At 37.6% G+C, this 67282-nt stretch overlaps 3 protein-coding genes across 7 annotated transcripts; 1 reads left to right on the plus strand and 2 right to left on the minus strand.

Moving 5' to 3' along the window:
• Window positions 1-10644: 10644 nt before the first annotated feature.
• MAIP1 (matrix AAA peptidase interacting protein 1) lies at window positions 10645-19571 on the minus strand. 4 transcript variants are annotated; one of them, XR_012374729.1, is made up of 5 exons: window positions 19070-19571; window positions 14435-14506; window positions 13909-14035; window positions 12496-12649; window positions 10645-10891 (listed from the first exon to the last, which is right to left on the minus strand). XR_012374729.1 is itself a non-coding variant. In XM_025893974.2 (5 exons), the coding sequence occupies exons 1-5, from the start codon at window positions 19508-19510 to the stop codon at window positions 10813-10815; spliced, it is 867 nt and encodes a 288-aa protein (XP_025749759.1). In that variant the 5' UTR covers window positions 19511-19571; the 3' UTR covers window positions 10645-10812. The 4 variants fall into 4 exon arrangements, 2 of the variants coding, with proteins under 2 accessions (XP_025749759.1, XP_073736673.1); XR_012374728.1 differs by lacking the exon at window positions 12496-12649 and adding an exon at window positions 12687-12788; XM_025893974.2 differs by lacking the exon at window positions 12496-12649 and adding an exon at window positions 12687-12834.
• Window positions 19572-19786: 215 nt separating this feature from the next.
• TYW5 (tRNA-yW synthesizing protein 5) lies at window positions 19787-41802 on the plus strand. Of its 2 annotated transcripts, XM_025893964.2 has the most exons (8): window positions 19787-19919; window positions 25050-25204; window positions 29399-29468; window positions 32069-32113; window positions 33168-33305; window positions 35028-35115; window positions 35505-35621; window positions 38290-41802. In XM_025893964.2, exons 1-8 carry the CDS (start codon window positions 19842-19844, stop codon window positions 38544-38546), a joined length of 948 nt encoding a protein of 315 aa, XP_025749749.1. In that variant the 5' UTR covers window positions 19787-19841; the 3' UTR covers window positions 38547-41802. The 2 variants fall into 2 exon arrangements, with proteins under 2 accessions (XP_025749749.1, XP_025749750.1); XM_025893965.2 differs by lacking the exon at window positions 32069-32113.
• A 774-nt stretch (window positions 41803-42576) lies between these two features.
• Window positions 42577-56357, minus strand: CUNH2orf69 (chromosome unknown C2orf69 homolog). Its single transcript, XM_025893981.2, has 2 exons — window positions 55920-56357; window positions 42577-45795 (listed from the first exon to the last, which is right to left on the minus strand). The coding sequence occupies exons 1-2, from the start codon at window positions 56259-56261 to the stop codon at window positions 44968-44970; spliced, it is 1170 nt and encodes a 389-aa protein (XP_025749766.1). The 5' UTR covers window positions 56262-56357; the 3' UTR covers window positions 42577-44967.
• Window positions 56358-67282: the final 10925 nt, after the last annotated feature.

A 67282-nucleotide genomic window follows, 5' to 3' on the forward strand; every position in this document is an offset into this window, starting at 1 on the left:
TGAGCAGGGAGCCCGATGTGGGGCTCGATCCCAAGACGCTGGGATCATGACCTGAGCCGAAGGCAGACCCTTAACAACTGAGCCACCCAGGCGCCCCCATATGTGCTTTTTTATTAATGTATTCAACAACACGATCCACCAGCAGGTCCTCTTGCTACTATAATTTTGAAGTAATGAGGGATACAACCAATATTTCAAGATCTCTGCAGCACCTATGGTGGGATCTACAAATAACCTGTGATTTGTTGCCTGCATTCATAATTGAAGAAAATCCTAAATTCCAATAAGAGGATAGTGAAAATAAACGCATGGTTCCCCCCACAGGTTCACAGAATTCTATCCATAGAGATGGGTGGCCCCCAAATTTAGAACCCCTGTTCTAAGCAAACTGTTCAAAGGTACCGGGTTTCCAGTGGGGCTCTGCCAGCTACCCTGAGCACCAATTCGGCTATGTTGGCAAAGGAGGCCCCCTGCTGGCCAAAGGGCTCAAGCCAGTCATCTGCAAACTCCTATAATTGGTGGTGGTAGAAAACAATAGGTCAGGCAATTAATTCGCTCAGTACAGATTTAAAAGCTCCATTTGGCTTAATGGAGAAGGGCTGATGGTTTGTGGCTATTGGTCATTAGCAGGCAGGGACCAGATGCCAGGCCGGCAGGCTGTTTCCAAGGGGGCTGGTTTCACCTGCTCCTGGTCAACAACAAAAACCCTGCAGATTGCTTAAAGGTTAGATTTCCCCATGGAGTTGTCTCACCAAGATTTTTAGGACCCACCTTCAGTACTTGGAGCATGGAGCCATGGGGAAGGGAAGGAGAGCAGAAATGAACTCAGGACTTACTGTGTGCCACAAAGCAGGGTGTTTACAGATAGCCTATTGCAATCAATGCCTAAAGCAACTCTGCATGGCATTTTTTAATTAATTAGTTTGTTTTTATACACAGATGTATATGAGGCTTGGAGAGGAGAGTTGTCACTTGCACATGGTCACTGAATGAACGGCCGTGTGGGCTGGAGGGATGGGAACCTACCCGATGCTCTGCCCCTGTTACCAGAGGCCAGGCAGTGAGATGCCCACAACAGTGTCTGCTCCTCTTGGCACAGAGTTCTGGAACTTGTTGTCTGGTTTGAATCCTGGGCTTCCCCACGTACTAACGGTGTGAATTTAGGAACGTTAACCCATCCCTGTGTGCCTCAGTTTCCCAAGCTGTAAAATGAGGATAATAATAGTACCTATTGTAAGGGATGTTGCATCGATTACATGTAAAACCCATAGAACAGTGCCCAATATCTGTAGACAATCAACAAGCGGTAGGTACTAACACTCTCAGACAATATGGACAATATTGCCTCCTGAACCCCAACACAGCGACCAATAGCTTAAACCAGTGTTCTTTGATTACAGGCGATTTCGTTCCCCAGGGGACACTCGGCAATGTCAAGACGTGTTTGGTTGTCACAACTAGGGGGCCAAGGGATATTGTTAAATACCCTATAGTGAACAAGATGGCTCCTCCCACAACAAAAAAGTATGCAGCCCCAAGCGTCAGTGATGCCAAGGCTGAGAAACTCTGCCTTAAACTGAACACAGTGAGGTAAAGGATCTTTTCCCAGACACAATGAGGCACTACCTTGAAACGGGAAGCCCCCATCCTAGCAGAGGGAGGCCAGACAATAAACAAATAAAAAAGAAACTATTGGATGACGGTAAATGCTGTGAGAAAAATGAAACAGCAGAGCATGATCGGGTCGGGTTGCTTTAGATGGGATGCGCAGGCAGCCTTCATGGAAGAGGTGGTATTTAAACTGGAACCTGGATGACAAGAAGTGACCAGCCATTGAAGATCTGAACAGAGAGCATATAGTTGGCAAAGGGATAGTTCTTCCAAAGGCACCAAGGTAGGCACAACCTGGCTGTGCCTGAGGGAAAGAAAGAATGCGGAGGCTAGAGGCCAGTGGTGGGGGGTGGGAGTCGAGTAAAATCCCAAGAAGGCCTCACAGAATGGCTTCTTTGGGACAATGCTACTTCTTGGTTTACTCCCTTGGAAAAATTATTGCCTCAAATAGTTGATGGTAACGAAAATATGTGATTTGTTATGTGGTATAACTTTTAAGTTGGTTTTAAAACTGTTTTTTTTTCCCCTTTAGGGAGCAATAATAGGGAGTCTCTTTCCTAGCAATAAATTAGTTAACAAGGTCAATTATGGGAATTGGCTATTCCTGTTGGAGATAAACCATATTTTGCTCTACTGGTGCTTTTGTCCTAGGTAGGATGCCATATTACAGATGCCATTCTGAGAATCAATAAAGCCAGGATAAGGGGCAGGGAGGAGGGCAGGCGCGGTGCTCTGCCAAACCTGAACAGCTTTGTCCATAGTTCCTCTGCATTCACAGTCAGAGACTAAGGAAGGCTCATCAAAGAATGTGATTATCTACTTTTTCCATGGTTCCTGATGGATTTCTTCACATAAAAGCAAAAAGTATCATAGGATACTTTACTTCTCATACAAAATTGAACCAGAGTTGTAATTCATTAAGTAAATGAAGTAAATTTTGATAGCATGTCCCATAGCTTGATTGGTTTATAGAATGGGGCGGGGGACAGTCAAGAGGTTTCTATTTTTGAAGACGGGATAAACTATATCCAGCATCCTCCAAGCAGGAATGCGTGTGCGGTATAAACAACAGGAAGTGAGCCCTCAGAGGTCTGGACATACTATTTGGAGCGTTCTTAAGCAGCTGTAGGCTCAGAGTCTTCTCCGGGTGCTCTATTACATCCAGGTTTTGTAAATTAGCTGGGCAATGTTTAGGACTATTACCAGACCCCAGCTAGAAAGTATGTGCAGGTCTCGGTCAGTAAAGCTGGCAAAGCAAACCTGTCAGCCATCTGCTAGAGTCCACACCTCATGACTCAAGTAACCCAATTAGGGCAAATTGCTAGTCGCCTCCTCCTCTTCGTTTAATCTTAGGACCCCTAGTTTTATTTGGGCAATAAAATGTACCCAGCAAAAAGACTGTATTTTCCAGCCCTAACAAAATTGTGTATGACCATATGTCTAATTCCCAGCCAATAAAATTAAATGGAAGTGTTTTTGTGTGATCTCTGTGAAAACATCTTAAAAGACAGCTGATGTATACCCTTTGCTTATTCTTTCCTTCCCCCCATTCTGCCACTAGAATGTAGATATAATGGCTGGAGCTCTACCAGCCATTTTGTACTATGAGTACAAGGGTCATACTCCAAGGAAGGCAATGCTGACTGGAAGGAGCCTGGATCCCCAAGGACTCTGTAGGGTTGGCATACTGGCCCAAAGTATCCTATCTCTGGACTTTTTTCTGTGTAAGAGAAATCAACAACTTCTGTATTATTTAAGTCACGATCTTAAAAGTTTTTGTTTCATGCAGTCAAAACCAATCCTAAATGATACGCCAATATTTGCATGATCTACTTAAATTGAGGTTGAATGACCAAGATTAAGTATTCTCATAAAGTCTTATTTTATCTAAGTTCCTTAAAATTATTATTTTGGAAAAATAAACAACTTATAATAAGACTGACACTATATAAGGTCTTAGCTAACCAATTTTGATTTCATAATGTGCCCCCATTAATCTAAGGGGTGTTTTAAAGCACCTTGGCAGATCTCATCACAGAAGAGAATGGAATTCAGGTGTTCGATGACCTTTTTCATTTAACACTGGTCTAAGACATCTGTAATCAATCAGTTGATTGATCAATTGATCAATCAATCACTGGCATACAGAAATAGAGCCCTTCATCTTAAGGCTCCTACAGCAGAGTAGTCAATAATCCTCAGCTAATAATAAGTCACCAGAAGATCTGGTCAGTCCCTTTTTCTACTGAGCTTCCTGATCTTTCTGATGCAATAGTATGAGTTGACTGGCTCTACAATAGCCCTTCTTAGAATTAAAACAAGAGAGGTAGTTACTTGCAGCATGTGGTAACAATTGTTACTGCTCACCAAATGCGTCTCAATCTCTGCCTTTCAGCCACATGATAAACTGTACTTGATGGATCTCTGTAGTTGAGTAGGGTCATGTTCTGGCCAATGAACTGTACCACTGCCAAGTTTTGAATTTAATTGCTCATGTGAGAGCCTGCAGAGTTGTATTTTTCATTTGCCATCATAGTAGGTAGTGGCTGCCCATCAGCTGTGTCCAGGGGGCAGGTGATGCGATATCACTGCTGAGCAGAGACCCCAGGTATCTCTTATTGGATAAGTAGTGTGAACAAAAAATGTAATTTTTTTGCTTCAATCCACTGATATTTGGAGATTGTTACTGAAGCATAATCTGATTATCCTGACTGATGTACACCATCCAGAAAAAAACCTTCTGAAGATGGAAGTGATCACAGCAGAACTGAATGATACAATCTATGGTTCCAACAATCAGAGAAGAGATGTGGGTAAGTTCCCTCTGATTTGACTCATGCACTTAACCCTCTTAACATCAATAAATTCTGTTCATGAAACTTTTTTGTTAAGCAGTTTCCTACAACATATCTATCTACAAAAAATCTGTCAGTAAGCGGAGCAATTCTCCCATTCCTCAGTGACTTCAGACCCTATCAAATGTTACTGCCCATCCTGGCATTCAGAGTCCATATACAACTAGCGCCACCATGTGGTATTTACACTAAATGACACTTATTATAGGACTATGAGAGCACGGTCACTTACCAAGTATCATTTACCCCTTGAGAAGGGGGTTGTACATGATAAAAAAAAAAAAACACATCCAGCTTGCTGGGACACCAAATCAAAAGCAAGAGGGAAAAATGTTCTTGTCATGTGAGCCAGGAAACTCAATAGTAGTGAGGCTTGCTCATTTTATTCATTCAAATAATATTTACTAAGTTCTGCCATATACCAGATATTGTTCTGGGTCCTGGAAATACAGCAGTGAACAAGATAGACAAAGTCCTTGCCTTAGCTGGAAAGATAGACAGTGGAATAAATCAACAAAGTAACATATACTACAATGGCAGATATGATAAGTCCTATAAACTAAAACAAATCTGGGTTAGGGCATAGAGAGTGATGGAGGAGGAATTGTTTTAAGTAAGGTTGACAGAAATAAAGGCAAACAGTCTACATTTAACTCTCCCAAAGTTGCTTTAGAAAAATGATTTCAAATCTCAAGTATATATAAATATGAGCGTTCTCTTGCAGATATTAAATGCTAAGATGCTTCAAGATGCCCACAGCTTGGTTTCTGAACGTTATCCTGTCTTAGTCCGATCAGATTGCTGTAACAAAAATACCATAGACTGGGTGACTTAAACAACAAGCACTTATTTGTCACAGTTCTGGGGAGTGGGAGGTGCAAGATCAGGGAGACAGCAGATGCAGTGTCTGGTGGGAACCCTCTTCCTGGATTGTAGATGTGTCCTCGCATGGCAAAAGGAACTTTCTGGGATCTCTTTTTTGAGGCCATTAATCCCACTCATGAGGACTCCACCCTCATGACTGAATCCTTCCTGAAGTCCTCATCTCCTAATAACATGATATTGGGTTAGATGTCAACATTTGAATTTAGGAGGGACACATTCAGTCTATAGCAATCACCCTGAAAAGAAATCATGATTCTTTGGACAAAACACTGATGTGTCAGGTCTGAGGCAGGAAATGAACCTGAAGATCCTGGAACATATCGTTATGCCAAAAAATGCAGAAGCATTCAAAGATTAACTACTATGGTCATAATAGTCTTTACCTGTCATAGCAAACAAATTATAGGGGCTCCCACTGGCCAAACTGGAGGCTATTTAAGCATCAAGAGAATACTAACTGTAATTGATATCACATTGGATGACTAAAATTCCTGAGTTTGTGGTGATTAATTTTTTTAAAGGGAAGGGGCTCTCTTTTATAGAATGCCAATAGAAGGTGTTAAAGAATTAGAGAATCGTTATTTCAAAACTACAGTAGAATTCATGCAAGGATCAACCTGTATATTAATTCCTGTTGCCAATGTAACAAATTAGTACAATCTTAGTGGCTTAAAACAACACAAATGTATTATTTTACAATTCTGGAGGTCAGAAGTCTGGCTGCTCTCCTTCTGCAGACTCTAGAGGGAAATCTGTTTCTTGTCTTTTCTATTTTCTAGATGCTGTCTACATTCCTGGGCTTCATGGCCCCACATCACTCCCACCTCCACTTCCATTACTGCATCTCCTTCTCTCTGACTCTGACCTATCTGCTTCCCTTCTATAAGGACCCTTGCAATAACATCAGGCTCACCCAGATAATCCAGGATATTCTCCCCATCACAAGATCCTTAATCGTTATCTGCAAACTCCCGTTTTGCCATGTAAGGTAACATATTCATAGGTTCCAGGCGTTAGGATATAAACGTCTCTGGAGACTATTATACAGCCTACCACTATGTATGGTGTATGTATGTGTGTGTGTAATGTATATGTGTGTGTGTTCTATATATATGTATATATGTGTTCTATAATATCAAGTACACAAATCACTTGTAAGATACTCTTGCCAGAAATGTTTAACTTGAATCTAATCAAGGCTTTAGCCCTTCCAGCCAGCTTACAGAAATGACACCATAATAGAACAAACACATTCCACATATGGGACATGCTATATGTTTACTATGCTATATGTTATACTGTTCTAGACTCCTCAAAATTACAATGTCATAAAAATGAATGGAGGATATTCTAAATTTTTTCAAAAGGATTTAAGAAGCATAATAACTAAATGCAATGTGTGAACCTTGAATGGATCTTGGTTCAAAGACAATTGGTGGAATTTTAAACTTGGGCTAAATATTAGATGATATTATGGAATTATTGCTAATATTCTTATATTTATATAGGATAATGTCCTTATTTTTTGGAAATGCATGTTGAAATATTTAGGAGTGAAATATACAATGTCTGAAACTTTCAAATATTTTAGATAAAAACTGTATGTAGATGGGGAGGTGGAGAGATGAAACAATATGGCAAAATGTTCATGTTTTTTGATTCTAAGGGGAGAGTAGATAGTCTATATTGTAGCTGTGACAATTTTATTTTATTTTTTATTTTTTTTAAAGATTTTATTTATTTATTTGACAGAGAGAGACACAGCGAGAGAGGGAACACAAGCAGGGGGAGTGGGAGAGGGAGAAGCATGCTTCCCGCAGAGTGGGGAGCCCGATGCGGGGCTCAATCCCAGGACCCTGGGATCATGACCTGAGCCGAAGGCAGACGCTTAACGACTGAGCCACCCAGGCGCCCCGTGACAATTTTATGAGTCAATTTGGCTAGGTCATGATACTTAGATATTTGGCCAAACATTGTTCTAGATGTTTCTATGAAGGTATTTTTAGTTGAGATTAACATTTAAATCAGCAGAGTTGGGTAAAGCAGATTATCCTCCATACTGTGGGTGGGCCTCATTTAGTCAGTTGAAGGCCTTAAAAGAAGAGGACTAACACCCAATGAATTCCGTCAGGAGACCACCTTCTGACTTAAACTGCGTCATTGACTCTTCTCTGGGTCTCCTGCCTGCCCACCTATCCTACAAATTTTTAACTTGCCAGCCCCCATAATCACATGAACCAATTCCTTAATATCTCTTCCTTATCTCTCCCTCTCTCTCTCTAGCACATTTATAATAGGATATATTTTATTATATATAATATAGATGGCATGTATATAATATAGATAGCACATACATAATAGGATATATTTTATATGTTATATCCTATTCATATATATATGTATATATATGTATGTCTTCCTGGGCTATCCAATTTATAGTTAGCTTAATTGCTAACCTCTCAAATAGCAAAAAAATGATTAAAAGTAGCAGTATGGGGAGCAGCAGGAGGAGATTTAAATAATCCAATTGTACGTAAGCGTAAGAAAATGGCATTGAAAGGGGAACATATACATATGAAATGTACTACATAGGGACATATAGTCTTTCCTTTATGTATAATTGAAGGCAGATTCAAAATTGTAAAGGAAGTGATGATAAATTAATAACAGACTTTAAAAATAAACTTCAGGAAACTTTTAAACAGTGTAGACACAATACACCCAACACCTGAAAGAAAGGGGCTTTGTTCTCTCAGTGTCAATGGGCTTACACCTGAAATAGGGGACTTAATCAGAGAAAGTACAATGAGATGGACAATTGCCAATTTGGAGAGTTCCAACACATAGCTGAACATTTTCAAAGAGCTTTAAAAAGTAAACTAGCTAGAAGTCAAACCAAATTTATGTCCTTTTAGATAAAATAACTTTCCCCCAACTTGCTATCTTGGTTACTGTAAATAATGCTACAATGAATGTTTTAACTTTTCTAGAATTTCACACAAATGTAATTAGACAGTAAGTACTCTTTTGTGTCTGGTTTCCTTCACTCATTTGTCTATCCATTCATCTACTCAACATCTGGGGGGCTTTTTAGTTTGGAGCCATTAAGAAAAAAACTATGAATATTCACATACAACACTTTGTATAGATGTAGGTTTTCACTTCTCTTGGATATTTAGGAATAGAATTGCTGGATCCTATAAGCATATGCTTAACTTTATAAGAAACTGCCAAAATATCTTCCAAATGGTTGTATCATTTTGCATTATTACTAACAATAGTTGAGAATTCCAGTTGCTTCAGATCTTCACCAATATTTGGTACTGGCAGTTTTTGTTATTGAAGCGATTTTGGTGGGTTTTAGTGGTATCTCCATGTAGTTTCATATCCCTATTGACCAAGGACATAGAGCATCCTTCTATGTGTTTATCGGCAATTTGAGTTATCTTTCATGGAGAATCTATTCAAACCTTTTGCCCAATATTTAGTGGGCTGTTTAACTTTTAATTATTGAGCTTTATAAGCATTATTTTCCAAATATAGGTCCTTTGTCAAATATACAGTCTTAGTATTTTCTCCCAGTCTATGACCTGGCTTTCATTTTCTTACTGCTGTCTTTCAAAGAGCTTAAGTTTTAATTTTAATATATTCCAATTTACTAATTTTCTTTCATGATTGATGCTTTGTGTGTCCTAAGAAATCTTTGTCTATTCCAAGATAGCAATTTCAAAGTTTCTTTCTACAATTTCTAGAATTTTGGTTTTTAAGTCTATGACCCTTTCTGCAATCCAAATTTTGCACTAAAATTATGGTGTGAGGCAAAAGCTGAGGTTATTTCCCATTTGAATGTATAGTTATTCCATTTGAAGAATGAAGGGGAGTAAGTTGGAGGGGGAGACGAACCATGAGAGACTATGGACTCTGAAAAACAAACTAAGGGTTCTAGAGGGGAGGGGGGTGGGGGGATGGGTTGGCCTGGTGATGGGTATTAAAGAGGGCACATTCTGCATGGAGCACTGGGTGTTATGAACAAACAATGAATCACGGAACACTGCATCAAAAACTAATGATGTAATATACGGTGATTAACATAACAATAAAAATTATTAAAAAAAAAACAAAAAGCAACAAAATGAAAAAAGACTACCTTTTCCTCACTCAATTACTTTGGCACCTTTGTCAAAAAACAATTGTCCAATAGGCATAGATCTATTTCTGAACTCTATTCTGTCCATTGGTCCTTAACATGTTCTTTTTTTAGGATTTTATTTATTCGTCAGAGAGAGAGAGAGCACAAGCAGGGGAGCAGCAGGCAGAGGGAGAAGCAGGCTCCCTGCTAGGCAAGGCCCGATGTGGGGCTCGATCCCAGGTCCCTGGGATCATGACCTGAGCTGAAGGCAGACACTTAACCGGCTGAGCCACCCAGGCATCCTGGTCCTTAACATTTCTTATAAAACAGGTCTACTGGTCTACTGGCAACAAACTCACTATCTTTTCCCTGTCTGAAAAAAGCCTTTTTTCACCTTTCCTGAATGATATTTTTGCTGAATATAGAATTCTAGGTTAATAGGCTTTTTATTAAACACTTTAAAGATGTTATACCAAGGTCTCTAACTTGCACTTTGAGGAAAGAAATATACAGTCATTCTCTGTATGGAATGTGTTTTTTGTTGTTTTTTCTCTAGCTGCTTTACAATTTTCTCTAGTTTTCAACAATTTGATTATGGATATACCTTAAGTGAGGTTTTATGTGTTACCCTGTTACTGAACTTCTTGGATCTGTGAGTTTATAGTTTTCATCAATTAGGAAAATTTCAGACATGATTTCTTACATTATCTTTGTCTCCCTTACCCAAACTTCTAGGAATCCAAATACAAGTACATTAGTGGACTTGATATTATCCCATAGGTGGCTGAGGCACTGCTGTATTTTTTTTCTTTTGGTGCTGTAGTAAGCTTCAAGTTCACTGATCTTTTTGGTTCTGCAGTGACCAATCTGGTACAATTCCATCTAGTCCTTCTCATCTAGCTAGTGACCAGAAGTAATCAAATAGCAGCAGTGATTTTTAAAAATAAATCTTAGACATACTTGAATTATTGGTTTAAATGTATTAATGACAAAAAATATTTAAGGGCTATTAATTTAGAAATGTGTAGTTTTTTCAATACTTTTAGTGTCTATAAAATTAGTGTGTGTACAAGTAACATTAGAAATGATACTGAATATGACACCAACAACGGGCTGTTGTAGTTTTTCTTACTTTGATCTCTTTTATAGAAGATGATAACAATCTGTGGAAAATGCTTTATTGTATCATGCCAATATACTACAAGAAATATTTCAAATATAAAAGTAAGCCACACACTTGACTAAGTGAAGATCAACTCATCCAAAAATTTCTTTCCTTAATTTTTCGTAGTAATTGCCAGAAGTCTGATAAGCTGATTTTTCCAAGAAAGATCATTCTAATAACTTTGAGTGTTCAATCCGTGCAATCGTCCAGTCAGGCTTTACTCCTTGTGTAAACTCCCTCTGAAATCTAGGGAAAAAAATTATAAATAATATGAATCTTAACATTAGTCCAAATACTTCTTGGGTAACTATACAATTTGCAAGTGTACATTAGAGACAGTTTTTAGCACCAGCTAATGGTTAATCATAAACACCAAAACAAAAAAAAGTTTAATTTACCAATTCAATCACAAAAAATATCCTCACAAAATTAGAACATACTCCACAAAAATGATTTTTTTTTTTTTTTGAGGTAGGCTCCACACCCAGTGTGGAGCCCAACGTGGGGCTTGAACTCATGACTCTGAGATCAAGAACTAAGCTGAGATCAAGAATCGGCCACAACTGACTGAGCCACCCAGGTGTCCCTAAAATGAGTATTTTAATCAACTGATATATATTCCAACATCTGCCAGTCCTTAAGAGAAACTTGGGCATTATTCTGCTGTTAAATACTAGCTATCAAAAATGCCTAATATGAGGAAAAATAAATTGGACTATGGTGATGGAAAGGGACTTTAGTGGAATTTGGTTATAAACATTAGATCAATCTTGAGAATAACAGTGTTTATGAACTGTCCATGGTCTTAATAGGGAATATCAGAAGAAGCAGAGGTGAGTATTGATTATATTGTTCTTTAATTATAAATGATGTCTTTAAAAGGAGATGATTCAGATTTTGTATAAATACAAATAAAGCAAAATTAAAAAAAAAAAAGCACAGTCCTTTCAAGAAAAGTGAAAAAATAAGGATATCTTTTACCTTAGTGAAACAGAATATATTTTCTTTCTTAGGTCATTTTTGGGATTTGTTATTTTAAATCAAGTTTATAGTTTTGGTAACATAATAGTATTTTCTTTTAAATAACTATTAAATTATGTCTCCACTGACTTGATTGGTTCACTGTTCCAAATTTTATTAGCACAAAAATACATGACAGTGTCTCTTTTAAATAAGTTGCTAACCTACTAGATAGTACCTCCTTATAGGCAGGAACCCTTTGATTTTGTATCTGAACCTCTACCAGAGTACCTGGTAAACAGGAAATGATCAATAAATGTCTAGAGAGTGGATGGTCCTTGTGCCAACTGTGGCAGATTTTACTTTCCAAGGATGGTTATAACCATATGCCCCATCCCACATGTTCTTCTGCAATGTGACCCTGCTACTGCCCCATAAAAAGGTGGAGTCTCTCCATGCCATTTCAACTGTGTAGGTCCTAGGACTGCTTTGACAGGCAGACTAGGGTGGAAATGATGTTCCAATCCTGGGCAAAGCCCTTTACTGGTTTAGCCAATGACCACATAAAACATGTGAATAGCCTGAGACCACCACAAACCCAAGCCGTGAAGAGAGGCCTTGGAGAATGAGACGTTCTGTGGAGAAGTCAAGGAGCACCAAGGGGGTGCATGTGTGAGTGACGAAGCCATTTTGGAAATAAATCCTCCAGGCCCTGCCACTGATGCCAAATGAAACCAAGAAAACCCCACAGCTGAGCCTTTCCAAAACTCCTGAGCAGTAAAACAGCAGACAAAAAAATGACTGCTTGAAGTGACTGAGTTTGGGAGTGGTTTATAAACAAGCAGCAACAGACAGCTCAAACATCCTTTAATTAAATTTGGCAATATTACCTCTTTCTAATTCCTGAATACTCCTGTTTCATGTCCAGTATGTCTTTATGACTTTCTCTCTTCTTAAATAACTTGTCTGATTTCAATCCTTTTCTTCCTAAAGCTCCCTTTAGTTTTCATACCTTCATACTTCCTTCATACTACCTTCCATTTTCTAGAGAAAGGAAACAATGAAATGAGATTAGACTTACTCATAGCTTGCACTAAGAAGCTGTTTAGTTTCCACGTTCTGATCCCCCAACTTAACCTGGAATACACTGGCTCCACTTAAAGTTTCACTGGGGATGTTGGCACTGGTTAGATACCAAAAGCACATCAGGATGTTAACAAACTTCCTTCCTTAGAGGAAAAAAAACACACACACACATACAAATACAAATCACAATAATCTATCATCCATATATCCAAAATGAAATTAGAAATTGGCAGTAGCTACACAGTTATGACAGATCATATTTTATACTTAGTCTAGTCTAGTAAGATACTTATATTGATACCTTTTTATTTTTAAAAAATTCTCTTAGGGTTTATGAGGTATTTCCCTTCTTCTCTGCATCTCAGAAAAAAGTTATGATTTACCCTAATTCACTTTGCTATGTGCCTTGTGATTATCACAATGTCCGATGTTAAAATCAGGTAGTGACCATGATGCTGAGATGCAATTTGAAATACTAGGGGAGAAGAAAATATTCATCACTAAAAGTACCTATAGAAATGTTTCAAATTAACATGTGTATGGAAAATGTTTAACCATTAAAGAGCCCTATATCAGAACTGCCTTGGAAAGTATGTAAGCAAAGGTTAGATCTCCTGTGTGCCTGGCACATAATACATTTACGAGTATTTGTAGAAGAAATAAATGAGTCAATACATTTTTAGGATATGGTATAGGGAAAACGTATGCATTGGACAAAGAGAAGAACCAGATAACCACTAAAGTTCCTTTCAACCTTTTTCATTGTCTCCAAACAAATCCAATTTGGGAGTTCCACAGTTAGTCTTACTTTCAAAAAAGTCATTAACTGATATTATTTACTTTTTCTTTTACTCCTTAGTCCTTCTATTTAACATACAGCTGGACGTTTAAAATGCTGAATTGTTTCAAGTTATGAAATCTGAAACACAACTATTTTCTGTTTGAGACATGATAGCAGCCTTAGACAATTTTCATCAACTTAAGTGACAATGCTGTCTCTTGTGAATGAAATAATAGGAGAGGAAGGTCCTAGATAGAAGGGTTTAAGTTATTATCATATTTCAACTCTCCCAGAGTTCGGTCTTGAAAGAATGAATGTATTATTTTCCCTGAAGTCTGCTTGTACCAACAAAACTCCACTATTTCATGATAACCCACTAGTTTAGCTTATCTGGGCAATTATGTAGCATTTCAGGTTGATTATGCTCTAGCATTACCTTTCTCATCATAGTAAATGGAGATGTCTCCTGTTGATGTGTATACAATTTCATCTATGTCAGCAGCAAGGGCATTTTTATGGTTGTCAGGTAGTGAAGTAACCTTTTCCCTCAATACATGGAGCACCTAAGTATGGAAAAAGCAAACCATAGTTCACCTGTTGGATTTTCAAAAGCCTTTCAAAAAGCAGATGAATTCTTTGCCTACTGTTAAATTTACTACCATATTTACTCATATTCAAAAGCAAGGCTGAAAGGCATCAAATTATTCAATAGGTAATTCCTAAGAGAACATTCAGTATTAAGACAACTGAAAGAGACATCGCATTTACTTACTTATTCCTTAAGTAGGAAGTCATTCTATGCTTCTATATGACCCAAAGTACCCAAAAGTAAAGATACAGGGACTCTACTTTGGCTGATGGCACACACACTACTTTTACGCATAAATAAGGGTAACATATATTACTCTACTGCAGGAGAATAATACATCTATTTTTAAAGGAAAATTAAAAGTATACATTACCTCTTTGGCCACAAGTTCTTCCAAAAGATCAAATTTACATTGTGACAGTAACTTGGACACATGAGCAAAAGCCTTAAAAAAAAAAAAAAAAGTGGAGAGAGGCTGGTAATCATTATTTCAAAATACCATGCAAAATACCATACAATGTACAATGCTCATATTTAAATAGCTTAGTATCACAAAGACTATTTTATGATAAAGGTGATAAACAATGTCACATATTATGATATCACTGGTAAGCATGACTCCTTCAAAGTGGTTGGCTTTTCTCTTCTCATCTGGCCTTCCCACACTGACAACAGTGAGCTGACTGTCAATTATGTACCCACTCTCAGGACCGGGGAAAGGATGAAGTGGACGCACACATCAGCTCCTCAATAAAAATCCTCCTTAGATTTCCTTTTAAAATAATGAAGCAATCATTGTTATTACTGTAATGACCATTATATGACACCCCCCTCTTAACCATGAACACAAAGAATTTGAGAAGCAGTGCAATCTAGACAGTACTGGAGTCTGGAGATTTGGGTTGCAATCTGAACCTCATGAAGATTGATAAGGCATCTGTGGAGAAGTGGGGGAAAAGATAACGAGCTGGCAGTCTAAGGGGATGCCAACTTGGAAGTATGAGATCCCGCGGTGAAGTAGGGGCAACCGACTGCACTCCACATGCTTAGCAGTGAGGAAAAAAACTGTTAGAAGACCCCACCTGTCTTCAAGGAGCTTTCAGGCTACTTGAGAAGGGAGGCAAGTAAACTGACAAGTTCAAGAATTGTAACAGGGGTAGGAACAGAATGACCTGAGCAGAAGAGCCACTGAAGCCCAACTGGGAGGACGAGGGAGGGCCTCTTAAAGGAAGTAACATCTAAGATGAAATCTGAAGAACTGGAAGGACAGGGAGGACGCACAGGCACGTCAGACAGACAATTCCTGTTCGGAATGGGATGTTATGGGATTAACAGTGTTTCCCCCAAATTCATATGCTGAAGCCCTAACTCCCAGTACCTCAGAAGGTGACTGTATTTGGAGACAGGGTCTTTAAAAAGGTCATTAAGTAAGATGAGGGGGGGGCCTTAATCCAATCTGACTTGTGTCTTTGTAAGAGGAAATTTTGACACACAAAGCACCAGGGGTACATACACACAGACGAAAAAAACCCACATGAGGACACAAAAGACAGCCATTTGCAAGCAAAGAAGAGAGGCCTCAGAAGAAACCAAACCTGCCAATACCTGGGTCTTGGACTTCCATCCTCCATAACTGTGAGAAAATAAAGTTCTGTGGCTTAAGTAACCCAGACTGTGGTATTTTGTTATGCCAGCTCTGGCGAACTAGATAATAATAGAGTTGAATTTTGAGAAAATACATATATCCAAACGGATTCAAGGACCCCTTGCAAACACTTTAGGGGCCCTGAGGGTTCAGAGACATTATGTTTACTAATAAGCCTTCACGTGAGGAAGATGGGTGGTATTTAGATAAGAAGAAACAAAGACCACAGTGATCATGGTGAAACCCAACCATTACATTCTAGTTTGTATGAACAAGGTGTGATGTTTGGGGGGCCAAAGATCCCACCTGAGCAAATTATCTGATTAGATAATAACGAACCATTAGGAGGCTGCTCTGACAAGGTTTTGATAATACAGGATTGTCTAACCCAAAGAGGCTTCTAGGAAAAAGCCCTCTAAAACATGCAAGCAGGATACAGGAAAATAAACACTGTATGATTAATGTGGTTTGATGGCAGTTAACAGGGAAGATAGATCATATGCACATATCAATAGTGCGATATTGTGATAGAAGAAAATATACATTTGTTCTTCGTTCTCTTTCCTGGCCCCTTTCAACTATACCTGAGTTTAGGCTAATGAGGTGACTGCTGTCAGAAGAACCAACCATGTGATTAGAGGGTTGGAATTTTCAGCTCCACACCCTTCCCACATCCTTTGCCCTAATCATCTTTTCCATTTGGCTGTTCCTGAATTGTATCCTTTTTAATAAACTGGAAATACCAAGTAAAGTGCATTCCTAGATTCTACGAGCTGTTCTAGCAAATTATCGAACTTGAAAAAGGAGACGTGGAAACCACTAATTTATAACTGGCTAGTCAAATGGAGGCCCCGACTTGTGATTAGAAAGTGGAGGCAGTCATCTGGGACTGAGCCCTAACCTGTGGGGTCTGCACTAACTCCAGGGAGTTAGTGTCAGAACTGTTGTAGGATGCCCTGATGAGGCGTTGATGACACAGGAGTGTCTAACCCAGAGAGGCTTCTAGAAAATAGCCCTCTTGTTCATAGAAAAGGCTAAAACTTGCAAACAAGATATATAAGAAAACATACAGTATATGATGAATGTGGTTTAATGGCAGTAATAGGGAAGATATCATATTATATGTTTTATGTGCACATTAATGGAAAGCAGGGTCTGTGGTGCTAATAAAGCTTAGCATTGGACCACCTATTTCCCCAGCTCATGTGATGAATAAAAGCCTGACTAGATTGTACTTAACCATCTCAATTTCTAGTGACTAGAGGACCAAGACTGCTTGTAGACTGGGTCACAGGACAGTGCTCACAATGCATCCTTGAGCCAACTGTTCTATCACCTGTAAAAGAGAGTTAGACTAGAATGATGATCCTTAAGATGCCTTTTTGTTTTCATGTTCTCTGATTAGAAAAAAATCTGAATGAACATGATCTAATGATAACTTGATATTCATAACCCAAGATAACATTTTATTGCCTGGAGGTTAGCTTAAGGAGAAAGGGCAAGTGAAGTCCATGAGAGTAGATAAACTAGCTAATGTTTCCACACCAGATTATTCCCAAGCCCTAGAATTATACCCATGCAAAAAAATATACAGTTGCATTAAGAGATCTAGTAGGGAGAAGGTTTTTTGGCCATGTTCTTTTAAACCTTAGGTCTTGAAGAACTGATTTGCTTGATATAAAAAGTACGTTAAGTAACCAATGGTTTTAGGGAATAAATATTTGCCATGGATGACCCAACATTCCTTTTGGAGAAAATCACAGTGGTTAAATGCACAAAAACTGACTTAGATTAGGCAAAAACTGTATACAAACTGGCTGATTAAGGGCCACTGGAGATACTACTTACTAGCAAGGAGGAGGGCTAAAACAGCTAACAGATAGAGACAGGATCAGAGAGTGGCTAAAAAGTGTTCCATGCTCCTCTGTGTTCAGAGGAAATGGGGCCTAAGGCCTGATTCCTGCCCATGGAGGGGAGAGGATTTCATTCCTTACTGACATATAAAATGAGCTGGTACAGTCATATAATGTTATGAGGTAGACAAGCTCGCATATCATCAGTGAGCATTGTGGATAGTAAAATCATGCCAATTTACCTCTGCATGGACAAAAGATTTTGAGAACTGACATGAGCAGAGGTTTACCTCTTATAATGCTATAAGTCAAGCTTGCCCTTTTTTAAAATTTTTTTATAAACACATAAAGCAGTCAAGAGTTGACTCAGGGAAGCAGGACACTGGACACTGGTTCCTACCAGTGTCCAATGTCAATCACTATTGACATTGATTATATAAAGTTGGAAACGATTTATGACTGATGGGTCACACAAATATAAATGGCTGCGTTTACAGAAATAATCTGAAATAAATGAGGAATAAACATATCAATATCAGTATACAATCAGAATTGTGAAATGATTACACTAATAGTGTAAGTTTAAGGTATATGGCAGTATGAACTGGGAAATAAACTATGGCTTCTATTTATCAACAGTTCTGAAACGTTTGAGAATGATAAACTCCTGAAGCGATTCAAAAGAAATTTATAGATGGACTTTCATCCTAGAAAGATGCATGTACACACAAAATCTGTAAATAATCTCAGGACCCAAAGTGACCATTGTGTGGCAAGGGTAAGGCAGGGTATTACGGGTCACTCGGAAAGAGAATAGGCAGGTCAGGGCTATGAATCACGAAAGGCTATTTCTCAAGGTGCAGGGTGCTGTGCACTTATCAGCGACCAAGCTGTCTCAGCAAATTCTTTGAAAGGGGAAAACTGTTTATCTCTAGGTTATTCTTTAAAGAGTATGATGGGGAAGGACTGGGGAGTACGGAGATGGGCAAGGAAGCTCTACCAAATAGCTAGCAGGAAGTTTTGTTTTTCTACCAAGATGACATTATTGCACTATGAAAATACTATCTTATTTACTCTTCAAAACAATCTTATCTACTCATTCATTTATTCAACAAACATTTGTGTAGTGCCTACTGCGTGCCGGGCAGTGTCTTCTTAATTTTGCAGAAAACCCCGTTCAGAAAAGATAAAGCCATGTAGCTTTTAAGTGGCAGAAATGGGCTTTGAATCGAATTCATTTCTACCGGATTCAAAACCTGTAGAGCGGAAAAAGAAATTAGGGAACTGCACCCTGGTGTCTCAATCGGACCCCTCCTCCTCGGCGACCATGCGAACACAAGCAGAAGCTTAATTTAAGTCAAGAAGTAGCCAGAGGGCTCTGCGTCTGGGTCACTACCCACTTTGGATAACCTGGGACACAGGGAGGCAAACACACCGCTAAAACACTTTGCGCGTTAACAGCCGAACGCGTGAGAGGCTAAGCGGTCAACCCCAAGCGAAACAAACAAACCTGCTTCGCTCCCTCAGAGAATTCTGCGATGCTGAACTCTTGGTCGAAATAGGCCCAGATGAGGAAGGCGTAAATTCGAGTCCGAACCCAGTTGATGGGGTTGGAGAATCCCAGAATGATCATCTTGGTTTTCTGGCGCGGCTGGGGCTGCTCCTCGGCGCTGTAGAGGCGCCGAGGGCAGACAGGGAAAGCAGAGAGGGCGGCGGCGAGTCCCGGAGGGCTGAGCAGGGGACGCTGCGGGCCGCGAGCGAGCAGCGCCGGGGCCCCGGTGACTCGAGGAAATGGGGCCGCTCCGGAGCCGAGGCGGCGGCGGCAGAAGCAGCAAAGTCCAGCCAACGGTGGCCTCACCTCGGCTACACCGGGAGTCCGGGGTCGAGCGGCCCCGCGGGACAGCGGCGGAGAGAGCAGCAAGCGGGGCAAAAGACGAACGGCCAGCGCCATTTTTACGACTTTTCACCCCAGTCCCTGTCTGTGCTGTGTCCAAAGAAAGTCGGTGGGAAACCCGCAGAGCAGCATCCGGAGAGAGAGGCTAGTGAGTAAAGGTGCCCTGCTGCTGCCACCTCTGGTGAGTCGGCCCCATTCCGGCTCTCCAGCACGCAACTCACGTAGAGGCCTTTTAGCCCCGGGCCCAGCTCCCCGAGCAGCCGCGCTTGCGAGTCCGTCGGTCCCGCGGACCTTTTCTCTCCGGCTTGTGTTTCCGGGCGGATGGCATGCTGAGGGACGTGTCAGGCCACGGTTTCCAGGACTTGGAAGAGGACGGGCGTGAGCAACCATGGCCTGGGAGAGTCTCTCGGTACCTCGGCTTGAGGGCGTTTCGCAGGAACGGTTCCTGCAGCACCTCTACCCGCAGGTGAGGGCCTCCCTACCACTTGGGCGGCTCCGAACTGGTTTCCCGAAACCCAGGTTATGGGGAGGAGGCAGCGGGCGGCTGAAGATGGTTGATTGGCTGGCTCTGTGGCTAGGGGAGAGGGCGCGTGGGGGATGTCGAATGGATCCTCTGTTAAGTGTTCCAGAAAGAATGGTTCCACGTTTCTGGGGAGCAGGATGATAGCGGAGAGCTGAGTGCGAGAAACGGCTTCCCTAGTCATCACTGCTCGCTGCGAAGAGTGGCCTTTCTGGGACTCTATTACGCTGTCTCCTTCCGTTACTGTGGCAACGAAGGGAGATTTCCCACTGCCACCCCATCTTGCATCGGGTTTCCTAAAGTTTAGAGGAGGTTTCACCGCCCCGCTGGTGGCCCGAAAGGTGCCTGTTAGTGTACTCGAGTTACTGGATTCAGAAGAGCAGTTTTTCTCTGCACTGAGCCAAAGGGGAAGCGATGGGAATCCCTCAGGAAACTTCCACCAGTCTTGGATTCTAACTAACCTGGATTCTGATTCAGATGTTGGAAGCTCTTACATGTGTAATCCGAACCTTAGTTCTTTAAGAGAAAAACTCAAGAGGAAAATATTAAAGAGAAGTATTTTTACTTGGAGTGCTTTGTAAGGGAAGCCATACTTCAGAGAAACTGAGACTAAGAGCCCAGCAGATATTTCAAGAAAAAAATAACGGACAAGGTTATAGTTAGTATGCTTCTGGTTGAACTCCTCTCTCCCCGCAATTTCAATTGGTATTTACAAGGTGGTCATAGAGCTATAGTTCTCGGTATTAAAGAAGCAGGAATGAAGTTTTTTCTTTTGGGAGTTAGCAACCTACAGAGAGGATCTAAGCCTTCATTTATTTGTGAGTCTAGTGCTGGATGGTTTGTTGTTGCACTCCCCACCCCCACCTCAGTATGTGTTAGTATAAGATGTTTGCAGAGCACCACTGTGGAGATCCAATGTTGTATGTGGAAATGCTTTGTAAGATGCATGGCAGAGGGTATTTTGTAATATAATCTCCCCAGGCAAGATATATAATATGTCACAGAGAAAGCATCACTAAGTTTCATAAACTGGAAAATTGCAAACAACACTCTGGTCACAATGTAATAAAATTAGAAATTAATGAAATTGGAGAACAAGATCTTTCGTTGGAAACACTAAAGAAAATCTACGAGGGGGCATAGGCTTCATATTTTTAACATGTTTTAATAGTTAACAGTGTGATATAGGTGCATGAATAGATAGACCAGAGAAATAGAATGGAAAGTCTGGAGATCTACATATATTCAGAAGTAAATTTCCATTTATATGGAGATTTAGTATGTGATAAACACGGTATGTTAAGAATCACTGGGGCAAAGGAACTTTTAAATAAATGGTGCTGGGGCAATTGGATAGTCATTTAAAAAATGATAAAATTAGATTTATATCTGACACCATACACAAGAGTAATCTCTAAATGGATCAGAGATGCAAATATAAAGTGAAACTACACAGTACTAGAAGAAAACATAGGTAAATTCCTCTATGATGTAGGTCTGTGGAAGGGCTTTCTAACTATGACTGAAAATTCAGGTGTAGTAAAAGATTAAAATTTGAATACATAAAATACAAGCTGGGAAAAAAATATTGGCAACATGTTTCATAAAAGGGCCACAGAAGCCCATGTATTTAAGAACTTTTAAAAATTAAAGGGGTGGGGTGTGAAAGGCCAAAAGTCTGATAAAATGTGAGCAGTTGACAAAAAAAAAAAAGATAAAATGACCTCTAAACATGAAAAGGTGTTCAACATTACTCATAAGAGAACCTCAAGCCATACTGATATTCCATTTCTTATCTATCATTGGCAAAAAATCAGAAGGCTGATTTTTAAAAATACTACTCTTGGTGAGGCTGTGAAGGAACTGGCACTCTCACACTTTATGCCAAGTGGTACAACCCTTGTGGGGGGGAATTTGGCATATCTAACGAAACTGTATATATGTTTACTTTATGATCCAGCAGTCCCACTTCTAGGAGTTTACTTTGAGGATTAGTACAAATAACCTAAAAAAAAAAAAAACAACCCAAAACCATGGACAGGAGAGTGATTGATTAAATTGCTCATTTACACTGTGGTGTACAAAGCTGTAAAAAAGAATGAGGGAGGGGCGCCTGGGTGGCTCATTCGTTAAGCGTCTGCTTTCAGGTCATGATCTCAGAGTCCTGGAATCGAGCCCCGCATCGGGCTCCCTGCTCCGCGGGAAGCCTGCTTCTCCCTCTCCCACTCCCCCCGCTTGTGTTCCCTCTCTCACTATGTCTTTCTCTGTCAAATAAATAAATAAAATCTTAAAAAAAAAAAAATAATGAGGGAGGGGCGCCTGGGTGGCTCAGTCCTTAAGCGACTGCCTTCGGCTCAGGTCATGATCCCAGAGTCCTGGGATCGAGCCCCGCATCAGGCTTCCCCGCTCCGTGGGAAGCCTGCTTCTCCCTCTCCCATTCCCCCTGCTTGTGTTCCCTCTCTCGTTATGTCTCTCTCTGTCAAATTAATAAATAAAATCTAAAAAAAAAAAAAAATGAGGGAGATAACCTGAATTGATAGAAGTGATTTCCAGGATATGTTTTTAGATTTAAAAAAATCAAATTACAAAAGAAAATACATACGTGCCACCTTTTTGTGAAAAAAAGAAGGGGAAATAAAGAAGTATATATGTTTTTGGTCTCTTTGGGGGGCGGGGGGTGGAAAAAAGGAATGATAAGCCAGAAATGAGACTGGTTAGCTATAGGGGATGAGTGAGATGAGGTGAAAGAATGTGGCTGGGGTGACCTTTTTGTATAGTTTTGACTTTGGGGATCACATTAATGTTTTACATTCTAAAGTAATAGTAATAATAAAATTAAGGATGAGGATGATTAAAAAACCCAAAACTCAAATATAAAATCTAAAAAAATAATAAGGGGGAGGAAAATAAGTAACCCAAGTCACTTTTGAACACAGTACATATTGTATATCCTCAGTCTAAAGACAAAAAAAAACTATAAACAAATACTGAACTCTAGTTAATAGACTTGCTTTTTTATAGTGATATGACTTAGCAATTGTGAAAGTACTTACTTTGAATTTATGCAATTGATTAAACATTGAGGATAATAGGAACGAGGTTTCTCATTGTTAGGAGAAAGGAGTTACAAATATATAAACAAAAAGTAAAATGAGTCTTGTATAAGATCAGAATTGAGGTATCAGTATTAGAGGTATTATGGTTCGTTCACAGATACATCCATTAAGTGCGTGTGTGTGTGTGTGTGTGTGTGTGTGTGTGTGTGTGTGTGTGTATAGTATATACATATGCTTGAAGAGAGAGATAAATAGATATGGTATATACCTATGTGGGGTGGGGGTGTGTGTGCATGCGCACACATGCATTTTTGGGAAAAGGGGGAATGAGTATACACAGACTTCCACATATTTCCTAGCTCTGTCCACTAAGAAGGCCTAGAAGTAATGATACCCCAATAACAATGAACACACCTAACGCCCAGATCATGGTTTCTAAGTAACATACCCTTTAAAAGAAACCAGAGCTGCTTGAAGAAATGACTGTAGGGCTGGGATGGAAAGAGTATAAAAGGATTCTGGATTGTGTCTTCTTTACTATGAAGTAAGGAAGTGTTCAGGTAAAAAGTCACAAGAGCCAGCTTGATTTGGATCCTACTGGCCAAATCTAAGATAATTTGAACATCAAAATTATATCAGTAGATTATAACCAAGTGAATAAAATTAATGGAGATAAATAAATAAATTAGCTCATTTTGACATCAGAAAGCCAACTAATGTAGAAGATGATGGAGTTTTTAAAAGTCATAATTTTTGTGTTCATCATAGCAATACTTAGGCAGGAATTACCAGTTGATCAAAATTAACATCACAAGTAATAGGGCAAAATATCATGTGCTACCTGATGTGTTGCACTGAGAAGGACACAACATTGCTTCTTTGGTACATTCCTTCTAAAAATGCATAACCTGAATCTAATCATAAAGAAACATTAGATAAACTGAAATTGAAAGGCTTCCTACAAAATAACTGGCCTGTACTTTTCAAAAACGTCAAGATCATGGAAGAAAAAGGCTGAGGAACTGTTCCAGATTAAGAGACATGGCAACTAAATGCAGTGTGGCATCTCAGAAATGGGAAAACAAAACAAAACAAAAAACAATTATAAGGGATATTATTAAGACAGTTAGCAAAATTTGGATATGGACTGTGAAGTAGTATTATATCAGTGTTAAATGTAATTTTGATAATTATTCTGTGACTGTGTAAGAAAATGTCTTTGTTCTCAGGAAATATACTCCAGTTTTTGGAGATAAAGAAGTATGTCAGCAATACCTTGAAGTAGTTAAGAAAAAATTTAATTATTTTTAATAATATGGTCCTCTCTATACACAACATAGAGTGAGAATGAATGATAAAGTTAATGGGGCAAATGTTAAATTAACAGTTGGTGAATCAGAGTAAAAGGTATATGGGAGTTCTTTGTTCTTGCAACTTTTCCACAAGTTTGAAATAGTATCAAAATAAAAAGTTACGAACAATATTTGACTATAAAATACAAATTTTAATCATTTATATTTTTGTCATAATAACACTTGTAAAAATGCCTTTTTAAAAAGATTTATTTATTTATTTGAGAGCGCAAGTTGTGAGGGTGAGGAGGGCAAAGGGAGAGAGAGAATCTTGAGCAGACTTCCTGCTGAGTGCTGGAGCCCAGATGTGGGACTCAATCCCATGACCCATCATGACCTGAGCTGAAATCACGAGTCGGATGCTCAGCCAGCTGAGCCACCCAGGCACCCTGAAAATGCTTTAAATAATGTTCAGATTTCTTGTTCTCAGCTAGTAATGGTACTGCTGTTTCATTTGGCTTATTTTCCTAAGGTTAAAATTTTGTTCTAAGTATATTACAGTGATGCTCTTCCTGCTTTGTAGCATGAATTGTTAAAGGTTTGAGTTTGAGCATCTTAGGATCAAGAATCATTTCTTAATTGTTTTTGTCCTTCTATTGCCAAATGTAACTCCAGATATGTTGTTCATCTTCCCTAATTTTTTGTTGTATATTTTTCCCCACTTACAGAGAAAACCCCTAGTGTTGGAAGGAATTGATTTGGGGGCATGTACAAGCAAATGGACAGTGGATTACCTGAGCCAAGTTGGAGGGAGAAAAGAAGTAAAGATTCATGTTGCTGCAGTTGCCCAGATGGACTTCATTAGTAAGAACTTTGTATATAGGTATTTTCTTCTGAGGTTTACTCTGGGACTACAAATAACTTATTTTAAGCCTTGAAAATATTTTTGTATTATTATACAAAGACCATATGGCATTTCATCTTTTGGCTACTTTGATATTTAAAGAATAGCTTTTAAAAGACAAGAATTCTGCGTTTACACGGTTATATAAAAACATTTTCAAACACCATTTTTTTCAAATAGGGTATATGCCTGATACCTTCTGGAGCTATGGAAGGAACTGGATTTCTGTAACTGGAGTTAGAGTACCCTTACGTTGGGTGTGCTATACTCATTCAGTGCTCCATCAATTGATCCGCATTAGTAATTGTTATCTAGGGTAATGAATTCTAAAGTTTTCCTTCATAACCTATTTTGATTTTTAATGCTCTTATTTTTAGAAGATTTTCTAATTTGTAATTATTCTGACAGAAGCGTAAGCCCATGTTTTCTTTTTCTGCTCTCTCCAGAAATAAAGGACAGGTAGTTGCTATGTTTGGTATAGTTTTTCATCAACTTGGATAGCTTTAAAAAAATCATACTAAATTTTCTCTTTTGACAAAATACCCTTAAATACTTTTAATTTCCCTTGTGGTTGTCATTTTATGCTTTAGGATATCTTAAAAGTAAGTAAGATAGTTAAAAGCTGTTGAGTGTCTGAACTTGAAAGTTTTAAATGTTGTAATCTTATAGATGTAATATGTTATTTATTCCCATGTTTCATTAAAAATGTTAAAAGACACTTACATTCTGCACGTGCAGTTTCCAGCAAACTCAGTCTATTAAAAAACCATGTAGTTTACAAAAGACTGATTTTTAAAGAAAGATGGTTCTCACTGTTCCTTCCAGAGTTTAGAGATGAGTTAAACAGAGCTTCTAATGTCCAGAGCCCTTCCTTTCTCATTAGAGTTTTCCAAGCTCATATAGCAGCTTGCCAAAGGATTTCTCAGTTTTTGATTCTTTGAATATTCACCATTATAGTTTTGATTTTTAATAGGCCGTGAATTGAATTTAATTGCCACAAGTTTTTCTAAGTGTAAGAACTTTTCATTTTTTATTAAATCAAAAAGGTGGAAGAAAGTGCTGGAATGATGAACGTTTTTAAGCTGGCAGTTAATGATGTTTATTTTCCAGAGAGTCCAAAGCCATAACAAATGGGTATTGAAACTTCATCTTGAATTGCTTTGCTGTTTTGTCGTGTTCCATAAACTTCTCAAAACTTGTTTTTGAATCGCATACATTATGTAATAGTTCCTATCCCAGCTTTCTCCAGGCCTTTCACAAGAGCTGCTAAAGAGTTGCAAGATTATTTTCTTAGTGCAAGAAAAAAATAGATGTCGTCATTTTTGGCAGTTACCAGGGAGTAGGAAAGAAGGGAGGCATCTAGGTCAGGAGTCTAGAAAGGAAGAAATCCTACACACATATATCATTGTCATCACTTTAGTTTAAGGTTGCATTTCTGCTTATTAAATATTTGAAGAGCAATACATTTCCAGGTCTTAGCTTTTACTTCTTTCTTCTTGGTGGCTCTCAGTGTTCTTCCAGAATCAGGGTACTATGAGTGAGAGGAGTACTGTGTGGTGGCAGAATACTGTTGGTATTCTTCTGGTCATAGATTTAAAGAAATAAATCGGTCTGACTCTTAATATAGCTTTATTTAACTGCTTCTGTCTATCACATCATCTCATTCCTTTTATCATCCTGCTCTTACTATTTATTATACTTTTATTAATCCTGATCTTGATTTTGCAAAGCAGCCTTTGCAAATGGGAAACAGGACATTGAAGATTTTTTTTTTCCTCTTTCTTAATGTTGGTAACCACTTTCATGCTGCTGAAGGGTACATTATCATTGTTGTTAATCCCACCATTTTTCCTTTACTGAGCACTTACTATATATCAAGTACTGTGCCATGCGTCCTAGATTTAATTTAGAAAGCCTGTGAGGTAGTTTGTTTTGTTTTGTTTTCAATAATTATACAATTGAGAAAATGGAGGCTTAAATACATTAGGTAACTTACCCAAGATCATGTGCCTTGAAATAATGGAACCAAATTTATATCCAAATTTGCCTGACTCCACAGAACCCATGATCCTAACCCCTCTTTGATACTACCTCCCTTACTGGTCTGTTACCAGTCCAGACGGATGAAACTTAAATAGCAGATGTCCTTCTTTTTGAAACATGCTTGGGATAGAAGAAAACCTTGAGTCTGAGGATTCCTAATTCACACCTTGTTCCCCCCTCTCTCAGAAGCTCTGATAGGCACCACTACCTAAGGAAAAAGATTGCTGAGAGCACCCAAGTTCTGCTTCTCTGATTTGAGTTACTTTATTTGCCCTGTTCTTATAAAGGTCTTGAAAAACTTCTGAGTTTTCCCTAGTAAAAAGATAAGCCTAGGCAACTGCACCAATTACAGGGGTAGCTCTGTACCTGAGGGGCTTCCATATTTTCCCTAAATTCTTCAAAGTTGCTTTAGGAATGAAGGGTCTATGGTGAGGTCAGAGATGGAAAACATTGCATAGGAGGATGCCAAGTAAATTTGTTGATATAATTAACTAGAAACTGTAGTAGCAAATTGGTCTGAGCAGATGGCAGACTCCTTTCTTCTCTCTTGCAGTGCTCACTCTTATACATAATCATCAGCAATGTCCTCAAGTTCAGATTGACATTCGCGCCCACAGGACCTATTAGTCCATAATTTGTCATCAGAGTCACTTAGCTTTACAAAAGGATACAAGGCAGGAAACCACATTCTAGCAGTATAGTATCAGTGGGAGTCCTTGTACCAATCCAGGAGCCATTTTTTGGTTCACCAAGTGACAGCTTAATTGCAAGGGAACAAGAAAGACTATAAAGATGGGTACAGAAGCACCCTTAGCTAAAGGAAGCCACATAGTCCACAGAAACCAGTGACATGAAATGGCCCATGAATTTAGCTTCTAGGTTCCTCCAAGGGACAAACTCAATTACAAGAGTTATACCACACACAGGGAAGCCGTATCTTTTGCTTCTTAATAATCCACTCATCAGCCTTTCAGTCCGGACATAGTTCATCAATCAGGGGTCATTTCTTACAATAAACAATGTTAACTGATATCACAGGTGACATTCCACATTTATCTTAACCCAGTAGGTTTTCTACAAAAGCATTGCTAGGAAAAGGTAAGCCCAAGGTCATCTTCTTATAGAGAAGGAGAAAGGGTTTTTGCTAACCCTTTCTCCCCATTTCCTCAGTACAGGTTTAAAGTGGAAAGATATTTGGTGGTAAGAGTGAAAAGGCTAAAAGGAAAAAAGGAGAGAAAAGACTACTACTCTTAATCAGAGGTTTGGAGGCTGGAGTGCAATGCAGGTTGGGTGGAGAGGCTTTTGACCCAGATGCTTTTGAGGACTTCTTTGTCTTGATGTTACTGTTATCATCTTCATGTAGGGATCAGTACTTTTGCTTCTAGAATGGTGAAGGGACGGGATGGGACCCAGAGAAATGGTAGCCCTCCAGGCTCAATAGTGAGATAAAAGGAAATGAACTGCTTCTGTGATGTTCAGCCCTGTTTATCACAGGGAAGGAGATAGCCATTTGAACAGAAATATTGAAGAAGAATAAAACTTGGTCACTTCCCTGAATTTTCCTTGAGGTATTCCTCAGAAGCCTTAAAATGACAAGAGTGGTGAAGGAGATTGAGAGCAGTCTTGTGGGCTTCTGTTTTCTGTGGTAGTGCCAGAAGGCAGGAAGATCAGTGAGAGTGAAGGACTTGGTCTTACTGGACCATTTACCTACTATCTCTTCCAAAGTAGCACTTAGTAGTTTGTCCCATTCCTCAGTCACAAGACTTGTTTTGCCATGACACTTGAAGTAGCACATTTGAAAGTTTGTGTATATCCAGAGGTAACCGGATACCATAGAGACATTTTTCTAACAGTAACTTGGAATAGGAGGGTATTGACATAAGAAGGATTCATCTGTCCCATAGATTTAGAAGTCTTTAATTTTTGAAATTATAATTTTAGACAATCTAGGTCAAATAAGCATACTGCCAAATGAATTTTGAAAATTTAGAATTCCACATAATAGATTATAATAAAATTATGGCTATTGTAAAACAGAAGAGCATATACAACTCCAACAAGCCAATATATAGTGATAAGGGTATTACTAGTTGGTTTATTGAGTCCAAGGCTTTTTTGTCTTTATTTCAGAACTTTACCTTTTGATAAGTTGGTTCAGAGAGCAGCTGAAGAAAAGCATGAAGAATTCTTTATTTCAGAGGTAACTGCTTTGAACATACTCTCTTTAGAAAGCATTAATACGTACATACTAGGTGGATTTTCTTATACAAGAATATTAGATATGTAAGAGCTGTAGTCTTCTCTGATAGCTGTTTTTAAGGTTTGGTTGTGTGTGCCAGTAGATCTAGTTTTGCTATTTATTAGATCTCAGACCTTGGCCAAATTATTTTTCTGTACCTCTGTCTACTCATCTATAAAATAGGAACAATAATAGTACCTGTCTGATAAGGTTTTTGTGACAGTTAACTAAATAAAATCTGTAGAGTACTTAGCACAATGCCTGACATGTGGAAACTACTTACTAAATGTTAGCGATTAATGATAACTTTCTTTAAAAATGCTTTGGTCTGGGGCGCCTGGGTGACTCAGTCGGTTAAGCAGCTGCCTTTGGCTCAGGTCATGATCCCAGGGTCCTGGGATCCAGCCCCGCATCTGGCTCCCTGCTCGGCGGGGAGCCTGCTTCTCCCTCTCCCTCTGCTGCTCCCCCTGCTTGTGCTTACTCTCTTTTGAAAAGAAAAGAAAATGCTTTGGTCTGATATTCAGTTCAAATGCTGAAGGAGAACTTTATTTTCATATCTTATTGACTGTTAGACTATTTCTATATTTTATTATTGTTATCAATGTGTTTTCTGTTGTATTTGCTATAACATTTGTTCAGGATTAAATGCAGAAGAATTCTTATTTACATTATAATCCAGTTTTAATTCAATTTAGAGATCTTGAGATAAAGCATTGAGACTCATATATAAATACATTTTTTAAAAATTCACGGTTATCTCAAAAGCACATTTTGAAAATGAACTGCTTTTTAAGCTTTGAATAAAGCTGTTGTCTGCATTTGAGCCAGCCGGGCTGGTGGCCAGTTTGGTAGTGACAGGTGCTGCCTGCTCACAGTTGTTTCAACAGGTAGTGGTCACACCAGATTACCACCAGGATCCCTCCAAACTCTGCAGGTCTGTGATTCTGTGGTATGATAAGATTGTCTACTAAAACTGATTTCATTAACTATACCTGAACTAACAGTGTATATTCATCTTATTTATATACTTTCCATAATCTTTAGATGTAAATCCTTTATCTTGTCTCTGTTTCTTTTATTTCACTTGACATTTCATGGCTATTTACATCTGTGCTGCTCATTACCCTTGGAAAGGAAAGTTTCAAAGGGCAACTGACTATACATGTATATTTATATCTTAAAATTATGGAAAGTATTTCAGTCTTTGAGGAAGCAGGTGCTAAGATGGAATTAGGAGTGCAAATAGGTTTACTGGGGAGTAATATCCCTGAAAAGAAAGAGAAGGATTGGGTAGGCGGAAGCCATCAGACAGTGACATAGATCTGATGGACTCTCTGCCAGCTCACTGTGGAACTCCTGAGCAAAGACTGCCTGTTAGTGGAGTCCTGTGTGGGTGGCAAAGTCTAAGCCTTTTACCATCTTGCTCAGTCATTGGTTGGGGCTACCCCAAGAAGAGCATGACCTTGAAAGGCTGAGGTAGACCTGAAAGAATTAATGGCTGGCAGCCATAAGTTAATCACACTCTGCAACTAGCAATGAATTCTTTCTTAAAGGGGTTCTGCACAGTGCACCTCTGTGTCTGCCCATGAATTTTTTTTCCAATCCTAGAACATAGGAACTGGTAGAAAACTCTTAGAATTTTGAAGAGCATACTTTGAAACCTATTTAGCCAATAATAAATTTATAGAAATTATCTGGTATTACTTAAAAATATAAAAACACTGGATCTGAGAGTAGAGTTAAATTTTTGGTCATAGATTTATAATACGTTGTTAAGGTAAATAACATGGATTTTTGAATTTTGTGTTATAATGGTCAGTGTAGTTATAAAAGAGGCAGAATTCCTGAGTTGGATTGCCCTTGTGCTTGACCCAGTATCTCAGTTCCCTAATTCTTAGAGGAAATGCAGGCAGCAGTAGTGTTTTATAATTCAAACAGTTCTCTCTTACAGCTACTCAGTGAAGGGTAACTGGCAGTTTTTTTTTAAGTATCAACATGAATTTACTACTCTAAAATGACATTTTTTTTTTTGAAATGACGTATTTCTAATTCATACATGAGCTGACTTTAAAGGATTTGGCTTGAGAATTTATATGACCAGTGGTAGGCTTAACTTGATAAAATGCAGTGTTCCAGATTTTTAAAAAATGTATTACTGAAATTTTAATTATCATATTTATCTCCTATTCTACATTTGCATTATATTAAGAAGTTTGTTATTGGCCTCAACAATACCTTGAGATCATGTGTGTTATACAAATGAGAATTCTTTTAAGTCTTATTGTTAAGAGTCTAAATAACTTAAAGTCTGAATTAAGCATTGTGTTTTAGATAGAGTAGATATGTGTTGCCTTTCATATTTATATAATATTTTGTGGATCCAGTCATTATTACAAGTAGCCTATAAAGACATTTCTTCATATGGCCACCAGAGAGCATTAGTAGAAAGGGTAAGAAAACAGAACTGTTTCAAAAACAACTGGGTTAGATTTTACAACTCATTTCCTTCCATCTTTATTTTCACATGAATATTTATGTTACTTTTCTTTGGGGTGTTTAAGGATGAGAAGTACTACTTACGGTCACTTGGGGACGACCCTAGAAAGGTAAGAATTCTGAATGTAGAACAAAGGCTTAAAACCTAAAGGATGTATATATTTAAACTGGCACTGTAGTTTTTATACTTATTGCCTGACATATGACCTGTTTCATCTTTTTTCCATTCTTTTCTCAATGATTTCTGCCCTTGAATAAGAAGTAAAATTATTAGGGGGTGCCTGGGTGGCTCAGTTGGCTAAGTGGCCAACTCTTGATTTCGGCTCAGGTTATGATCTCAGGGTCCTGGGATCAAGCCCGGAGTCAGGCTCTGCACTCAAGCAGGGAGTCTGCTTGAGGATTTTCTCTCTCTCCCTCTGCCCCTCCCCTGCTTGCATGCACGTGCTCTCTCTCTCTACAATAAATAAATGAATCTTTAAAAGATAAAAAGTAAAATTATTAAAAGTTGATTAGTTTTTAAGTAGGACCATAGTATCTTCGTGTTTAAAGTCACTCCTCTAATCTCTACACAATTAAAAAATCCTTTCTACTATATTTTACAGATGGCCATTCAGCTAATAAAATATAATCTAAAATAATTATTAAAATACTGAATAATTCACTAATACAAGCTTTGACATGTATTCAGTCAAATTAATATGGCTGCATTGTTAAGGAATGGTCCCTAAAATGATCATGTAAGATTCTGTTTTTTCCTTTTCTGTTCCCATTTAGTTCTTTGACTTCTTTTAGTCTCTTCCCTCAGTAAAACCCAGAGGTTTTACATAGTTAATAATGTTCAAATTGTTGACTCCTAAATTTTAAATACTTACTGTTGGAGTAGATGGCAGTTGTATGATTGTTGTCTAAATAGGAAGAACCAATTAATGAAGCATATTAAGCTTAACCGTACTGATATTGTTGAATCTGCAGTCTGTTACATAGTCTGTTATTCCTTCATTTGAAAGCTCATGTGTTGACTATCATCACTTAGTATTTTAAAGCAATGAACAGTTTTACCCCATTCCTCCTTAATATCATGGGCTCTGATGACAGCCTGAGGTAAAACAAGCATTATACAAATATTGCATTATTAAAATTCTTACCATGTTTCTCTCAATGCAGGATGTTGCAGATATCAGAAAGCAGTTTCCTTTACTGGAAGGAGATATTAAGTTTCCAAAATTTTTCAAAGAGGAGCAGTTCTTTTCCAGTGTTTTTCGAATTAGCTCACCAGGATTACAACTTTGGACCCACTATGATGTATGCTACATAAATGAGAAATCTGAAGCTACAGTAGATATTTAGCATTTATAGACATAACATTTACAGTTTCAGCTTTCTGTAGACTACCCTAAAGATCTTGGAGACATAATTTGCTGAAACATGAGATTTGAAAACAGGGTGCTCTGCAAGTTGGTGATATGGGAATAAATTATTTAACTAATGCTATAGCCTAGTTTCTTACATTTGCATTTCTCTGTGGTGGTGGTCTTGATTCATTATATTGTGTGTGTGTGTGTGTTAGTTTTATGAAGTGGTTTTTAATATGTGAAAAATGGCCACCAGATGAGGGGGAAAGTTGTACAAGTGGAAAAAGCAATAAGGTTGTGACAATGAGGATGTGGAAATGATACACATGACTAGATGGAACTGTTACTCAAGAGAAAGGCAGAAGTTTGTGGAGAGCCATTTCCAGTAATAAGAATTTGGGGATTTCTGAAGGTCTTAGATTATACATCCCTTGAGAATGTGAAATGTCCACTGTATTTGTTGAGCACCAAGATGTATAGAATATTGTCCCTGATCATTTACTCTATGGTATTACAATTTTACTTGCTTAAATATATGCATATAAATACTTTAAACACATTAAGAATATTGTGTATGGTTTGGTGTTGGGTGGAGAAATTTAGGAGGCTAAGGCAATACCTAATAGGTTTCTAAAGATAATTTTTTAAAAAGCTCTAAATCAAGCTATATTAAGTTTTATAAGTGTGTTATAATTCAGCTGAGGGCCCCTTGGGAGGATTTTAACATCATAACTCTAATTAAATGAGATAGACATAAATTCTTAGTATATTTTTTAAAAGTTTTGCATAAATGATGTGGTGACTTAAATATATTTTTAATTGTATTATGTGACTATTTTAAATTTTAACTAGTATCACTATCTAGATTTATAATAGAATTCCAAACAGCTTTTCTTACATTAAAAATAAGTCAAAGGAATGCTTGTTATGTAGTTAAGGCTTACATAAGAAAAGGGTTAGTAATGAAAGGAAAAATGCTTAGGTAGAAACGATATGTAAATAATTATGAATATATCTTGCTTAGTATATATTTTAATTCCTTGGCTGAGAATTATGTAGCTCTGCCTTTTAACATTTTCCGCAAAGTGTACCCTTGTGTATGCAGAAATAGTCAAGATTACTCCATTAATAAGTACATCAAGAAAATTTGCCAGGTTACAATCCTGTAGAAAGAATTTGGAAATCAAGATGCCTATAACTAAATTATGGCTGGCCATATATATTAAAAGAGTTTAGTGATGGTTGATTACAGCAGTACCTTGTGTTTTCCCAGCACTTAATTTTTCTAAGTGCTTTCAATCTGTTGCCTAATGTTGGCCATATAGCATTCTTTGACAGATAAGGAAGTACTAATCAAGGAGAGCCTCAAATAAGTCTAACTACCCTCCCTGTCATACTGGTGGGGCAAGGGCAAATAGTTCTCAGATTTCTTAATGGCTTGCCAGTCCTTCCCATTTTAAGGCAGTGCTGCAGGAATATCTTTAATAAAGGAACAGTTTCATTTACAATATAAATGTTTACATTGTTAGACTATTACTATAAATGTCTTAGATAATGTGAGTCAAGTCTTACTAAAGGATAGGATTTACATTTAATTGTTTGGAATATACCATTGGTTCTGTTTATTTAAATTTTAGATATTGCTTATCCATAAGTTCTTATTGGCTTTCAGGTAATGGATAACTTCTTAATACAAGTGACAGGAAAAAAGCGTGTTGTACTATTCAGTCCTCGAGATGCCCAGTATTTATATTTATCAGGTACTTTTTTTTTAAGTTTATATTTCAAAAGTCTAGTCTATTCAGTTACTCTTCTTGGGAAACCTCTTTATTTTCATAGAAAAACATCTTAGGGCCTCTTTCTAATTATGATGTATTTGTGTTTTCCACATGTATGTAGGTAATGATAGGCTATATGAACAATGAAATTTTCAGATTTTCTTAATTATATTACATGGATGTCAGTAGTCATAAAGGGTGGATCATTGAAAATTGTCTTAGGTTTCAGGAGAAGGGTAATTGTTCTTACAGTGTGGATATAATAAATAATTGTACAGAAAAGAGTAAGTTTTCAAGTTTATATTTGTGATTACCTTTTAAGAAATGCTAACTTTGCTTAATCTATGTTATCCTTTTTTGGAACTTTTCAGGTACTAAATCAGAAGTACTGGATATAGATAACCCAGACTTAGCTAAATATCCACTGTTTTCCAAGGCTAGAAGGTATGAATGTTCCCTTAAAGCTGGAGATGTATTATTCATTCCTGGTAAGATTTCTAGACCTCATTCACTTCCTGTTTATAAAATCTGTACTCTGTCACTCATCCATTATATGATTTTTTGAGTACAAATGTATGTTTGTTATATGTATTCTGTCCTATACAAGTTGATTTTTATATACACCTGTGTATGTGTGTTTAAAGTATGCTTAAGCAAATTCTTATAAAATTAATGATCTTGCTTTTCAGAGGCAATCTATATAACATTATACTCTTTTTAAGTTATTAAATGACATCAAACAAGATACTTTATATCTGGGAAAAGATTATACCTGGTTCTTTTTAATCATTTCTAAAATATTTGCATATTGGGACACCTAGGTGGCACCATGGGCTAAGCATCCAACTCTGTTTGGCTCAGGTCCTGATCTCAGGGTTGTGAGATGGAGCCCCATGTCAGGCTCTGCACTCAACGCAGAGTCTGCTTAAGACTCTCTCCCTCTCTCTCTGTCCCTCCCCCATTCCCGTCTCTCTAAAATAAATAAGTAAATCTTTAAAAAAAAAAAATACTGCATATTTTAGAACTATGTCACTTAAGTATTTACCAAGAAATGGTAAATATATTTCAAAGCCAAAACAGATTAAAGATTTTATTAAATATCAAATTGTTATAATCTCAACACCTATGATGTCTTTTGTGTGCATTATTTTCTATGGTCTGAATTAGTGTCACTTAATTTCTTTGTACAATAAATAGGGCATTAGTTGTTAGTAATTAGTGATATAATTAACATCTGTAAGCATTCAGAAGTGAATACCTTAAGATTATAAAAATCATAATTAAGATTAAAGGAGTGCATTAACAAATTGTTTGTATAGTTGTATTTCTCATGTTTAAGTTAATATATTTTTAATCATTAATACCTCTTTTTTGGGGGCACCTGGGTGGCTCAGATGGTTAAGCGTCTGCCTCCAGCTCAGGTCATGATCTCAGAGTCCTGGAATCTGTCGGGCTCCCAGCTCAGTGGGGACTCTGGTTCTCCCTCCCCTCTGCCTCTCCCTGCCCCCTGCCCCCGCTTGTGCTCTCTCTCTCTCTCAAATGAATAAATAAAATCTTTAAAAAAAAAAAAACCTCTTTTTCAGTGACAGAATTAAGTAAAAAAGTATTAATAAAAATATGATCTCCTTTGGGGCTACATATAAATTGCTTGAGGATAAGGAACCATGTTTTGGCCATCTTTGTATTCCCCAAGGGGCCTGATAACAATGACCTTAACATAACTGATTATCTATAAAAATTTGATACATTAACTTATGTTCTTTGTAAACAACTAGTACACTAGTGTTTAAACCCATTGCTATTATTTAAATTTCTTGGTTTTGTATCTTTAGAGAATGGTTAAGAGCTATGCAGTTTTCTCTTACTCTGTATACAACTTAAGGAAAAAAAAAGAGCCAGAAATACTTAACATTTGCATATATTTTGAAATAAAAGCAAAATCCCCATCTTTGCATTTAAATTTAACAGAATGGTTAGCTTTTTTCCTGTTATATTGAATAAGGAAAAAGATTCTGAAAGAAAGAGTAGTTAAGATTAAATCCATGTTTGAAACTAGTTTTGCAAATCAAAATATTTTAAGTTTTTGTTTTTCCTAGAGCACTCTTAGAATGAGTTTGTTTCTAAAATTTAGCATCTTGTAAATCTTACTTTCTCCCATTCACAAGATTAAACATTTTTTGACGTGACTAGTATTTTTTTTTAAGATTTTATTTATTTATTTGAGAGAGAGTAGTGGCAGGGGTGGGGGAGGAGCAGAGGGGGAGGGAGAAGCAGACTCCCCGCTGAGCAGGGGGCTCCATCCCAAGACCCTGAGATCATGACTTGAGGCGAAGGCAGACCAGACGCTTAACCCAACTGAACGACCCAGGTGCACCATTTACATGACTAGTATTTCACCTTGGTTATATTGTGATGTTGCTTTCATATTCCTATAGCACCTATAGTTTGAAAACATTCAGACTCAATTGAAAACAAAGAAACGTTCTAGAGGAAGTGAAAAATTAATTAGCTATATCATATGATAAAGTTTATTCATCTTCTCTACCACCAAAATATTTGCTTTAGTTTTATATATTTATTGTACAGGAGCCGAAAGAAATATAAGACATTTATAATTCCATTACAAATAGAAGTATAAAACTAAGGAGGCTACAAGGAATGCAAATTTAAGCAAGTTAGAAAACCATATGCAGCTTGAATAGGAAGTCTTTGAGAACAAAAGTACCGTGCTGAGGCAGAAAAGGTCAGAGATACTCCTCAAATGATTGAAATGTTCTGTGTATAAAAAATAAACACTTTTAATGTGGTTGTATGACTCAGGAAGTGTAAACAAGTAACAGAAAACATAGCCCCAAATTACAGAACTACAAAACAAATATAACTTTATTATGTCTTTCAAGTTAAAAGGGAAAATTGCTATTTCCAAAGGTTTTTAAAGTAGGGTTGTGTTATTGACACTTTAAATTGGTTGGCAATTCATAAAAGTTAAAATGATTCTGTTAAAAGCTGGGAGTGTGCTAACGAAGGGATCTAGTTACAAGAATTTCTTACACTGGCTATATGCAATTTGTGATATTTCACTGACATTTTAGTTATTTTTTTTTTTTTTACTCTAGGTTTTATTTTTAACTTTTTTTCCCCTTAAATTTTCTCCAGCTTTATGGTTCCATAACGTAATTTCTGAAGAGTTTGGAGTGGGAGTGAATATCTTTTGGAAGCACCTTCCATCTGAATGCTATGATAAAACAGATACCTATGGAAACAAAGATCCTACAGCAGCATCAAGAGCTGCACAAATTTTGGACAGAGCTTTAAAAACACTGGCTGAATTACCAGAGGAATACAGGGACTTCTATGCACGGCGAATGGTCTTACACATTCAAGATAAAGCTTATAGCAAAAACTTTGAGTAAATAATGAAGTGAATGCAATGAATATAAACTTTTAAATACAATTCAGCTCAAATACTGGAAAAATATAACCACATATAAATTATTTTTTAAAAGATTCCTTCTTTGTTAAAATAGGAAAGAAAACCTCATTTATAGATTAAGTAAATATGAATTGGTGTTTATATGGTTTCTATTTAATACAGATTGTTATGGTTGAAAGACTGCTGTACTGGGTGGGACCACTCTAGCTTTCAGATGCAAGTAACTAAAAATCCAACTTAAAAGGACTTAATAAAATGTATTGAATCATTATCATGAAGTCTGCTGATAGAATGGGCTTTAGTATTTCTGATCCAGTGATTCAGTAGTGTCACCAAGAGCCTCTAGGGGTTTTTTCTCCCATTTTCAACTGCGGCATTGGCATCATCCTAAGGCTGGCTACCCTCCTGGTCATGGGATGATTGCCAGTAGCAATTTGAGCCATGTTCATCTTCATTTACATGCAGTGGAGGAGTCAGGCTGGATTCCAAGGGCCTTCTCTTAATATGCAAAAGCTTTCCCAGGATTTGCCACCAAATCCTTGGGTCTCATTGATTTAAAGTAGCTTAGACCTGTCCATCCCTGAGGCAGTCACTGGGAAAGGGTATGGAATAACCCATAGGCCAGTTGGGTCTCCTGGAGCTTGGAATCCTCTTTCTCTGAGGCACATGGGGTATATATGGGGACAGCATGGATAATTTTTTTAAAATCAGGATTCAGATTAGGAAAAATGGTGAGCAACCAACAATATCTACTACATTTATCTTTTGAGATTTTTATTTTTAATTTTTTACTCATTTATTTGATGGAGAGAGAGTGAGCACAAGCAGGGGGAGCGGCAGGCAGAGGGAGAAGCAGGCTCCCCGCTGAGCAGAGAGCCTGACATGGAGCTCCATCCCAGGACCCTGGGATCATGACCTGAGCCGAAGGCAGCTGCTTAACCAACTGAGCCACCCAGGCGCCCCCTTTTGAGCTTTTTTAAAACACATGTCTAGGCCCCAACTTTGTAGATTTTGATTTAGTATGTTTGGGGTTTGGTACAGTATATTTGGTAAACTTCATAGGTTGTTTTGATGTATAATCAGGATTGAGAACAGTTGGACCAGATGATAGTAGTTTGGATTATTAGTTTTGTGATTCATCTAAAACATGCTTAATCTGATCCTGGTTTTTCTTGGCACTCAATATAAGTCAGGCCTGCCTTTTTTCAGTTTTTCAATGTCAGAAAATATTCAAATCTGTTTTAGCTTTAATTTACACCTACAGCTAAACTTCAACCCAATTAGTTTTCCCCACTAAATGCTTTTCCACCTGTCCTTTTTAGAGAGAAAAAAAATTTTTTTTTAAGAACAAATACAGGAGAGATCCCAATAATGTTGTCATCATTGAAGACAATGAGCCATTGTGTGTGGATCTGTGCCATTCTTTGTTTTGCACCTAGTAATTCAATTGCAATGTCATTGAAGAAAGACCAGATATATTTGCTGAACACAAATGTGCTCATCTAAAGTAATCTGAGTGCATCAAGTTGGTGCATTTTAATTATGGAGAAAATAATTTTCTCTTTTAAAATAACTTATCCATTCATATCCTGTGTTTGGAGTTGGATTAGTTTCAGGTATAAAAAACAGATTATAATAAATAAGAAAGGAAAATATATAAAAAATTATTCTGAACTTCCTAGGTGTCTTTAGGAAGAGATATTGAAGTTACTCAGGTCAACAAAAGTGAAAAGATGGTCTGTTAGAAAAGGAATTGTTACATTAGCCAGATTTAATTATTAGATTTTTTTTCATTTTTGGTTACTTCTTAGATTAGGCAAAGAAATTCTTCAATGATTCCTTTTCCTTTGGGAAGAAAAATAAGACAAAAACTTTTGTTAGTTTGAACAGTACTTATAGTCAGCTTTTAAATAAACCTTCCTTGGTTTTGTTTCTTTTTTTAAAAACCAGTGAGAGAATCAGTGCAAAGTATATACCCAGAGTCATGTAGAAAACTTGGAAGTAAAACTGAGATTATAATCTTCCCATGAATATTCACTTTAATTCAGTTTATTTGGGAAGCAAACTGGATGACCTTAGGTGAGTTAACTTAATCTTTATGAAGCTTATTTTCCTCATCTTTAAGCTTGTATTTTTTTAGGGTTGCTGCAAAAATACAAAGAGATAATTCAGGGCAAGGACAGTTGATGGCTGATGCTAGCTTTCCGATTTGAGATGGCTCTTATTGCAGTATTATAGTATCTAGAAAACTAGAAGTGAACCCTTTGGGAAGTTTTCAAATTATTTCCTTGGTCATAATCTTCAATGTTAGAGTGTTTACTTTAAATGCAAAATATTTTTATCTTTTTTGCTGACCTGAGACCAAATGAGATGTTGTGAATGTATAAAATATTAAACAGAATGTGGTAGCTGCATCTTCTCAGGAAGTTGCAAATCTTCGAACTTTATTGCTGAAAGGAATCTTAGAAATCATTTTATCAATCCAGATTGCTTAAGTGATTGTCCAGGCTTACACAGCTGGGTGACAGAACAGGAATTAACAGTTGTGACCAGATCATTCTCCATGCTTTCTCCCTTAGGTGCAGCTCATCTCTTTGTTGTTCTTTGGCTACAGTTTGGGGGCTTGACCTGATTCACAAAGGAATTTTTTTCCTCTGTCAGCAAAACAACTCACTGTACCACACGGACAAAAGATACAGAGTAAGACAAAGGGATACAAAATAAAATTAATGAACAAGTAGCGAGCAGAGGGTAAAATAAAAATGGAATACTATGCAGCACAAGAACGAGACAGAGGTATTGTAGTACTGGCAAGAAATTTTTCCAAGGTAATTAAATGAGGAAAGGGTTGGAAACTATGGGTATAGTATGCTGCCATTTGTGTAAAACAAAGGTATTCTGAAAGTAAACATTTGTATATGCATAGAATTATCTCTGCTGGGATACACAAGAAACCAGTAGTAGTGATTGCCTCTGAGAAGCTAGTAGACAAGTTAGGTGGGCAGTCTGGAATCTGCAGTTGTGTATTATTTGACCTTTTTTTTTTGCCCCTCTATGTATCACTCTTTCAAAATAACTTTTTAAAATACATGTGTAGACTATAAATACTAGTTTTTTGTGAACATTAACGGTGTTTGTCTTGGCACATAATTACATTGGAATTCTATTTATTCAGTAATTAAAACTTGTCACTCATAAAATATTTTTTAAAAGGGAAATAAAGTCAACAAGGCTTATTTTGTATCTTTCCATCTTTTTGAACAGCAGCAATGTGAACATTTGGAAGAACCTTAGTAGGGAGGCTTTTCTCTCACCTATCTAAAGTTGCCAACAGGCATCTAAGAAGTTGACAAGAAACAAAACAACCCCCCCCCCCCCCCGCAGGAAGCTGGAGTGCAGGTCTGGATGGAGTTGGAGCTGTTCTGCTGTGACTCCTTCCTCCAGTGCTAAGAAACACATGTAGTGAGGAGGAGCTAATGCAGAGTGGCAGTCTCCCACATACCCCTGCTATTATTACCTTCAAGTCTTGTTTCAAGCATACAGGCCACGACTATTGGGGTGTTTTAAATACACCTAAGTTGTATTCTATTTTTTTTTAAGTTCCATTAAATGGGATACTAAAATGACATCCTGAGTGAGTGCCTGTCTCTACCACTAAGAGCTGCTTGGCCTCTCTGCCTTTGTAAAGACCAACCTGATTTACAGATGGGGTCTATCTACATATATATCTTATCCTCTAAAACATGTTTTTCTTAAAGGTCCTTAATGAAGTCTAACAGAATAGTTCTTTTAAGAATACTACCTTTTGTTTCCTATTTTCACTTTGAAGCCTTGGTCTGTTACACATTTCTATACTCAAATGCTTGGGACTGTTTTGTCTCTGCCTATATCTTTCCTGCCCTTGATGGGTGCTTAGATATTCTATGAGTGAAATGAAAAACAGATCACACCATATTCTAAGTCTCTTAATGACAGCAAAAGGAATACAGATACCTGAAATGATTAGCACATAAAAGGAAAAACTTATTTTTGAGCGATTTTTTTCTCCAAGAAATTTAACAGAAGAAATGGAAATAAAGCAAATTTTTGTGGGGCAATTTAAAGGTGAAATGTAAATGAAAAAGAAATGTATTCTTACAAGGTTCAAAGTTGCTCATATGAAGGAACATGGAGAGTTAATGAAAACATTTAGAAACCTAAACCAGCAAAGTAAAAAGTAGCTTCCTCCCAAGTAACAATCTGATAACAAATCTGGTAACATAAAGCACAACCAAACAGACTGCTCTGGATTAAATTTAATATGATTGTACATTCATGCTGTGGCGGTAACAACTTTCACATTATCTGTATGACTTCTCAGTTCACTCTCATGACAAACACAAAGGCACAGTCCAAAAGGATACACTAACATTTACAATAGTTTTAAACAAATGTAGAGAAGACAAATTTGAAGTCTTAAACTATTTGAATATGGATCAACTGCAATATATTTTCATTCAAAAAAATATTTCTACTTTCAACACTCTCACTTTGCTGCAGTGGCAGTTCCCAGGTGTTCCATGAGTTATTTTTATTATACATTGAACATACAACAATTCCAAGGTAAGCAGTCACATGACTAGATAAAGAACCCAGATTTTTAAATATCTCATTTTTTAAATGAATCTTTCTGCAAAAAGTCCTTTTTCCATTTTAGTTAATCTTGTAAAAATAAGTGCCTTTCCTTCCCCCCTCATTAGTGCATTCACTACCTTCACTACTTAACATTAGATACACATGAATTTAACCAAGGATTACTAAACTGAAAGAAGCCATCCAATCATAATACTTCAAGATTAGGTAATAAAATGCTAGAATCAGGACTTGTCTCCTTGTTGAGAATTTTTGATCTCAAAATTAACAGGTATTTAAAGAAACTGAAGCAATATAAACTAACTTGTCCTTAAAAGAAAAAATGAGATACTCTTCTGTACTTTATAAAATTAAGGGATGTTATTTTTAAGCATTTGGTGAGTAAGAATTCCTATAAGTCTGAATATGTGGAATGTATTATAAAGTCATTAAAATGTAATTCTGGGAAGAAACCAAGAGATTAACATTTAATTCTGTATTTTATAAATTTAGGTCCTCTGGGTTATTAAGATATTAAGCTTCAGTGTCTTTTTTTTTTTCAGTCTGAAAGCAGCAATGTTACTTCCCTGCTTAATTATTTCATGACCTGCAAAAGCTAATTATTAATAAACAATAAAAAAGTGACCACCTTTTATTGTAATCACACAGCTATCAATGTTGGTTGACATTCATTAGATCTTGGTTTCTCAAAATGTATTTATCTAGGTCAAGAAAAACAAGCAGAAGGAAACCTCACCCAAATTATGTAGCAGTGTTAAGCAAATTCAGTTTTTGAGCCAAAATTAAATCATTTGTGTCTTCAAACTTTCCCTGTAACTTTTCTTATAGCAATATAATTTTGCATTTTGGCCAAAGAGAGCTGCTTTCTTTTGGCAGACAAAATCATGCTTCTGGAGAAACACTGACTTAGATCTATAGAATCTGTCTCCTTTTCAATAGAGTAGTAACAAATAGAGTGTTACACATTTATTTCACCTAAGTTGATCTCTTTCAAAAGACCAATATGATGAAAATCTGTAGCATATTTTTACCCAATATACCTAATTACATTCAATTTAAAACAATTTTCTAAAAGATCTGGTTTTTGGCCAAGAGTCAAGAAACTCCAGAATATCTTATCTAAAAGTCATCAATTAAAAATTAAGTCATAGTGCTTAAGTGTAATGATTTTAAAAACCAACTGCACACTACTGCATGTTCTTGGAAATTTGGAAACAAATATATTTTGACTATTAAGAAAAAAACACTTGGTGGCACATTAAAGAATGACTATGAATTTACAAAACATAAGAGGCAGGGTACAGTTATTCCAAAATTATGGAAAACATCAGTGTGCCTTTGCTTTATTTGAAGAGAAATGGAGTTTTGAGTGCCAAATAGCTAATTCCTGTTAGTGTCACCAAAATTAGTTCCAAACAATACTCAGAAAATAAACTATTTCCAACAATAACAATTTTCATTACCTTTTATAAGGACTATATCATAACTTTCATTCTCAAGGGTCTTGAATCTCCTTATAGAATTATCACAAACCATCTTTTACTTTTCAACTGAACTAATTCTAACCCCATCCAAAGTAAAAACTGTTCACATTCACAAGCAAGGAATACTATTGCACATTACACTCATTTTAGGAATGTGTGCTTCTTCCCCCCGCCCCCCCAAAACTGACAATGTATCTATGAATTATATATCTCATTATCTGAATTTATAACACTCAAAGTGCTTCTGCCCTTCCACTGAACAAGTACATTAATATTCTTGTAGTCTCAAAATACTTCATGAACCCTGAAGTGATTCTCTATGGAAGGAGCTTCTTTTGCAAAATGAATTTGGCTAGTCACCTGCATACCAAAATCTCCAAGAATCTGAACAAATTTCTTGTGCTCCTTTCCAATCCAAGATCTCATTGGATCACATACTTGGTAAGGTGTTACATGGGTATGAACAATAATCCCTGTTTGTGCAAATTCTTTCAAGACCTCTGGATAGGTAACCCAAGTATTGCTTCCTCCAGAATGACCGCCATCCAGCCAGTACATTGTTCTTATGCTTTTGATAAAAGCATCTATGTTCTTGTCTTTCTTGGCTTCTTTTAATTCAAAAAGCAATTGATTCAAAACAACACAACCTTTACTGAATCCTATCAAAGTAAAAGAAGCACCATTCAGTGATGGTGGGTAAAAACGCATGGTGGACTCACCAAATTTTTCACAGGTCCTCTCTTTTTCTCCCTGGCAACCATTAGTAGTGTGAGAAGAACTGGATCTACAATTAGATGCTTTGGAGTCCTTATTCAAATCTTTCACATTCTTCTTTGATAACAAACTGTTCTGACTTAAGTTAAAAGCATTAACTAATAACATATAAAGGTGCTTAAAAGCTCCAAAGTCAGTATTGTGTTCTGGAGCACCAAACATATTACTTTTCACAAAATTGTCATAGCAGCTGAATTTGTGCAAATGCATTCGGGAACACTTTATCACCCAAATATAACTATTGGGGAACCGGTGAGCTAAAATGGTGGCAACATTTTCTAGACTCCAGTTTTCCCACTGATAATTCTCAGGATGACGAGTCATAATTTCATGGTAATTCTGAAAGGTAAGAAAGATGAAACAAGCATTAAATACACATTTATATAAAATTATTTCCACAAAATAGCTTCCCATTTTTATTGTGGAGGAAATTGGGATGTTATATGACCAATGGTTAATGTACTAGAAATGAAAACTATAAATCCATCATTACTTTCTGATTTTAAACAAATAATTTTAGTTTAAACCTAAAATCCAGCAAAAGACAGAGTTATGAGATATAGCTAAACAGCATAGTAGAAATTTTAAAAATAAAACTTACTTTAAAAGGATATTTTTAAATAAATTTTATTTAGTATACACACAATCTCCTATTCCTAACACATTAACTGAAAATAAAAATTGGTTTATTAAACAGACTTTTTGACCAACCCAGAACTTTAAAATATTTTCCCATCCTGAACCCTCCCTTTATGGATTACTCTAACAACCTGAATGCTAAGTTTGATTTTAATTCTAGTATTACAGTTGATCCTTGAACAACATGGGTTTGAACTGTGCAAGTCACTTACAAGTGAGTTCTTTCCTATAAATACAGCATAATACTGTAAATGTATTATCTCTTATGATGTCCTTAATAACATTTCTTTTTTAAGATTTTCTTTTTACGTAATCTTTACATCCAACGTAGGGCTTGAACCCACAACCCTGAGATCAAGAGTCCCATGCTCCACCAAGCTGAGCCAGCCAGGTGCCCCCATAAAAACATTTTCTGAAGAAAAGTGTTACTTTATTGTAAGAATATAGTATATGATAATATAACATATAAAATATGTTAATCAACTGCTTACATTATCAGAAAGGCTTCCAGTAAACCATAGGCTATTAGTAGTTAAGTTTTTGGGAAATCAAAAGATAATATAGATTTTCATCTGTGTGGGAGTCAGTGCCCCTAAACCCTGCATTGTTCAAGGGTCAACTGTGCAAAGCTGCAATGAACGTTCTAGAAAAATCTTTTTATACATCTCTGATTACATCAATAAAAATAAATTATTGGATATGGGTTGCCTGGGTGGCTCAGTTGATTAAGCATCTGCCTCTTGATTTCGGTTCAGGTCATGATCTCAGGGTCATGAGATCAAGCCCTGCACAGGCTCTATGCTGGGCGTGGAGCCTGCTTGAGATTCTCTCTCTCCCTCTCCCTCTGGCCCTCCCCCAGCTCTAAATAAATAACATCTTTTAAAAATAAATAAATAAAAATAAATTCCTGGATATGGAAAAAGTGGGTCAAAGAATATTCATAATTTAAGATTAGTTATACAGACTACAGTGCTATCTTCCAGAGAGGTATGTATAATTTTTTTATCTTCACTCAATTTCTTATGCAAAGGATAGCTTATTCTAATTTGGACTTACTGAAAATTTGAATTTGTGTTACATATTTATTAGCCACCTGGATTTCTATTTGTGTCTGTTCATAACTTTGGCCTTTTTTATTTGGATCTTAGTTATTTATAAGCATTCTATATAAATAACTTTTGCATAGATTCTAGGATATGCATATAAATTTTGTTTTCCTTTTTATTTTTATTCACAGTAGCTATTTTTAAAAGGGGGAACTCATTCAAACTTATTCATTTATTCTGAGATTTATTGGATACCTGCCTATTGGGTATGGATCAGAACAGACTAAACCCCTGCCCCCACAGAGCTTACATTCTAGTACAGAGATACACAATAAACAACCCCATAAGTAAACACAGCAACACTGTCCAACAGCAATATAACATGATCCACACATAAAATTTTCTAGTAGCTACATTTAAAAACGTAGGAAGTTAACAGGTGAAACTACCATGAATAATATATTTTATTGAGCCCAATATATCTAAAATACTGTAATTTAAAACATGTAACCAATAAAAAAACCAATGAGAGATTACATTTCTTTTTCTTACTAAGTCTTTGAAATCCAGTGTGTGTTTACACTTACAGCACATCTCAATTTGGATGCTAAATTTTCATTGGAAATACTGGATCTGAATTTAGATTTCATAAAATTTACAGCTGAAAAAGTAGATTCACATATCCAAGTTGTTCAAATATACTTAAAAGTTTTCTAGGAACTGAACTATCAGTTTTTAGATTTAAATTTAAAGTTAAATATAATTAAAAATTTAATTCCTTGATTAGACTAGCATTTCAAGTGGTCAACAGCCACAAGTGGCTAGTAGTCAGCACAAAATATTAATATGGTGGTTAAGTGCAATGGAGTATAATTTTTAAAAAGCAGGGCAAAAGGAATATAAGGTTTTGGAGAGGATGGAAGATTATTATTTGAAACCCAAGGGGGTCTCCAGTAAGATGATAGTTGAGAAGTACCTAAAGGAACCAAGGGAGTGATTCATATTTCAGGCATAAAGAACTGCAACTGCAAACAGCCCTGAAGTGGAAGCATGTCTAATATAGCCAAGATACAGCCGTGAGGCTAGAGTAGGTCCTATGGTGTGAACAAAAAGAAAGTGGGGGCGCCTGGGTGGCTCAGTTGGTTGGGTGTCCTCCTTCAGCTCAGGTCATGATCCCAGGTCCTGGAATGGAGCCCCACATTGGGCTCTCTGCTCAGCGGGGAACCTGCTTCTCCCTCTCCACCCCTGCTTGTGCACACATGCTCTCTCTCTCTGTCAAATAAATAAAATCTTAAAAAAAAAAAAAGAAAGTGATCGCCAAGATCAGAGAGATTTTTGGGGAGAAGGGGAGGTATAAGGACTTTGGCCTTTGCTCGGAGCAGAGGGCTGATGTAACATGTTTTGAAAGGATTACTCTTGCTCCTATGTTGAAGAGTCAGGAGTTGAATGAAACAGGGAGACCAGTAGGAGGTTCCTGAAGTATAATCTTGCCGAGAGAAAAGTGGCTTGAACAAGAGTGGTAGCAGAAATGAAGGTGGTAAGAAGTGGTCAGACTGAATAGATTTTGAAAGTAGAGTCAACAGCATTTGTTGATTGACTGGATACAGGGTGTGAGAGAAAGAAACACAGTTGTGATTTTCCTTTATTCTAACAGCCATATACTATGTTGAACAATTTTAAATGTACTTCTCTTGTGACCTAGTGATTCCACTTCTAAGAATTTATCTCAGTGATATACTTGCATATATGCATAAATAAATAAGCATGTATAAGGTTATTTCTGTTTCAGAAGAATGAAGCAGGTCTATGAGTACTCATATGCATTGTAAAATAAGGGCTAAAAAACTCCTGTAAGCTATGCTACCATTTGTGTTTAAAAAAAAAAAAAAAAAAAGTTTGCAGGGCACCGGGGTGGCTCAGTCAGTTGAGGGTCCGACTCTTGATTCCACTCAGGTTACGATCTCAGGATCCTGAGATCATCCCCAAGTCAGGCTCCACCCTCTCCCTTTGCACACCACCCCCAAGCAGACACGCCTGTACGTGTACATTGTCACATGCGCATGCTCTCTCAATCTTTCAAATAAAGAAATAAATCTAAAAAAAAAAAGTTTTCATCAGCATAGAATGTCTCCGGAAGAACACATAAATCAGCACAGTGGTAGCCTTGGGGAAGAGAAATAGGAGGCTGGAGAGGGTAGGATGAAAAGGAGACTTACTTTTCAATGTATAACCTTAAATAAACAATTTTTAACAATACACACATATTTTTCTATTGAAAATCTAAAACTAATAAAATACTACAAAAATTTAGTCTATATACAAAGGAATAAGGAAGATAGAAAAACCATCCATAAAACCACCAATTAGAAATAATCATTATTAAAATTTTGGAGTCTAGCATTCTAGTTTTCTTTAGTATACATACACATTTGTAATTATGTATAGAAGACAGCATTCTTACTTCTTCCTCAACAAGCTTATACATACAGTTTTCACTTAGTAATATATTATAGGCATGGTTCCATATCAGTAAATATAGATTTGCATCTTAATTTTTAGACTTCCCATCAAAAAGATTAATATCAATTTCCACTCTCACTGGAAGTATACAAGAATTTACCCACATTACCCACGCTGGCTATTAGCATTGATTTTTTTAAAAATCTTCACTACTATGATAAAACACCTTACTTTTGATTTAATTTGCATGTTTTGATTCCTAAGCTGGTTGAATATTTTTCTGTTTATTAACAATTTTCATTTTTTCCTTTTGTTAATTCTCTGTTCATGTCCTTTAATAATTTTGGATTACTGGATACTCAAGTCCTTCTTAACAGTTCATAATCTCATTAATGTTAACAGTTTGTCATATATGTTAAAAAATATTTATTCCCAGAAGGCTACCATTTAACTTTTATGGATTCTGCTACTGCCCTTTGCACATTCAGATTTGTGATATAAAATTAAAATAGGAACTTAGATCTCAAAGGGCTCGTCTAAATCCTTTTTATAGCTAAGGAAACTGAGGTCCTAGAAACTAAATATTATTTCTATTACAGTTATTTGGTTAATGAGCCAAAATGAACTCAAGATTCTACAATTCTCAGTTTAGTTTCTACCACATAGAAGGTAATCTAAAAACTTGATATTTTCTTTGATTAGCCCCAGGTTACACGATCAGAAGGGAAAAATGCTTATACTAAGGAACTGTGTGCACTAAAATATAAAAATAGTATTGTTACTGTTGTATCAAAACCCAGTTCTCAAAACAGTGGATAAATACTCCCATATTCTAAAAAGAGACACAAGACATCCCCACAGGACTTGCTAACAGGTAGCCAAAACTGGTTCTGCAACTACGGCTATTACCCAGGGCCAATCTACAGAAAAAGGGAAGACTATAGAAAGAGTTTTCTTGAGAATTTTCATCCCAATTAGGAATGTAACCCACTTATTTGCCTTGTAGGGGCAATGCTTGTAGGGGGCATGATGCTTCTCCTCATCACCAGTGAGGCAAATGGCAAAAGAATCTCTTGGAGAGATTAAGGGGTGCTTATCCACAGGTAGATGCTTGCTGGCCTGCAAAACCTTACAGGCCCACCCTATACTGCTACTAAAGTAAAGGTACAAAAGAGTCTTAGGAAAACTTGACATCTGCTCTCCAACAGTTTGGATACATTCATGATTAAGTTTCAAGCTAGGCAGATTAGTCTTATAGCAGAGCAAGGATAACTATATTGGATGTGAGCTGTACTTCCATCAAAAACAGGGGGGGCATCTTTGCTGAGCATAAAGTAGACATCCCAAGTAAGCAAGCTAGAAGGACCATAACAGGATCTAGCCAAAGAAGGCTGCCTGACAAGAGCATAGGAAGCCCCAGGGCACAAGATCAAGTACGAAATAATAGAATACATATATTTGTATCTGCCCCTGGTTCCTGACACAGAGCTCCTAAAACCCTTGGAATTTCCTTGGTTGACAGAAACATCTTTGTTCTAATGAGGTGACTCTTGGTGGGCTCCTGGATAGGAACTGGTCAACCAGAAAGACCAAGACATGATCAGAAGTTTGAAAGTTTCGGTCCCACTCTCCATTCTCCAAAGAGAGGCTGGAAATGGAAGTTAATGATTGATCGTGACTACGCAATGAAGTCTCCATAAAACATCCCCAAAATATGGATTCAGGTAACTTCTAGGTTGGTGAACACATGGAGGTGCTAGGGGAGTGGTGTATTGTGAGAGGGCTTTGGAAGCTCCACACCTCTTCCCACATACCCTATGCATCTCTTCCATCTAGATGTTCATCTGAATCCTTTATCATATTCTTTCATAATAAGCGGGAAAACAGTAAGTACACCATTTCCCTAAGTTCTATGAGCCACTCTTGCAGATTAACTGAACCTAGGGAGGGTATCATGGCAACCCCAGTTTATAGCCAGTCAGCAGCAGCACAAGTGACAACCTGGGACTTGCGAATGGCATCTGAAGTGGGGGGTGCAGTCTTGTGGGACTGAGCCCTTAACTTGTAAAATGTAACAATAACCCCAAATAGATACTGGCAGAATTGAGTGCTAGGATACCCAGCTGGTGTTGCAGAGCATCACCTGGTATGGGGAAAAAACCCACATATCAGGTTTCAGGAGTGTTGTGAGTGTGGCAGTAGTGTATTAAAGGCATGACACAGAAGTGAGTCTTTACTCACCAGGACGAACACTTAGGGCACAGTCATCTATATATCCTAGCCTTTAGGAGAACAAAAATTTTTTAAAGGTAAAATTGGAAATCACCCAAATGTTCACCAAGTGCTAAATGCGTAAACAAATTGTATATCCATACACAGAAAACTACCCAGTAATAAAAAGGAACATACTATTGATATAGGCAACAGTAAGAATGAATTTCAAAAGCATTATATACTAAGTGAAAGAAGCCGGACACAAGACTACATACTACGTTTCCAAATTAATGAAAACCTAGAAACGGTAAAACTATAGTGAAAAAAAGCAGATCAGTGGTTGCCTGGGGCTGAGAAAAGAGACTGCCAGAAGTGGGGCACAAGGGGAGCGCCTGGGTGGCTCAGTTGGTTAATGACTGCCTTCGGCTCAGGTCATGATCCTGGAGTCCCGGGATTGAGTCCCACATCGGGTTCCCTGCTCGGCAGGGAGTCTGCTTCCCCCTCTGACCCTCTTCCCTCTCGTGCTCTCTCCCTCTCATTCTCTCTCTCTCAAATAAATAAATAAAATCCTTAAAAAAAAAAGTGGGGCACAAGGGTACTTTTTAGGGGGATGGAGATGTTGTATAACATGATTGTGGCATCGGTTATGTAATTGTAACATTTGTCAAAATTCATCAAATTGTAAGCTTATGCTTTAAAAAAAGAGAAATAAGTATAATTTTATATCCTGAGGCTTTTAAAAGCAAGATAACTCAAGAATATTGGAAAGCACCTATTTAAAAAAAATCCTGATTCCCCTCTCCAAAATCATTACTGATGGATTAAAAAAACATCAAAGTACCTAAAGAAATATTACTATGTTCTCAGCTCGCCTGTTAATTCAAATGAGAAAATAATATAGAATGAAAAAGGACACACAACGACAACAAAATGATTGCAAAAGGAACATCAAGAAAGCAATGGTAATTAAAATTTAAAATTACATGGACAACCAGATCTAATTGATACCAGTTAATTCAGTGTTAACATGAGGTAAAGTTTCTAATGGTACCTTACAAAGTTGTTGGCCCAATTCTGTTCAGTATTTATCCAAATTAAGAATAAAGATATAGAAAGTATGCTTATTTAATCTATATATGATATAAACCCGAATAATGGGTCCATAAAAGAATTGATACATGAATAAGATGAGCTGTATCTAACAGGGTAAATTTCACATGGATAAACATGAGGCTCATAAAAATCAAGTACAAAGACATAGATGAAGAAATCTGAGCCAAAAGTATTTCATATACTAATAGCCAAGATTTATCAAGCACTTAGTACACTGCTCAAAGCAACTTACATATACTCATTCACTCACTCAACAAGTTACCTACTGAACACCTACTACATGCCAGTCACTAAGCGTCACAGATATATTGGTGAAAACACAGACATGAAGCTTACATTGTAGTGCTGGAAGACAGACAAAAAACAAAATGAATACAGTAAAATGGGTAAAAATAAAAGAGAAAAGCTAATAGGGATCCTGTGGATACATGTGATTACTAAATAGGTTGGTCAGAAAAGGCCTCACTATGAAGGCAACTTTTGAGCAGACTCAAAACAGGTGAGGTAATGAATTCTATAGATACCTGCAGGAAGATTGTTCCAAGCGGTATGCGCAAAGCTTCTGAGGTAGTGTGTCTACCATGAGAAATATGAAGAACACTGCTAGGGCAGAATAAAACAGAAAAAGGAGAAAGTCAGAAAAGCAACAGAGTGGGAAAAGGTGAAGATAGTGAAGAGCCCTTCAAACCATCAAGAATTCTCTGGTTTCTACTCTGAGTGACATGGGAAGCTACTGGAGAGTTTTGAGCAGTGGTGTGGCATAACTGGACTTACTTTTAAACTGATCCATCTGATCACCTCCAGAAAGATTTAGAAAGGGAAGCAACTTTATTTTTTGATGGAGGTATGAGGTGTGAAAGAGAGGTTACTAAAAAATAACTTCAAGATTTCTAACTTGAGCAACTAAAAAAGGATTTCCATTAACTGAGATGAAGAAGACTGAAGAACAGATTTAAAATGAAAGACTCGGAGATTTTATGTTTGAGATATCTATTAAATATCCAAAAGGAAATAGTGTGCATGCAGTAGGTAAGTCTAAAGTTCCGGGAATCTATCTAGGCTAGACACAAATGTTGAAGGTCATCAGAGTACAGGTAGAATGTAAAACTACAAGATTCAAAGAAATCACTAAGGGAGTAAAGGTAGAGGAGAAAAGTCCCCAACTGAGCCCAATAATAAAAAAGGTCATCAGAAAGATGAGAAGGAACTGTTACTCATTAGGTATTCGTGTATTTAGTCCTCACTGGTATCCTATAAATTATTCCTATTTTATAGTTGAGGTAGCCGCAATTGGCCAGAAATTTCATGGTTAAAAGTGCAGAATCAGGGTTCAAACCTAGGCAATCTGGCCTCAAAGCCCTTTGATGCATTATTTTCTTCTTCTCTAAAGGACCTGGGTTTTTAAGCACTTCATGCTCTGCATAAATCAACACTATATCACTGTCCAAAAAGCTAATGGAATTTCAGGCTACATAAGGAAATGGACGACGTCAAAAGGAGGTATTACTCTAAGTGTATTTAGCACTTTTTAGACCTGTATTGTATTCTGGCTGTCACACTTTATAAACATTTAGTAGGTGCTCAATAAAGGTTAGTTATCATTACTATCATCATCATCATCATTATAGATGCACAGAGTAGCTTTTCCTCAAATCTCTGCAAGTCGCTACCAGTAATGTCATGCTGTTTTCCCAAACTGAGCAACAGAGCATTAACCGAGTAAGTATCTTCTCTTAAATCTAAATACTAGTTTTTTCACAGTTGTTATTAGCAGTTAATTAGACCAGTTAATTATTTTAAGAACAAGAGAAAAAAACTACATATATCTTAATCATAATTTGACACAGGCCACAAAGTTTGTTAACTATATCATTTTAAAGCATCCATTTCAAAAACAATCAGCAATACTGTTTCATGGTATAAGAAACACATCTAGCCATATTCTAGCTTTACCTGTCTACACCAGCACTACCCAACAGAACTTTCCGTGATGATGGAAATGGTCCGTGAAAATGCTCTGTATTTGCGCTGTCCGTTAGGGTACACACAGACCCCAGGTGCTCCTGAGCACTTGAAACGCACCTAGTGCGACTGAGGAACTGGATTTTTTATTTAATTTAAATTAAATAGCCACATATAACTAATGGCTACCGTATAAGACAACATAGTCTGGATGACCCAGCTTTCCAGGACAATACATCCACAAATATTTGTCTGAAGATATAAAATTAATAATAATGATAGGGCGCCTGGGTGGCTCAGATGCTTAAGCGTCTGCCTTCGGCTCAGGTCATGATCCCAGAGTCCTAGGATCGAGTCCCATATCGGGCTCCCCGCTCAGCGGGGAGCCCGCTTTCCCTGTGCCTCTCTCTCTGTCTCTTATGAATACATAAATAAAATCTTAAAAAATTAATAAAGATAAAATCTCATACAAAAGTAGAGAATTTAGGTGAGCACAAAATACTGACATGCTTAGCAATTACTGTCCCTTTTCTTCCACCTACCCTCCTTTTCTAGGGTTACTAAAAATGTCATACCCTTATAATTTTTTAAAATTGTTTTCTTTTTGATTACTGCCAGCGTTTTCGGAACACTAGGTGCTAAGTTACTTTAAAAGCCATCCCTGTCTCCTAACACACACACACGCGCGCACCTCTGAAAAACCAAGTTATAGAATGAATATACATTATGTGCCTCATTCCTTCTGTCTCAAAATCCACCCCCTCGAAGCCTGGACTAACAGCTGGCTCTTCCGAGGTCGGTTGTAACCCTCCAAGGACACCTTCCCTCTGGGGCTCCAAAGGCAGGGGGTCAGGGGTGTGGCAGGGGCGGTTTTGGATTTCGTGGAGTAACGCAAGAGCCACGCCGCGAGTGCATGTGTGGGTGTGTTCCGGAGAGGCAAGGAACCCGGCGCTAGTACGAGGGGGAAATTGAGGGAATTCGCACATGCACACGAGGAAGGAACAGGTGTCCAGGCAGGCCCCAGGTTACCTGCACATCCCCAGGGAAATAGAGAACGTGATGCTGGGGCGCTGACTGCGGCTCCTCCTTCGCCGGGTCCCCAGAGAGGGCCCGCCGTTCCGGTCCCTCCCCCGCCGTCTCCGCCACCAGCAGGAGCAACTCGTTGCTGCGCTGCGGGTCAGCTCCCGGCACCGTGGACAGCTGCAGGCACTGCGGCCGGCGCCCCTCCGCCAAGGGGGAGCATCGCGCACCGCTGCCGCCGCCCCGGTTCATGGTTTCGGCCTGCGAGCGGGACGCGGCGATTCCGAGGCTGAGCTGCGGCAGGAAGAGCAGCAGCGGCGGCGGCGACCGCAGGAGCCTGAACTCCCACATGGGTCGCTGCCGCGAGAGCGGTTCAGGGGTGGGGGGAGGTCCTGAGGGAGGGACTTCAGCCGGCCGCCCAACGGTCCACAGGAGCTGCCCGGGCGGGACTCGGCGAGGGGGCGACGACGGCGTCAGAGGCCGACGTCGGTGCGCAGCGTGCGTAAAGGGAGGGAGGGGTGTGCGCGAAATTGGACTCGGCTCCCGGAGCTGGAGATGGGGGCGTGGCCCGAGGAAAGACGTTTGTGATTGGTGGGTTCTGCTGTGCGGGGGAAATTCGAACGGAAGTCTGGTAAAGAGCTGGAGGAGAGCAGAGAAAGAGGGAATGAGCTAAGGATTCCGAAAGAAGGGCGGCAGTTGTAGCATAAGCACAGCAGCAGGAGAGGCCCGAAGGTCGTTGTCCGGTGACTGGGTAGAGTTTTGAGTATACTATGCTCCTGTTTCGGTAGGCTCACCATTCAAGTGAGACTTTTTATAGTTCCTTGAGCCCTGAATGAAAAGAATCTCCCTTTTCTCACAAGCTGGAGTTTTCTTTGTAGATATAGAGGATTTCTAGGTTCATGGGAGTTTATTGTTAGATACGAAACTTGATGCACCTTTGATTGGTAGTGGGGAACAGGGCACATGGACTGGGACAGGAAAAATGGGGCAAGGCATTACCTGTTACACATTGTTGTCCCTGGTGTTTGCAGCCAACGGGATTTGCTATTTTAGGGTTTTCAAAAACCAGTGTTGGTGACCAGTTGTGTAGGAGTAAGATTTAGCCGAATGTATGCTAAAGACAGGGAGGGGGGAGGAAGGGTTCAGTATTCTAAATCTCAAACTGTTTGTGAGGCAAGGCACTCACTATAAGGAGCCTTATAGGAGACAATATTAGTGAGAATTATAAAAATTACGGCCAACATTGGGGCGCCTGGGTGGCTCAGTCGTTAAGCGTCTGCCTTCGGCTCAGGTCATGATCCCAGGGTCCTAGGATCGAGCCCCACGTCGGGCTCCCTGCTCCATGGGAAGCCTGCTTCTCCCTCTCCCACTCCCCCTGCTTGTGTTCCCTCTCTTGCTGTGTCTCTGTCAAATAAATAAATCTTTAAAAAAAAAAACAGAATTAGGGCACCTGGGTGGCTCAGTTGGTTAAGCGACTGCCTTCGGCTCAGGTCATGATCCTGGAGTCCCGGGATCGAGTCCCACATCGGGCTCCCTGCTCAGCAGGGAGTCTGCTTCTCCCTCTGACCCTCTTCCCTCTCGTGCTCTCTATCTCTCATTCTCTCTCTCTCAAATAAATAAATAAATAAAATCTTTTAAAAAAAAACAAAACAAAATTATGGCCAACATTTATTGATGACTTACTATAGATCAGGAATTGAACTCGATAACATAAAAGGAATTTTCAACTTTTAATGTTTGTGGGCTTGCTTATGCCTAATAAAGAGGCTTATGGGCTCTCAGGGAAAGCATGCATTAACATTTACCAGAGTCAGCAAAAATCTCAAAGCATGGTCTCTATTTCTGCCCTGAGCACATATTGTACATCTGCTTTGTTTATAAATAACCTAAAAAAGAGCTTTTCATACATAAAGAGTTAAAAAAACACACAAAAACAAAACACCTCCCTGATTCCTGTAAGATTAAGGTCATGCAGCCCTACATGTACTAAGCTTAAGATAAAGTCTGTTTCTTTCTGCATTGTCTTTTATCTAATGATTTGTAAATTTTTATGTAAACAATGTATATAATCCTACACCAAATGTTCTTTCCTTGGAGCATTCTCTTCTTTATGAAGATTGTGCATCTGGGCAGCTGTCCTAATTTGGGATGGAATAAAACTCTTTCTTTCTTAAAGAAATTCTAAAAGACTGTTCATTTTGTGTTGACAAACTAAGCACTTCACATTATTAACTATTCTGAATCTATATATGTATGTGTTTAAGTACACACAGTGTTTTCTTTGCTCTACATATCAAATATTAACAAATAAGCTTGGGAGTGCCTGGGTGGCTCAGTTGGTTAAGCATCTGACTTCAGCTCAGGTCATGATCTGGGATCCTGGAATCAAGCCCCATGTCGAGCTCTGCATTCATCCGGGAGTCTGCTTGTCCCTCTCCCTCTGCCATTTGTGCTTCTCTCTCTTTCTCTCTCAAATAAATAAATAAAGAATCTTAAAACAACAACAACAAATAGTCTTGAAGTAAGAACACAAATGAACAAATGATAAAATATAATTTTCTTATATATATTTAGTGCATTCATAGAGGTATAATATACTAAACCTTCTGTGGTCCAAATTATTGGGTTCCATCTGACATCATAATAGTGTAACCAATCAAAAATTAATTATTACTAAGTAGATCTGCTTTTTAACAATTACTGGTTAAAAGAAACTGAGGCCAATTATATAATAATGAATATATAACCATATTTAGGAAACCAGCTTCACTCTATTTTGTGAATCATATACATATTGTTACATTCTCTTGTTAGGTAGAGGATTACTGAAATGTAATCCAAAAACCCAAACATATACGTGTATTCCAAATGCAGCTTTTGATTTTTGTAGTCTTGTTTTTAGGTTGACCTTTTAATGGAATCTGTCACTACTGAAGATATTGGGGAGTTCTTGTGTTTTAGAAAAAAGATTAATTGTAGTAAACATTAAATACTACAAAGTTGTCCCAGTCATTCTAAGATAATTGAGGTCTTTAACAAATACAAATAAAGATTTAAAGGGCAGAGTAAAGAAACAGATTGAAGTAAGCACAAGGTTTTTTTTCCCCCCACAGTCAACGATTTACATTAACCTACAGTAGCCACTTCCAGAGAAAATAATAGCTCTTAATTCATCAGTTGAAGTATGTATGTCATTTATGTTAAGTCATTGACATTGTAATTGCTTTTCATAGGTCCTATTGATGTTACTGTAATAGCTGCTTTCTTTCTCCATCCCCTCTTCTTTTTTCCAGAAAGACCAGTATTGTAAATCACTACTTTTCTAACAATCATAGGCACAGACTGCCCAGCTCTTTCCCCCTTTATTCTCTCTCTGAGATGGGCTTTTCTTCCCTGAAAGAGGTCTCACATATGCAAAGTTAGTGTAACCAGTTGTTTGAGTTTACCCCTCCTTTTTATCAGATAGAGGTCTCCACAGGAATTTTAATATGCTTACAGGGCCCAAAAGGCCACAGCTTATCTCTGGACTCTAGACAATGCTCAAAGGATTCTGTGGGGCTTTCAGAAATTTTGTTATACTATCCAGTATAATAAATAGAAAAAGTTGCAAAATTGGAAGGAATCTGAGAGAGTGTAATTAATATACATTGGAAAGGATATCATTAAAAGGTCATAAATTCCAATCCCTACAGAGGCTAAGCCTGTATCATAAATAGTAAAACTGGCCATTTGTAATACAATAGGGAGTGGTAAAGACTGCAGCAAATTAGAGGACGTGTCATATTTGAAGGAAGCAGTCACGATTCACTACCAGTCAGTAGTAAAAATGCAGGCCACATTTTGCCAAACTCAAATTTTTCTTTTCTTTTTTTTCCCCAAACTCAAATTTTTCAAGGTAAATCAGATACATTGATTTTTATGTGTCATTTCCTAATTTATAAATCTTACCAACTATGTTTCAAATGTTTCATCAAATTAAATGCAGGCATAGACCAAATTTGGCATATGGGTCACAAATGTGCAATTTCTCTCCTAAAAGGTATAATGAATGGATACAGAAAGGCAGGGAATGGGGGGGGGGGAGGAGATCTTGATTGTGGGTTCCTGTGGGAGACTGAATGGAAAAGGAATGAATAAAGAGAGATTTTTAAAGTTTTTTCTTAGAATTTGAATTGGATCCCATTTGATACTCTTTGAGAGATTCCAATGATGTTTTGATTCTTTTCAATTTTTCTTGGCTTTGGACAGATATTTTATGTGTTTTCATAAGCCTCTGTACCAAACTTGGATACTGAAAGGACCAGGCTTCAGATGAGGTATGTAACTCTATCATATAATTTTGCTCCCAAAATGCCTAATAAAATAAGATTAGAAAATAAAAGTATGTGGGGATTTGAAAGCTTATTTTTTGGCTAGTATCACTAGTTAAGTGACACTCTACACTGCTCTTGTAGCATATGATTTAAATACATGTTTCAGCAAAATCTGTAATCCAAATCAACCTAATAAAGGACATCTATGAAAAGTCCACAGCTAACATTATTAGTGGTGAAAGACTGAATGTTTGCTCCCTAAGAACAGGAACAAGATAAAGATGTCTATTCTCGCCACTTCCAATCAACACTGTACTGGAGGTTCTAGCCAGGGCAGTTAGGCAAGAAAAAGAAATAAAAAACATCCAGATTGGAAAGGAAGGAGTAAAACCATGCAGATGACATGATCTTGTATATAGAAAATCCTAAGGAATCCACTAAAAACTATTAGAAATAATAAACAAATTCAACAAGGTTGTAGGATACAAGATCAATATACAACAATCAATTGTACTTCTGTACACTAGCAATGACCAATCTAAAAGTGAAATTAAGAAAATTCCATTTATAATAGCATCAAAAAGAATAAATACTTAGGAATAAATTTAATGAAAAAGATGAAGAACTTATATACTGAAAGCTACAAAACATTATGAAAGAAATTAAAGAAGACCTAAATAAATAGAAAGACATCTCATGTTGGTGGATCAGAAAATATTGTTAAGATGGCAATTCTCTCAAAGTTGATTTATAGATTCAGTGTAATCCCTATCAAAATCCCAGCTGCATTTTTTTTGCATAAATGTACAAGCTGATCCTAAAATGCATATGAAAATGCAAAGGACCCAGAATAGCCAAAACAGTCTTGAAAAAAAGATGATCAAAGTTGGAAAGCTCATAATTCCCCCATTTCAAAACTTCCTACAAAGGTACAATAATCAAGACAATGTTGTACTGGCATAAGAATAGATATATGGACCAATGGAATAGAATTGAGAGTCCAGAAATAAACCTTAATTTTATAGTTAATTGATTTTCAAGAAAGGTGCCAAGAAAATTCAGTGGAGAAAGAAATCTTTCAGCAGGTGGTGCTGGGGCAACTGGACAGCCACATGCAAAATAATGAAACTGGTCCCCTTTCTTACACCATACATAAAAACTAACTGAAAATGGATCATAGACCTAAATGTATGCACTGAGACTATAAAACTATTAGGAGAAAAAATAGGAGTAAATCATGACCTTTTATTAGCCAAAGCCTTCTTAGATAGGACATCAAAAGCACCAGAGTCAAAAAAATAGATAAGTTGGACTTCATGTAAATTAAAAACTTTTGGTGGCTCAAAGGGCATCAGGAGAAAGTGAAAAAACAACCCACAGAATGTGAGAAAATATTTGGAAATCATATACCTGATAAGGAACTTGCATCTTGCATCTAAAATATAAAGAATAATAGGACGTCTGGGTGGCTCAGTAGGTTAAGCATCTGCCTTCTGCTTGGATCATGATCCCAGGGTCCTGGGATCGAGTCCCATATGGGGCTCATTGCTCAGCGGGGAGCCTGCTTCTCCCTCTGCCAGTGGCTCCCCCTGCTTGTGTTCTCTCTCTCTGGCAAATAAAATCTTTAAAATAAAATATAAATAAATAACAACATGTAAAGAATATTTACCACTTAGCAATAAAAAGACAAATAATGGGGCACCTGGGTGGCTCAGTCAGTTAAGCATCTGCCTTCATCTCAGGTCATGATCTTGGGGTCCTGGGATCAGGACCTATATCGAGCTTCCTGCTCAGCCGGGAGTCTGTTTCTCCCTCTCCCTCTCCTCCTTCCCCCCTTGTTCTCTCTCTCTCTCTTTCTCTCAAATAAATAAATAAAATCTTTAAAAATAAAAGACAAATAACCCAATTTTTTAAATGGGCAAAGGATCTGAATAGATATTTCATAGAAGATATACAAATGGGCAATAAGGACATGAAAAATACTCAACATAATTAGCCATGAGGGAAATGCTGATCAAAAGCACAAGAGATAGCATTTTACACCCACCAGGATGGCTATAATAAAAAATACAGATAATAACTGTGTTGGTACTGATGGGGACAAGTTGGAACTGTCATGCATTGCTGTAGAAATGGTGAAGCTGCTTTAGAAAACAGTTTGACAGTTTTTCAAAATGTTAAACCGATTTGCCTTGTGACCCAGAAATTTCACTCCTAGGTATCCTCTAGAGAAATGAAAATATATCCTCATAGCAACTTGTTTACAAATGTTCATAGTAGCATTACTCATAACAGCCAGAAAATGGAAACACCAAAATGTCCATTAACTGATAAATGAATAAAAAACATGATATATCCATACAATGAAATACTATTCAGTAATAAAAAGGAATGAAGTGCTGATACATGCTACAACATCGATTAAACTTGAAAACATTATGCTAAGTGGCAAACGCCAGTTACAAAAGAACAAATATTGTATGAGTCCATTTATATGAGGTGTCTGGAAATAGTACATCTATAGCACAGAATTAGATTAGTGATTGCATAGAGCTGGGGAGGAGGGAGACTAGTTAAAAACTACTCACTAAGTCTAGCCCACAATTAAGGGAAGGAGAATTAGGCTCTAATTTCTCAAAGGGAAGAGTGTCAAAACTCTTGTGGACATATTTTATTTATTTATTTAATTAATTTTTAAAAAAATTCAATTTAGGTAACATATACTGTATTATTAGTTTTAGGGTAGAATCCAGTGATTCATCAGTTGCATATAACACCCATTGCTCATTATATCACATGCCCTCCTTAATGCCCATCACCCAGTTACCCCATGCCCCCCAACCTCTCCTCCAGCAACCCTCAGTTTTCTGGAGTTAAGAGTTATGGTTTGGCTCCCTCTCTGTTTTCATCTTATTTTATTTTCCCTTCCCTTCCCCTGTGTTCATCTGTTTTGTTTCTAAAATTCCAAATATTAGTGAAATTATACAGTATTTGTCTTTCTCTGACTTATTTCACTTATCATAATACCCTCTAGTTCCATCCATGTCCTTGCAAGTGGAAAGAATTCATTCTTTTTGATGGCTGAGTAATATTCTATTGTATATATACCACATCTTTATCCATTCATCTGTCAATGGACATCTGGGCTCTTTCAATAGTTTGGCTATTGTGGACATTGCTGTTATAAACATTGGGGTGTATGTGCCCCTTCAAATCACTATGTTTTTGTCCGTTGGATAAATACCTAGTAGTGCAATTGCTGGATTGTAGGGTAGTTCTATTTTTAACTTTTTGAAGAACCTCCATACTGTTTTCCAGAGGGGCTGCACTAGTTTGCATTCCCACCAACAGTGTAAGAGGGTTCCCCTTTCTCCACATCCTCACCAACATCTGTTGTTTCCTGAGTTGGTAATTGAGCCATTCTGACCGGTGTGAGATGGTATCTTACTGTGGTTTTGATTTGTATTTCCCTGATGCTGAGTGATGTTGAGCATTTTTTCATGTGTCTGTTGGCCATTTGTACGTCTTCTTTGCAGAAATGTCTGTTCATGTCTTCTGCCCATTTCTTGACTGGATTTTTTGTTTTTTGGGTGTTGAGTTTTTTGTTTTGGGTTTTGTTGTTGTTTTTTTTAATTTTTTATTTGAGAAAGAGAGAGGGCGTGCATGAGCCTGGGGGGAGGGGCAAAGGAAGAGAGAAACAGACTCCCTGCTGAGCCCGGAGTCAACCATGGGACTCAATCCCAGTTCCCTGGGATCATGACTGAGCCAAAGGCAGACACCTAACCAACTGAGCCACCCAGGCACCCCAGGTGTAGAATTTGATATGTTCTTTATAGATTTTGGCTACTGGTCCATTATTTGATAAGACATTTGCAACTATCTTCTCCCATTCTGTAGATTACCTTTTAGTGTTGTTGACTGTTTCCTTTGTTGTGCAAAAGCTTTTTATCTTGATGAAGTCCCAATAGTTCATTTTTGCTTTTGTTTCTCTTGCCTTTGGAGGCATGTCTAGGAAGAAGTAGCTGCGGCGGAGGTCAAAGAGATTGCTGCCTTCTTTCCCTCTAGGATTTTGATGGATTCCTGTCTCACATTTAGGTCTTTCATCCATTTTGAGTTTATTTTTGTGTATGGTGTCAGCAAGTGGTCCAGTTTCATTCTTTTGCCTATGGCTGTCTAATTTTCCCAACACTCTTTGTTGAAGAGACTGTCTTTTTTCCATTGGATATTCTTTCCTGCTTTGTTGAAGATTAGTTGACCATAGAGTTGAAGGTCCGTTTCTGGGTCCTCTATTCTGTTCCACTGACATATGTGTCTGTTTTTGTGCCAGCATCATATTGTGTTGATGATTACAGCTTTGTGATACATCATGAAGTCTCGTGGACATATTTTAAAACAACCATACCCAGATTCTACTCTAGGTATATAAGGATTCAGAGATATTTGAACTTAAGCACAAAGGGAATAAAATAAAAGGTGAAGAAAACTTGGCTAAGCCATTATCTATCAAATACAAGATGACTCTGAAAGATAAAAAAATAAAAGCAGACAGGCTAGGGACCTTGTGAATCAAGGAATAACAAGATAGTAAATACACCAGATTTTCTTTTTGCCTCATATATTACAGAATTACAGTTAAAGAATCCAGCAACTCAGAAACTCTGATAGGCATAAACAACAAAAGTTTCAAGAAAGGGTTTTTGTTGCTAGACAAAGCAGGAGGGAAGGGGAAGCCTGGCAAGATTAAAAACTTTGAGAAAATAATGGCTCTCCTCCAGCAGAATATCTCAGAAAAAGTTGTGGGCCACCCAAGAAGCAAAGGCTGAGTGGGGAGCCTAGACTTCTACCCTCAGGTTGAAGGGGTGCCTCGACACCCCTGCTTGGGTGGTATCAGAGAAGCCCACGTAGAGAGCCTGGACTTTCATCTCCATCACCAGTAACAAGCCTTCTCCTTTCCCCACATTGTCAGTGGAAACCATATGGAGGACTTTCACCATTGCCCAGCAGTAATGAGGCCAAACCTACCACCGTGTCATTACAGACCATGTGGAGAGCTGGAACATCTGTCTATACCCAGTAGTAATGAGGAGTTCTTCCCTCCCATTGATTGTTAGAGCAGGCCAAGCAGGGAATCTGGATTTCTACCACTACGTGGCAGTAACAGGGTAACAACCCTTCTACCCTGCTGGAGGGGCATCAGACAACATTTAAAACCAAGGGTTTAAATAAGATACAGAATCATATAATATGAAAAATTCCAGGTTTCGTTTGAAAACCACTTGCCATACCAAGAATGAGGTAAATCTCAAAGTGAATGAAAAAAGACAAATAATAGATACCAACAGTGAAATGTCAGAGGTGTTAGAATTCTCTGGTGAAGATTTTAAAGCAGCAATGATAAAAATGCTGCACCAAGCAATTACAAACACACTTGAAAAAAAATTTAAAAATAGAAAGCATCAACAAAGAGATAAGAAAGTTTCAACAATGCAATAGAAGATTAAAAAAAAAAAAAACCTACATAAAAATCGTAGTGGGTAGGCTCAAAAGCAGTGTAGGAAATAGAGGAAAGAGTCAGTGAACTTGGAGATAAAGTAATAGAAATTACCCAATCTGAACAACAAATAGAAAATAGACTGAAAAAATATTAAAAAAATAAACAGCCATAGGGGATTGTGAGACTTTCACAAAAGATCTAACATTTGTGTCATTAGAGTTTGGGAGGAGAGGAGAAAGAGAGTAGGGCTGAAAAGTACTTAAAGAAATAATGGCTAGGGTGCCTGGGTGGCTCGGTTGGTTGAGCGACTGCCTTTGGCTCAGGTCATGATCCTGGAGTCCCAGGACCGAGTCCCGCATCTGGCTCCCTGCTTAGCGGGGAGTCTGCTTCTCCCTCTGACCCTCTTCCCTCTCGTGCTCTCTATCTCTCATTCTCTCTCTCTCAAATAAATAAATAAAATCTTTAAAAAAAAAAGAAATAATAGCTAAAAATTTCCCAAATTTCAAGAGGCATAACCTATAGACTCAAGAATCTGAATGAACCCCAAACAGGATAAAATAAAAAGAATCTATGCCAATTTACATCATAGTTAAACTTGTGGAAACTGAAGACAAAGGAAAAATCTTGACAGCATCCAGAAAGAACTGACACCTGATAAAGGAAATTTTCAACTTTTAATGTTTGTGGGCCCTGCTGCTGGGCTCCCAAAGTCAAAGTAACTCGACAAAACCTCAAAGCATGGGGTCTTGCTCCAAGCACACATTATTACATCTCCTTTGTTAAAATAACCAAAAAGGAGCATTCTGAACACAAAAAGAAAAAGAAACTTCCCTGATTCCCATAGTCATACAGCCCTGCATATACTAGAAACGTAAGGTCTGAAACTTTCTGAAATGTCCTTTGTCTAATAATTTGTAACTTTTTTTTATGGCAAAGCTGGTTTATTGAACTTCATAAAGAAATGTTACAATGACACTATTCCACAACGAAATTATTTAACTTTAGATTCCATGAGGAAACATATTAGCAATATATGTCAGTAAAGCATTGTCATTAATAGCTAACTACATTAGATTCTGGATTAGCTTCCTTAGGTTGATCTCAAATTAAGACTTTCCCAAAAGATACCTGATGTTTTCAATTAAGGATCACAATTAAAATAAATTCACACAGGAGTTACAAAATGTTGTGATTTGTGCTTTAAAAATTTATAATTATTTGTTTGATAACCACCATTCTGGAAGTGGTTTCTCAACAAGGAAGTGTTTTATAAATATTCTGGAAAATATCTAAAATTTTTATCCCCATTCAAGTGATAAGTATGCTCTTTAAAAAATAAAAACCTATGTAGAAAAAAATTAAAACAGTAAATCATTGCAAATGAGATACAAATATTTTAAAATTAATAAATATTAAAGTGAAAAAATAAGTTCTTTCACAGAACTGTAAAGGATACCTACATTACGTTCTTATAAAAAGAAACAGTTAAATTATTTTTTTAACCATTTTAACAGCACTTAAAAACATAAATGTGCTTGGAAGTTTTGTAAACTTTCTTCCCACAC

This window comes from Callorhinus ursinus, unplaced genomic scaffold (assembly GCF_003265705.2).
Source record: "Callorhinus ursinus isolate GAN/ISIS: 27379988/994484 unplaced genomic scaffold, GSC_fseal_2.0 scaffold2, whole genome shotgun sequence".
NCBI classification, from domain to species: domain Eukaryota; kingdom Metazoa; phylum Chordata; class Mammalia; order Carnivora; family Otariidae; genus Callorhinus; species Callorhinus ursinus.

Coding starts and splice junctions, on each gene's coding strand:
- MAIP1 (XM_025893974.2), bottom strand. CDS start 19,510: ATGGCGCTGGCCGTTCGTCTTTTGCCCCGCTTGCTGCTCTCTCCGCCG. Junction 14,036..14,434: donor AAGAACTTGTGGCCAAAGAG/GTAATGTATACT, acceptor TTCCATACTTAG/GTGCTCCATGTATTGAGGGA. Junction 10,892..12,686: donor CTTCTTAGTGCAAGCTATGA/GTAAGTCTAATC, acceptor TTTTTTCCCTAG/ATTTCAGAGGGAGTTTACAC.
- TYW5 (XM_025893964.2), top strand. CDS start 19,842: ATGGCCTGGGAGAGTCTCTCGGTACCTCGGCTTGAGGGCGTTTCGCAG. Junction 25,205..29,398: donor AGTAAGAACTTTGTATATAG/GTATTTTCTTCT, acceptor TCTTTATTTCAG/AACTTTACCTTTTGATAAGT. Junction 32,114..33,167: donor TTGGGGACGACCCTAGAAAG/GTAAGAATTCTG, acceptor CTCTCAATGCAG/GATGTTGCAGATATCAGAAA.
- CUNH2orf69 (XM_025893981.2), bottom strand. CDS start 56,261: ATGTGGGAGTTCAGGCTCCTGCGGTCGCCGCCGCCGCTGCTGCTCTTC. Junction 45,796..55,919: donor ATTTCCCTGGGGATGTGCAG/GTAACCTGGGGC, acceptor CTTACCTTTCAG/AATTACCATGAAATTATGAC.